This window comes from Ostrea edulis, chromosome 5 (genome assembly GCF_947568905.1).
Source record: "Ostrea edulis chromosome 5, xbOstEdul1.1, whole genome shotgun sequence".
In the NCBI taxonomy this organism is placed as follows: Eukaryota; Metazoa; Mollusca; class Bivalvia; order Ostreida; family Ostreidae; genus Ostrea; species Ostrea edulis.
Window position 1 is genome coordinate 42,995,938 of NC_079168.1, and position 72,089 is coordinate 43,068,026.

General features: G+C 36.3%; 2 protein-coding genes and 1 long non-coding RNA gene across 5 annotated transcripts in view; 2 read left to right on the forward strand and 1 right to left on the reverse strand.

Moving 5' to 3' along the window:
* Nucleotides 1-24,837: 24,837 nt before the first annotated feature.
* Nucleotides 24,838-37,127, forward strand: LOC125650148 (2-oxo-4-hydroxy-4-carboxy-5-ureidoimidazoline decarboxylase-like). 2 transcript variants are annotated; one of them, XM_048878151.2, is made up of 4 exons: nt 24,908-24,951; nt 25,093-25,151; nt 31,499-31,689; nt 36,399-37,127. In XM_048878151.2, exons 3-4 carry the CDS (start codon nt 31,500-31,502, stop codon nt 36,755-36,757), a joined length of 549 nt encoding a protein of 182 aa, XP_048734108.2. In that variant the 5' UTR covers nt 24,908-24,951; nt 25,093-25,151; nt 31,499; the 3' UTR covers nt 36,758-37,127. The 2 variants fall into 2 exon arrangements, with proteins under 2 accessions (XP_048734109.1, XP_048734108.2); XM_048878152.2 differs by lacking the exon at nt 25,093-25,151 and having other exon boundaries at nt 24,838-24,951.
* Nucleotides 37,128-51,582: 14,455 nt separating this feature from the next.
* Nucleotides 51,583-55,458, forward strand: LOC130054534 (uncharacterized). The gene is made up of 2 exons (XR_008802810.1): nt 51,583-51,803; nt 53,900-55,458. It is a non-coding gene; the product is annotated as an uncharacterized LOC130054534 (long non-coding RNA).
* A 2,153-nt stretch (nt 55,459-57,611) lies between these two features.
* Nucleotides 57,612-72,089, reverse strand: part of LOC125650147 (A disintegrin and metalloproteinase with thrombospondin motifs 7-like) — a 21,444-nt gene continuing 6,966 nt past the window's right edge. For both annotated transcript variants that reach the window (XM_048878150.2, XM_056164522.1), the window contains 23 exons: nt 71,161-71,320; nt 69,858-70,051; nt 69,349-69,432; nt 69,059-69,183; nt 68,787-68,936; nt 68,547-68,696; nt 68,145-68,295; nt 67,832-67,927; nt 67,292-67,437; nt 66,999-67,062; nt 66,432-66,537; nt 65,309-65,436; nt 64,972-65,092; nt 64,583-64,824; nt 64,339-64,474; nt 64,104-64,230; nt 62,808-63,027; nt 62,564-62,710; nt 61,592-62,350; nt 58,936-59,106; nt 58,682-58,828; nt 58,430-58,580; nt 57,612-58,284 (listed from right to left, as the gene is read on the reverse strand). In XM_048878150.2, the coding sequence (XP_048734107.2) occupies nt 58,115-58,284; nt 58,430-58,580; nt 58,682-58,828; nt 58,936-59,106; nt 61,592-62,350; nt 62,564-62,710; nt 62,808-63,027; nt 64,104-64,230; nt 64,339-64,474; nt 64,583-64,824; nt 64,972-65,092; nt 65,309-65,436; nt 66,432-66,537; nt 66,999-67,062; nt 67,292-67,437; nt 67,832-67,927; nt 68,145-68,295; nt 68,547-68,696; nt 68,787-68,936; nt 69,059-69,183; nt 69,349-69,432; nt 69,858-70,051; nt 71,161-71,320 (3,945 nt within the window). In that variant the 3' untranslated portion in view covers nt 57,612-58,114. The remainder of the gene's footprint in view (nt 58,285-58,429; nt 58,581-58,681; nt 58,829-58,935; nt 59,107-61,591; nt 62,351-62,563; nt 62,711-62,807; nt 63,028-64,103; nt 64,231-64,338; nt 64,475-64,582; nt 64,825-64,971; nt 65,093-65,308; nt 65,437-66,431; nt 66,538-66,998; nt 67,063-67,291; nt 67,438-67,831; nt 67,928-68,144; nt 68,296-68,546; nt 68,697-68,786; nt 68,937-69,058; nt 69,184-69,348; nt 69,433-69,857; nt 70,052-71,160; nt 71,321-72,089) is intronic.

Genomic DNA, 72,089 nt, shown 5'->3' on the forward strand with positions numbered 1-72,089 from the left:
TCCATCATGGACGTGGTATTCAACAGTCCCAAAACATTGGATGATATCTACGTGCTGGGGAAATTCATTATGATGAAAATAAATTTCGTAGGGATAACAAGATCTAAAAACAAGAAGAAATAAAAGAACACTTTCTCGAGCATTTTACAAAATTTCACGAAAATTATGTCATTACAAATGCCACAGGGACTGAATCCGTGACTGGCGCAGAATAAAATCGACCTATAAGCTCCGTTCTTTATGATGACCTCCGTTTTGTATTACAGTTATGAATTTTTATTCAGTTGCTGCGCCTCAGTTTCCCAATTTATCAATAGCCGTAAGTCGATATATCTTGGACAAGGATTTCATACTAAGATACAACAGCTTCAATTTGACATCCCATTAAGATTCCGAGTATCAAGGGTCGACATTCGCCGTACCGTAAGCTGATTTTCGCTTCCATTGACACGATCCTCCTAGGAAATATAACGGTAAAATAAATTCGAGATTGGAGTTGGAGAAAGTTGGATTTAACGACTCGCTCCTGTCCACATAAATGGGCATTGTATGGAAACCAACAATGGCTGTTGTTTATGTGGTTTCATGAAATGTTTGAAATTAGAACTTTACATGCATTAGACAACATTTCTTATTTTTTAACATCTTACATTTACATGTGGTTCATCTCCGACACGCTATTCAGCGGGAAAACGCATTCTTCTAAACTATAGTGATTAATACTAAAAATTCCTAACTTTAAAAATTCTATTTAGTACAATGCGCAGTGTGAAATGATCCAAGCTTGGTCCACGAATAGTGTAATCTTCACTATACCTTGTTAACATTTAATCAAATACTATTATGCCCCCAGATTGTACATTGCACTTAGTAAGGATGCCTGCACTTTTATTTGACAGTTTATATAGATACATGTACATGTAACTGAGAAAAAATGATCCCAACAAGTCTTAGCATGGCAATGAATGAAACATGCTTTTTGTCATTTTGACCTGATGATTCTTGAGAAAGTTTTTAAAGGACCCGATCCAATCCTCATTATTTCTCTTAACCATTTCGCCTCGTCACAGAAAATGGCTGTTCCTTTAAAGAAATTTGATTCCCCTCGCACTGGATGTTTTAATTCGTGTTCCTGTGGTTCAGGAGACGTCGAAAATGCATATAAGCAAGAGTATTGCATTAGATGGACAACATTAAGATGCATCTGCAATATATAAACTCGTTTTTTGAACTTTTCAGGAGGACGGAAGGCTTCCCAGTGATCATCTTATTAAATCTCCAAGCAATCGGAGCAAATTTATAGAAGCGCGAAGATCTTCATCCGGAGGACGCTCCATGATGCCCTAATAGGATTCAAACGCAACGAAGGACTGGACAGTATGTTTTTCCAGTCTTAATCTAAGCCCCCATCAATAGTTTTTTTTTTAGTGTAGACAATATTAGATCAAGAATGTTTTGCTCATATAGAATTTTATAGATATAATTATACATAGGTATTCGGAAACAATCTAGAACTAAGTCATATTAATCAGTTTCCATATATTATTGTACAATTATCGGTATATAATCTTTACTCAGAAAAATCCTGTCAGAGGTTTGAATTGCAAAATGTAGAAAGACTAAGCAATGCTAGTTTATAAAAACCACGTCATTGTTTTGTTGCTTAGGCATAAACAAAATGACATTTTACATAATGAAAAATGAAATAACATTGACGATAAACGTAAATTGAAATGGGATTGTAATATAAGTTTATTTTGTCAATTGGGAAAACACTCTCAGAATAACATTCTGGTCTGGCCTTGACATGATCGAAATTCTTTTCATCGGCTCCTTTACGATCATCTAGGGGATAAAGCAATATAAGTCACATTTTTTAATGAATCTTGTTTTCATTTCTATCTTATATGAAACACGCAAAATATGACCTTACATCTACCATCGACGTGTTTAGGTCGTAGAGTATATCTACTACGGTACCATTGTAGTAGTATATCGATATTGGCTTTGAGAATGTTGTTTTCGATGCTTTCTTGGGCATTATTTGTGTCTGTTTATCTTTTAACAAGATTACATTAAAACTATACAGCATAGTTTTAATTCATTAATTTTTTAATTTAGAAAATATAGGTTTGCTGACTGGCAAGAGCTGATTAAATTTGGGGAGCGATTTGTGCATGATAACAGTTATATTACAATGTAACTGTTGTATAGGGCCTAGTTATGTAGCTCAGAGATACCTGACGTTTGGAACGCCATTTTCAAAGTGCAAAACAAAACTAATGAGATCCTGCAAATTATGTGTGTTGTATCTCTTTTTCAATGGCCATTGTCATTTCCCGGTTTTACTTAAACTCTTCCGGTCCACAATTTCACTGGTTTAAATGTCTAACGAGGTAAGGAACAAACTGTACGTAAGCAATCAGGGGTTCTCACTTTGACGCAAATGAACGGCAGATCAGGGGTTGAAGCTTGATTGGTTTTTTCATTTATATCCCTATGTGATTTCTAGAAACTAGCGCGATCTTACATTTTGACCTAATACACCGTGGCTTTTTCTTTACTCGCAAGCAAACAGAAGGTCGAGAACTATGGATCTGTGTCGGCCACTGTCATTGGTCAGACCCGCCATCGAGTAATCTCAGACATCTTCTAATGCATTGCTGAAAAATACCAAGGCATTTTAGATGCATTGTATCACTGAAAGGACTTAGAAAATACAACAATTTCTTGGTAGGATGTTACTAATTATTTAATCAAAATGTATTTAAGTTTAATGATCTTTTAACATACTTGAAAAAATGAAGATAACGAACAGTGAACAAGAAGATTGGAGTAGGGCAAATATTGACCCCTGGAAACACGAGAAGTGTAATCAAACGCCATGGGGAGTAAGCATTCCCTATTGACCGGTCTCACCCGCCGTGAGCCCTATCTTGATCAGGTAAACGGAGTAATCCATAAGTATGTAAAGAACGGTCAAACAATAGGGTATTTTCAAGTTCTTCCGTTCCGTGCGTATTTTGTGTTTTAGAATCTACCGAAGTCATGTGATTTGGCAATTTTATTTTAGGCATGCTTATTTCCATCGTCGGATACCCACGGTTGATCTCGTCTTTTACACATCACTCGTGGGCAAACTCTCCGAAAAATCATCGTATGTAATCAATATGCGCGGGTCATTTGATTGGTTACTGCACAGAGTCGCGATGGCAAATCAACGAATCAAAGTTTATGTTATGTATGTATGTTCGGCAATGACAAAATCTTTTCCGTAGTTAACACACCGATTGCAAATAAATCCACTCACCGGTGCATTTCGCAGTTTGAGAAAGGTACTGCCATATAATATTTGACTGGTATTTGATGTAAGTGACCTGTACGACTTGTCTTTCAAGTTAATCGTTTTAAAACAAAATTTACAAGTTTTAACGGACGTCAAGATATTTAGCATAAATAGCAAACTAATAAACATATTTTCAAAATTGAAGAGTTCCAACTTTCTGATTGGTTGTCTATAATCAACAAATTAGCATAATTTACGACGATATTTCGGCGAGTTTGCCCACGGGTGGTGAGTGAAAAACGAGATCACTCGTGGGTATCCGATGATGACTTATTTCTGGTTTATCAATCAGACGATTTTATTCATTAATTTACTTATAGGTTTTAATACCGAAATTAAGAACCAGCGTTATTGGTATGTGGCAGAAGGATGCAATGCGGATTGCCGAAAAGGGGGAAAACAGGCACATACATGTAGCCCAAGTGTGGATGATGTCGCGTTTTGTTCGCTTTTGCCTTGCGTCGACAGACAATTGGGTCCGCATCATGTTCGTACAAAACTTTACTCTGTTCCATTGAGAGTTTTACATACGTTATTTGAAGAAGTCACATTTAGTCTATACTTGGATTTTTCAACACCTGAATATAGACCGAACTCTATGATTGTGGATGTTGCCAATCACAGGCTCTTTAAACCAGCGCGGGTCGTGGGTGATATTCCTTCTGAATCGTGCCACCGGTTCCTTAAGCTCAAATTTACGAACAAAGAAATAGATGCCGTCAACATAAGCAACATTCTTCGTCATAAAGGGGTTCAGTCGTGTATTCCAATTTGTTTCAGGGGATGCTTACTCCTCCTAGGCACCTGATCACACCTCTGGTGTGTCCAGGGGTCCGTGTTTGCCCAACTATCTATTTTGTATTGCTTATAGAAGTTATGAGATCGATCACTGTTCGTTATCTACACCTTTCATGTTGAATCATTTTTCAGAGGGAGGGGGCGGGGGCGGGGCGGAGAAGATATATTCACTCTTCACAATATATTGTTAAAAATTCTTGACAAGCAAGACAAACAAAACAAAACAAAAAAAACCAGCATGTTCTTTTGACCGATCTTCAAAATCCTAATACGTTTTGGAGGGTTAAGCTATGACGTACGACTCATTATACCTAAACGAAATATTTTTCACAACCTTATTTCGTGGGGGAGAGGGGGTTAGTAGTGTACCATATTCTTTTGTCTTAAAGAAAATTTTCCCAAACGTAGATTCCTTAAATCGTGGGGAGGGTACAATGTCTGCCATTAAAAAAAGTAGGGAGGGGGGGGGGCACCAAATATGTTTAACAGAAAATGGTGGTTTTTAACACACACACCCCTTCCCTCGATTTTACGTGCCTCGAAAGTACATGTATATCCTATCCATTAACCGAAGTCGCCGTTCATTTGTAAAGATAATTTTATGGCGTCATAACTTTCAATAGGTGGTATGTCTTCAAAAAGACATTACAGCTCATTTTGCGCAAAAATCATGAAATGACAATTTCCAAAGAGCTTTCTCAAATTTTGTTGCATAGTTGAATGTATGAACTTTGCGACAATATCTTATCTAGAATTGAAATTTCTCTTTTTTACGTAAAGAATAAACATTGAATCTCCTTCATTCGGTCTTCAGACACATGCGCATAGACGGTAAACAGTGCAGCATTTCGTCCCAATTTCATGCCAATAGCAAGCTTACATGCGCCTTTGTAGGTTACTTTCACGGTAAAAGAAAAAGAAACACTCCTCTCTTGCAAATTTTTCCTCATTTCGGTACTTGCATAGAATCAAAGTACATTTCAATAGAGCTCGAGGATACACTTTTATTTACGTTCACGACGATATACCGGAAATGACTATGCCTAAAACATTGACGCAATAGTGACTAAAATACAGAATAGACACGGATATGGAAGAACTCGAAAATCCCCTGGTATAAAACACTTCAGACAGCATTTGACCTAATATTATTTTACAACGTATCGTTTAAATGTTTAAGCTTTACAATGCATTACGATTTTTAAAAATATATATAACCAACTAATGAGACGAGACGGAACAAATTCATACACTCAACCTCCTGTTTGGTTGCGAGCAGAGAAATGGCCACAGTGTGTTTTGGTAAAATACAAGATTGCAGTGGCGTAGCTTCTATTGAGGCAACCGAGGCAGCTGCCTCGGTAAAAAAAAAAAAAAAAAAAAAACCCCACCTTTTACGTTGTTAAAATGTCGATAGCTTCTGGGGGGCGCAGCCCCCCAGACCCCCTGCCTCGGTAATATTCGAACCCAAGCTACACCTATGGATTGCGGTAGTTTGTTGAAATCAAATAGGGATATCAATATAAAGGGAAATCAAGCTTCTTCCCCTGACCTACCAATGGCCGGAAATATCTAAATCAGAGCTCACTTAGTTCGAAAATCTCGTTCAAAGTGAGGACCCTTTGAATGCTTACGTAATTTGTATCTCACCATGTTACATGTATGTATTTAATCCAGCTAAACTGTAAATTAAAATTAAGAGTTCACATAAAAGCGGGAAATGACATAGGGACTTGAAAAATATATACAATAGACATGGACTCCACAAATTTGCAGGACATCTTTCTCATTAGTTTTGTTTTGCACATTTCAAAGAGAATATGGGTCTAAACGACAGGTGCCTATGTACGTAGCTTAGTATAATGGCAATTAACCAATCCTTGGCTGGGTAACCACTTCATTTTCAGCATAGAGTTTGAAGAACAAGGTTGCCATCTCCGAATACTATTGTTGGAGTATGTAAATATTTTTTATGATGATATAAAATATAATCGTTTTTTGAAATTTGAATCTATTCTTTTTAATACGGAGATATCACGATTTCATAAATACCCATCACCCACTGCGAAATGACATTTCAACATAGCTGTTTATGCATAGTTCAGTTGAGTATATTCAACGTGAATAGAATTTGCAACCTACAATAGAAGAGCGTATTCTAAATTTGATATATAACTTCTGTCCACTCTACACACAAATCCAATTATTCAAACAAACTTACGAAATGGGAACGGGGCACTACGTCACCGCCTTTGGACATTGAGAAACATCCTACCACGGAATGATTCCAAAATCTTACATGGTTTGATGGAGAAATCAAATTCATCCTTGTAAGAATGACTGAAATATATCTTAATGTAATCTTGAACTGCATTCTGAAGATTGATTCAGCTCTGTACAGGATAAAACTGGGAATCTACAAACTACGTGACAACTTTTTCAGAACTGTAATAGCAATGTAGTTTCATGAATCTGTCGTTGACTTCAAGTGATCTCCAAAAATGACTTTGTGAGAGAATGCGATTTGAAATTCGTCTTAAAAATAGGCAAGAAAAGACTGCCACGGATTGGTATTGAATATCCCTATCACAGTGGATATCACGTGTTTCTGGGGGAAGGACGACAAGGAGAAACCTCTGGCATTTCTATCATGGCAGTAGCTCACAAAAGCCATCTCATTTTATCCAGGCTGATTCTGTTTTGCGTAACTCGTTGTTACCGCAGTCTAACGTAACATGGAAAATAATAATGAAAATCAAATGAACCATTGCAGCTTTAAGGCATTTTGATATTGCAATCATATTGTATGTTATAAACTGTAAAATAGATCAGGTTTTTCTTCTAATGTATCAACTTACACTGTACAGAGGAGTAAAATGTAGTCTTAAAACACTTTAAAAACTAAGGCAGTAACTCTAAATTCCACTTAGGAATTTCTGTAGGAATTATATTCATTTTGCTTTTTGTAGACTCCTCATTCAGAAATTTTGTTTGAAAATAAAGTGGTAAATATCACTACAAGTAGTAATGGAAAGTATCCCATTTTGACAGTTTTGTCTATCTTTTGAAGGATTTTTAAGATAGCACATTTACATAATTTATACTTACATTTCCAATGTTTTTGCCATTAACATATCTACAAATGGCAATTATAGCCATTTCCTCATGAACGCGTTGTAGTTTTAAACAATGCGCGTATTGATATGGATAAATATAGTATGTCTATATTAAAGGCAGGGAATTCCCACAGAAATGAAAGTGAGCATGTACAGTGTGAATATAAATAATAAACTTCATTTTTGAAAATAAAAGATGTATGGACGGAAACGCTTCACTCCAGCGTACTTTCCATGAAGCACTAATGCACTTCATGATTGATTGCATCTTGTTTAACGTCTGACTCGAGAATTTTTCACTCATATGAAGACGTCACCAAGCCCGGAAAAGGGCTTCAAATTTATAGGCTTTTGCTCGTCGCTAACGGCCATTGAGCAGTGAGGGTTCTTTAGCGTGCTACACCTACTGTGACACGGGGCATCCATTTTTAAGGTCATATCCGAGGACCCGTGACATTCACACCTGATGCCGAGCATTTGGCGATGGAATTGTCACTACCTGTTTTAACGACTTAGGACTGTCGCGGCCGGGATTCGAACCCCGACCCTCCGGGGGGGGGGGGGGGGGGGGGGGGGGGGGGCTCTAACCTTTAGACCACCTCGTCGGTTTGAAGTATGCCGACGCGAAGCATGTATTTTCAGAAATGATATTTATTTCATAGCTAACACCTATATTGTATTACACGTATACAGTATAAAAGACATAGCAAATTTTTGTTTCAAAACAGTTTTTGACAGAAAATTATAATCCTCTTCAAGGAAATCACCAACATTTTTATTTGCTATTTTATCATCAACATGATTGTTGTGTAGAGACAAGATCAGAGTTGATGACGTAACACTTTTTGCCCCAACAATACTGCACCTTCTAAAAAGCAAGGCTTTGGAAGCTTTATTTCAGTATGAATAGACTGTACATTTTGTAGTAATAGACACTCGTTAAACACTCTACAAAATTACATCTGGATTTTTACATCTTGAGTTTTACATATGGGGATTGGATTGTACTTTACTGTTGTTGTGAATTTTGGTTCAGTTCAGAACTACTGTGAGTTAGCAATTTTTTCATTGATATATCTCCTGTAAATAATATTAAATATTTTTTGTGAAAGCTTTGAATTGGTTGTGATTTAGTTTTGCTGGCATTCTGTTATTTTAACCCATAACAGAATTAAGGGGGTGGGGGTGGGAGGGGGTTCGCCCGGGATAAAGAATTTTACATTATTCAAGGTTTGTATCTAGTATTTAGTTTACCTCACTTATTTGAATTTTCTTGCTTCACTGAATGTTCAGGGTTTTGATTCTTTTAAAAAAAAGGATGAGTTGATTAGATCAGCTGTACACTTCGGGGTAGAGATCAAAATTGGTAGAAAATATAGATCTGTCTAAATTGTACATAGCATTTATCAGACCTACTCTTGAATATTCTTCAATTGTTGGGGATGGCTGTTCTGTTCACGATACTGACAAGCTTGAAAAGGTACAATTATGTGTATCTAGAATTCTTAATTGGTCTTCCTATTTTTGCATCTAGAGAATCCCTTTATTCAGAAACAGGTTGGCAAACTATAAAGTAGACGTTATATCGCAAAAATCACTACCATGTTTAAAATTTGCAGTGGTAGCGCTCCCGACTATATAAATGAAATTATTCCAGATAAACTTGAAAATATATCCCGTTATAGTACACGAAATTCAGTTACAGTAAAATATGTTCAAACCATTACACGAAATAAAGATCAGTTTTATATTCCAAGATGCAGATTAGAGCTATTAAAAAAACCACGTGTACCTGATTCTGTAAAACGGGAATTTATTAAATGTAGAAGCTAGAGAAGCCATCTCAAATCAATTCATTCCGCAAAAATATAATAACAGACATCAGAAGACCACCGTCATATTACTCTTTTGGGAAACGATTCATCAACATTATTCATACAAAGCCAAGACACAACTGTATACTTCAGTTATTACAAATTCTGTTTTGTACATGTGGATGTGTATATCATCTCTTTTTCGCTTGTAAAAATTATTCTAGAGCTAGAAATAATCTTTTTGATCGCCTTTTCATGCGTGACTTTGTCAATATTGACATAAAATTGTTATTATGCGGTGATGTTAATTTGCCTCTGCAAATTGATATAAATACATGTACTTTTTTCCGCTGTTCATTAATTTATAGAAGAAACTTGTAGGCTCGTTTGATCATTGTATATTCTACCGGTACCTGTTATTTATCATCTTGCATGACATATTGTAATATTTTAGGAAAGGGATTTGTAAGTTGTTAGAACTTGTTCCCAATCCCTTTGATTTGATCAATAAAATATATTCAAAACAAAACATTTTAAGGAATGAATTTTTTCCCCTGGGATGGAGGTATTCGACGGGAAAAAAAGACGAAAAATTGCATCATCGCGCGTAGTGCATGATGCAAAAGTTTTCCATCTTTTTTTTTCGTGGTATACCTCCATCCAACGAAAAAATAATAGATTTATTCCTTATCATTTAATAATCTAATTCTTATTGTATTCTAGTAACTGATTGGTTGAATTCAGATTGAGGAATGCAGGTTATTTTTGTATAACCTGGTTTGGTATGAGGACCCCCCCCCCCCCAATATAATTTGCGAAATGCTGACTTTAAACGACTTTGCACCATCAACTTGTTTGTCAGTAGCTTGCCTCGATTTAAAAAATCTTATCATACGTAGAGCAAGCTCTTGCGTATCGAATCAGTTCCGAGATATAAACACTATATGCATGTGATAATGGAATATTGCTACATAGTTATGGGAAGTTGACGATGAAGAAGCTGAATCATCCCGTTTTTCATAAAGTTAATTTGTTAATTTGCTGTTACTGTCTGCTTTCAATACAATATATAAGTATGAAGCAGAAGTCGACGACTCTCTGGTGTCTTTTATTTCGAGTTCACGGGGATATGTCGAATCGACATATGAATGAAAATTATTATTGTTGATAGATAAAACGTTGTCGATATATCTAAATGTCGAATTGAAGGCCACAGCAAGAGATGTGTTCTCACGTAGAAATTTTTGAATGAATTCTGCTTCATAGGAATATAAAAACGGGTCAGCTAACAAAGGAGCACAATTTGTGCCCATGAGAATTCTAACAGACTGTTGGAAGACCTGATCACCAAAGACAACGAAGATATCGTCAATGAGAAACCCATTTTCAACAATATCAACATCTCCAGTAATGACATGTCCAGCTGGACTCAATCTAATTGAAATTAGATGTTGAATCCGCTTGCATACTCGCTACACAAACTTGTAGCGAGTATGCGAGCGGATCCAACATCTAATTTTAATTAGATTGAGCTGGACTATAGTTGAAAGAAGATGACGAACAAGAACACGTAGGTGGATTAAGAATAAGATGGTCTATATCTGGCATTGCAAATGTCTAAAATCATGTAAAAGATATAAAGATACCTTGATAACTGTCCGTAGACACTCGGATAACTTCGGGATTGTTTGATTATACGTTCCTGTTATGGATAAATCTAACATAAAAGTATACACTGGCTGTGCTCGCCCCAACGGTACATGTAGCACCGAAAAAATATTATTAGTTTTTCTCATTTACTCTCCTCCCTTAATATCTGAATGTTACTGGACGTTTAGCGCCCGGGGAATTTCATAAATACAAGATCGGAAAGTAATGACACATGTTTGTTTTCATTGGCAATAAAGAGTCTGTAAACATTGCAACACGTGAATACACCTTAATCATATTGATATGCATATTTTCAATACATTGGTTTTAATTAGTCAACTACAGAGTGAAAATATGTCAGGTCAATTGGAGTATTCCAGCGAGGTTATATTGACGTTACTGAGCAATTTAAAGTAGACGTCACGACTTTACCGAGCATCAACTCCATAGCTTCGTTGTATAAGCCGTCCAACCTTTCCTCATCTCCTGTCAGAATAATAGAATCATTCAATAGTAAGAGTGTAGGATTGGAAAATTCCACCGAGGAGGACAAGATTCGCAGTCTACCCCCATACTAGGCTTTGCTGAGCCCTAGACAGCAAATCTTGTTATAGAGGGGAATTTCCCTGTCTCACATGAGTAATCAATGAAGAATTATCTTTCGTGCATTTTACCCACTGTTTAGTGTATTAATTTAGTAGCTTTGAGATAATTCAAAATTATCAAAATTCTCATTTGAACTTAAATGCAAAAAATGGATTCGACGGGAAAAAAGAGCATACCCGAAAACATATGTAAGTGTAAACTAAAAGATTCAAGACTGCCCTCAGAAAACATGTGTAAGTGTAAACTAAAAGATTCAAGACTGCCCTCAGAAAACATGTGTAAGTGTAAACTAAAAGATTCAAGACTGCCCTCAGAAAACATGTGTAAGTGTAAACTAAAAGATTCAAGACTGCCCTCAGAAAACATGTGTAAGTGTAAACTAAAAGATTCAAGACTGCCCTCAGAAAACATGTGTAAGTGTAAACTAAAAGATTCAAGACTGTCCTCAGAAAACATGTGTAAGTGTAAACTAAAAGATTCAAGACTGCCCTCAGAAAACATGTGTAAGTGTAAACTAAAAGATTCAAGACTGCCCTCAGAAAACTACATGAACAAAACAATACAAAATATTTTGCTTACCATGTAATATAAGTCATAGAAAATACAATTGTATTATTATTTTGTAGTCAGGTTTTTTTTATATCAGTATTTTGAGCGCTGTCTCAGCGTCAGTAGAACTGAGTACTTTACTCTGGGGGAACGAATAGTTAAAAACAACGTTTATGTCATCGATAATTATAAGCCTCAACCCGAACACGCACCGACTCCAGCAATTTTTTTTCTTTCCTAACGCTAACAGAATTTGATGATGCATCGCCTTGAGTCAAAATCCACAGCAGCGACAGAATTTGGTTTACAAGTACTTCCAAGGAATACAAACATTTCCTTATTTTTAAAGCGATTTCCATCAATCTTTTCCAGAACGAGAACAAACACGGACTAAAAATTATGCATTTTCTATTTCTTATTTGTCATGACTTTTATCAAGAAAAACTTAATTTGTATCATCTAATTTTACCAACAGCTATTTTATAGATTATTATAATAATTCTGCAACCGATCAATAATTCCATTAATTTCTTTAACATCTCATGAGGTGTGTCGATCTATATATTTGTGATCATTCTAAACAAGTACAAAGATGAAAAACAAAGTGTCCCAAGAATTCAGAACAAAATGATATGTGTAATCAATACTTAGACAAAAGAATAAAAGAGATCAGTATACATGTACATTTGGTGATTGTCGTTGGTATGTATATAATTAAATGTGGATTCGAACACTACACGCTATGGACATGTACATAAGTCTTCGTGACATACTCACACATGTTGTATGTACATCACTACACGTGAGTACGGAGAGTACCGTTCATGTCGTAGGTAGAGTATGCAGACGGAATATTCAAAATTAGCAAATAATCGATCCAAATTAATAATTTTTAATCAAATAATACACAGATTGTTAATTGTGATTGTTAATAACCTATCAAACATTTTAACTCGCCTGAGCAGTTTAATTGGCACATCACAATTATGTATCTGAAAACGTAAACTTAGGGACTGATATAAAGCTTCTTAATGTTTGAAGAGTCCACGAAACGAGTATCGAGGCAATATAGGGAGTTCCCTGGACTCTCATTTCCCATAGGAGTATCACTTTAGGATGACCAAACGTGGGGTAACTTTTCAGACCTCCATAATTATTGAATATAATGCAATCGAACGAAGCAAATCTGTTCAAGAGATAAAGATATAAATAAACTCATTAACTGTGAAAAGGAGCCATGTCGGATTATGAGGGCCGATATGCTCACCTGAAAGTTACTAAGTTTACTTCTCAACAGGTCAAGATAAAGGTTAATCCACGAAATGAGTATGAGGCAAGATCAGACTCTCCTCAGTTTGGGGCTGTAGGAGTACCACCTGGGGCATCCCATGGATGGGGTCACTTTTTAGATCTCTATAATTACTAGATATGGGATGATGGAATGACACAAGACTGTTTGAAAGATAGAAATAATGCACACCATCATACAGAGCCTTTAAAAGCGATGAAGAAGTGTATTGAGAAATTGTGCTCACCTGAAAGTTCCTAACTTTACTTCCCAGAGGATCATAATGGAGGGTAATATCTCCATATTTTATGAACTCATGAAACAAATATGGACGCAAGGTAGGGGATCCCTTGGACTATCATTTCCTGCCCTCGGATTGGAGCTGTGGGATATCACCTGGAGTCTTCCTGGGTAACTCTTCTTATTCTTATAATTATTGGATATGGAATGATAGAATGAATGAAAACTGATCAAAAGATAGAAAACAATACCCATTATCATATACCGGTAGGATCCCTAAAAGGAGTAAGGGAGATTATTGGAGCAATTGGGCTCTCCTAAAAGGTTCTAATTATCCATGTTATAGGGTACAAATACATAGAGATTAATAAAAACTCCATCTTTAAAAAGTTTACGAAACGAGTATCGGGACAAGTTAGGGGACCCTTTGGACTATCATTTTCAGCCCTCAATTGGGGCTGTAGGAGCACCATCCGTGGGCTTTGGTCACTTGTCAGATGTTTATAATTATTACAAATGGAGTGATCGAGGGAAGCAAAATTGATAAAATGATAGAAAACAATTCTAGATTAGGGAATTCCAGGTGAGGCAACTGCCCCTAAAGGCGGACGTGACTCTTCAAAGATCCATACTTCTAAGTTTGCACTTTGATATGCATAATTGTGATGTGTTCATTAAACAGTTCAGGCGAGCTAAACGTTCAATAAGTTACATAATGTAGTTTAAAACAATCCCAATTAACAATTTGTGTATTAAATGATTTAAAAATGATCAATTTTGATTAATTATTTACAAATTTTGTACTGTCAGTACTTTGATAAATTTCCTTATTGGCATTGGGGCTTATTGGCTGATTGTTAGTTGCTGCTAGCTCCATGTTTCAATTTGTTTGATTTATTCTTTAATCTATTTTTCATAGAAAGAACATTTGGCAAATGTTTTGTGCTATATTTCTTTCTTCACGATATCTCCATTCTCGGTACTGATTTAATTCTTTCTTTTTTTAAATGTGAAATATACGATAGACTTGCGCATCTTTCAAATAATCGTAAATGCGAAGTCCTTTAGAGAAATATTTGTTATGAGTTCCATCATTTTATTAAATATTTATATTATGACGGCAATCACACAAGCATTGTACATGAGCAGTACCTTCTAACAAGGTGCAGTTGCACTGTTTACGCACCGAATCACTGTATTGTCAACTATTAAACATTGATGATCTAACATGCTCTTTCATTTTATTGTGCACAAGACATTCAATTTTAATGTTTTTCATTTTATTAAAATGATTAAATCCATCACGTCTGTTTTATTTGTTATTAGTATTGTTTGTATTATGGAGAAACAGACCACGTATTGATTTCCAGCTGTTTTATAGTTGTTTGTGGAAATATTTGCATGAATAATTTTCTTTACAATTTATTCACAGCAGTATCTTTCACGCAAAACAACAACCTTTTCTATAATGTCACTTTCATTGTACATGTATATACATGTACTTACAATGTAGTGACGTATAGTTATTAGAGATGGGTAGTGGGGATTTAAGGGACATAAGAGAGAGAGAGAGAGAGAGAGAGAGAGAGAGAGAGAGAGAGAGAGAGAGAGAGAGATATCAGACATACAAAAGCAGAAGTATAGAGTTATTAACCTTGACAACATTATTAAAAATTATAAATAATTGAATTAAACTTTTTCACCATCCATAGTTTACCGGATTTTTAAAAAGAAGTAGGTACAGTTTCTACTGTCATCTGGCCCAGAAAATAGATGATTTCAGGAGGGGTCTCCAAATCTGGCATTCAAATAAGGAATATGTAAGCAAATCAAAACTACGTTTAATTTGATCCGAAATTGCTTTGTGTTGTATGACAGGAGCGTGAAGTTGGCATAAAATTGCCAAAAATGCCAAAATCAATGAAAAATTTCATAAATACAGGGTGTTTTCCTTTCAGAAAACGTACAGCCCATGCGTCGAGCAAATTCATATTCAAATACATTTTCCGTCTTCTCTTAATACACAATATGTATTAATTGCATTTCGCTCGACGGATGAGCACACCTTTTCCTAAGCAATAATTATCAAACTCTTTTTTTAAAATGGCGGGAAAAACTCTTATTCATGACGTAACAATGCAATAAAATTAGAAATAAGTTAAGATAGTATACTTGGCATGTATTTTTAAAACTTATTCAAAACACATATCAAGCTTGATTCAAGACACATTTAAATCAGAGAATTTTTTTGGGCCTTTTTATGTACCTTGTTCTTTATCCAGTGAATGAAATTCTTTTGGAAGATATATTTCTATTATGCACAAAGTTTGATTTAATAAAGATTTTTGCAAAAGCCTATGACATGGCAATGCTAAACATGGCAATGCTGTATTTGTATTCAATAAATACATGTATGTTCCTCATCCATTCTGCTGTAGAGATTCGTGTTTATATATAAATGACTCGTAAAGCAGTTGGCAGTAACACGATACTAAACCACGATCCGGGTGGACCACGTGTTGATTGCGGAAAACATTGAAAACTTCGGTTTCTTAAATCTAAGATATTTTTGTCATTTTAAGCAAACAAAATATAAACAAGAATAAATGCTAACTATAAATTTTCCTAAATACTTTTCACGGACCCAAAAGAAACTAACTTCGGACTTTTCCCTCAATAAAAAAATCACTTCTTTTTAATTAGAGTGTGTTTCTGTTGTCATTATTGGGGGAGATGACGATCGCTATGACGTACTTACGTGCGTCATATTAATTTTCGTACAATTCTTGCGTCTGTCATATCTCTACTACGTTGACAACAAAACTACAGTTCATTGTTTGAATATCTACTAAGCTATTTCCTTTTCTAAGGAAGTGTAGATAAAAAATGTGCATGTAAATATGTAGCTACATATAATTCTCTAGCGGATTCAAGGATTATTGAAAAAATGAACGGTGGAGAATACAGGTAAACCTGCTTAAAAAGATGCATCGAGCCATGTCGTATTGTACAAAATTCATAGCTTATAAACATTAATTTTACTTAAATCCTTTGAATCTTGAATATCGAAATTAAGAAGAAATCTTACTGGGGAGATTTGGTATAGAGCATGAATGAACAAATCGTCATTGGGTAATGGAGCGAGATTTAAAAATGTTCATTGAACGAGTTAGTTAATCAATTTTATCGTTGTAATGAGTTGACATATCAGTTAGGACTTGTTGGCGAAAAATTTAGGTGAATTTGTGAAGGCGCGTTGTCCTGCACCTAAGGAGATTAAGCTTGTTAGTGGAAGTCTTCTGCGCTCATTGGGAGTGTTAACACGTATGGAATTAAAGATGAAGTACTTTTGTAGCAAGATTAATATCATGTAGAGAGAGCTGCACAACTCGTATGTAATATGCAGTACTCTGTTAATCTTCAGTTTTACAGTGTGGAATACATCTTATAAAAAATTGTTGAACAGGATCTAAGTCTTGTCTTCTCTGGAGGATAGAGGCAAAGGATTTTATACAAGAATATAAAAACTTATTTCTTTGTCTTTTATCAAGTTTGCGATGGATTGCACATTCACCACTGCTTGTAAAATAGTATTACTGTCACACCTTGTTAATGAGGAAACCCTTGTAAAAGTCAGAATCGCCATTCAGCACTTTCAGTACCTTGATTAGTTTGGCTGTCTCATGATCATAGATATATTATCTGATGGCAAAAGAAATTCAATGGGATATTTTTTTCACACCAGGGACTAAAGCTTCTGAAATTTTCAGGCTTTATAAAAACGTAACTCGTTAAGCAGTGTAATTGCTCGGTACATTGGGAATATTCGCCATCAATCAACTCGATATTCCGCTGCTATTTGTACAGAGGGAAGTCGGAGGTTATGATTTGTGCGTGAAATGACAATATTGTATGATGTAACCGAGACATTCCCCGTTATGTATAGCTGTCAATCCATTCCATACAATCTCCACGGCCTCATTTGATAATTATTTTCCAATTTTGTAATTTTTGACGTATGGTCTAAATAAAACTTTCTTCAGATTAGCTGTGTGTTCCATTAAATTATAATCAGGATCTTAAACAATTACGATACGTTTATAATCGTGACTTGTCCTCGAAGGTGCAGTAGGGAGAAATAACTGGGCGCTGATAAGTTTGACATGGTAATCATGTGTGACCTCCTTATAAAGAGGTTCAATTAACAACCATCCACTGGACCCTCCATCCCCACCACCTGTATTCCTAAACCAAATGAATTCGGGGGGTGGTAGCGATTTAAAATATGTGAAGGATTTCCAATAAGTTTCACATTCTATATTCATATTATACTATTATAATATGTAATCGTATTTAAAGTTGGTGATTTATAAATTCAAATGCCTTTTTTCATGTTTCACCATGTCCTGTTATTAGAGACATCTAACCCACGTGCATCCACAAATGTATGTAGGTGATTTATGATTTGACATGAGAAATGTTTCTGTTTTTATAAATAATAAATATACAGTCTTTGAATACCTAAAATATCGACTGAATTACATGTACTAATGTCGCTGCGCATCAGAAGAAGCACATTAAAAATTCACTGTGCAGTTTTCGCTCCTATTGACTGGAAAGAATTCCTGGTCACATAGCAATCAATGAGGTTTGTCATATGCATTAATTTTATTTAAAGGAAATGTCGATAGTTCAAAACCTCAGTCTAGTCCAGAAAAACAAACGCAAATCCGTGAATACACAATAAGAATGTAGTGACTATTGGAATGTGAAATATTGATGAAAATGAGAGAGAAATCATATACCAGATAGTGTAAATTATATATAAGGCTATATTAATATTTCGAGGAAAATACAGAGGTGGAATAGAAGTATATGGCCCAGTATTGTTTTAACCCATCCGAGCCAAATACTCAAGTGGGCTTTTTTTTTTTATCTATCAAGTTTTGTTCGGTTTCTGTCTACATGTTTGTCTGTTTAAATATCTTTCTGTTTGGTGTTGTCTTTTTTTATTTTTAAAAATCTTCCCAAGAACAAAGTTCAATTTTGATAACCCCAGGCTATAAATTTATTGCTATATTTACACATAATTTACAATTTATAAAACCGCCAAAGGTACAAAATACGGAATCTTTGCTAACCAAGGATTACAATTCACCCTTAATTAATGAGAGTTTTGTAGTTGCTAGGCAGTGCTCTCTACCCGATTAGCGAATCGCACTCATTTTAGTAAATGGCAGCTTTATCAACCAATAAGCTCAAGAATACATGCACTATAAATAGAGTGTTTAATAAAATGGTTACGCCTGATATTTTCACAAAAATATGTAAAACATTTCAAATTAAATTGACATGTTTCGTAATAACTAAAGGATAGTCATGAAACATAACAGTAATGGAAATGATTTATTTGTCGGCACAATAATGGGTAGGGGGAAATCACTAACTAATCAAAGTTTTCCTATTGCAAGTACTAAGACCAGATTATATCACACTTGGTGACAGATATATAGTACCTATGTAGGACACTCTAAAATTTGTCTGTAGATTTTGTTCATTTGGTCTCCAAACGCAGAATTTGTGACAGAAAAATCGATTTGATGACACTATTAACAGCAAAATAAAACGTTACAGGCCGTTGACACCGCACCAGGAGGTCTTATTAATAATAATAATAATACAATAACATAATATCTACTGAGGTTTATATTGAGTTCCGACGTATTGAATACTATATTATCTTTAAACAAGAGGTCTACAGGCCTTATTGGTCACCTGAGAATTAGTTTAAAGTATCACTAGTCCCAAAGGCTATGAAATGGTCAACAAAAATTGGAATGTCAGTTGTCGAAGTACATGGGAGATACAGAGCTCACAATTCTTTGTTATGTAAACATGGCTCATACCATGCTTTTGTTTACATAGGTTAAATATAAGTTTCGTTTAAAGCAGATTTTTTTCTTTCAATTTACAAGTTAATTTTGAACACAATGATATAGTTTCTAGTTGTTTGGCACATCTAATTTTATTTTAAACATGTTATTTCTACATGTATGTAAACAAAAACATGGCACGGGCCTTGTTTACAAAACAAAGAATTGTGAGCTATATATCTCTCTTGTAACTCTACGACTCATATTCAAAGTTTGGTAGACCATTAGAAATACTATAGTTAAGCATTGTAAACAATAAAAATGGAAAAATAAAATTCTAGAAATTGTCAGCTCAAATCGTGTCCATGCCCCTTTAAAAAGAGAATGTAAGAGATAGCTTGCAGTACGATACTTCAAGCCAGAAACACTGATCGAGATATAACTTTCAATACTGGACTTCAAGCCAGAAACAACTTACAATACGAGACTTCAAGCCAGAAACAACTTAATATACGAGACTTCAAGCCAGAAACAAATTACAATACGAAACTTCAAGCCAGAAACAACTTACAGTACGAGACTATAAGTGAAACAACTTACAATACAAGACATCAAGCCAGAAACAACTTACAATACGAGACTTCAAGCCAGAAACAACTTAATATACGAGACTTCAAGCCAGAAACAACTCACAATACGAAACTTCAAGCCAGAAACAACTTACAGTACGAGACTTCAAGCCAGAAGCAACTTACAATACGAAAATTCAAGCCAGAAAAAACTTACAGTACGATACTTCAAGCCAGACGCAACTTACAATACGAGATTTCAAGCCAGAAACAACTTACAATACGAGATTTTAAGCCAGAACCAACTTACAATACGAAACTGCAAGCCAGAAACAACTTACAGTACGAGACTTCAAGCCAGAAACAACTTACAATACGAGACTTCACGTCAGAAACAACTTACAATACGAGATTTCAAGCCAGAAACAACTTACAATACGAGACTTTAAGCCAGAAACAACTTACAATATGAGACTTCAAGCCAGAAGCAACTTAAAATACGAGACTTCAAGCCAGAAACAACTTACAATACGAAACTTCAAGCCAGAAACAAATAACAGTACGATACTTCAAGCCAGAAGCAACTTACAATACGAGAATTCAAGCCAGAAACAACTTACAATACGAAACTTCAAGCCAGAAAAAACTAACAATACGAGACTTCAAGCCAGAAACAACTTACAATACGAAAATTCAAGCCAGAAACAACTTACAATACGAGACTTCAAACCAGAAGCAACTTAAAATGCGAAAATTCAAGCCAGAAACAACTTACAATACGAGATTTCAAGCCAGAACAACTTACAATACGAAACTTCAAGCCAGAAACAACTTACAGTACGAGACTTCAAGCCAGAAACAACTTACATTACGAGACTTCAAGCCAGAAACAATCTACAATACGAAACTTCAAGACAGAAACAACTTAAAATACGAGACTTCAAGCCAGAAACAACTCACAATACGAAACTTCAAGCCAGAAACAACTTACAGTACGAGACTTCAAGCCAGAAGCAACTTACAATACGAAAATTCAAGCCAGAAACAACTTACAATACGAAAATTCAAGCCAGAAACAACTTACAATACGATATTTCAAGCCAGAACAACTTACAATACGAAACTTCAAGCCAGAAACAACTTACAGTACGAGACTTCAAGCCAGAAACAACTTACATTACGAGACTTCAAGCCAGAAACAATCTACAATACGAAACTTCAAGACAGAAACAACTTAAAATACGAGACTTCAAGCCAGAAACAACTCACAATACGAAACTTCAAGCCAGAAACAACTTACAGTACGAGACTTCAAGCCAGAAGCAACTTACAATACGAAAATTCAAGCCAGAAACAACTTACAATACGAAAATTCAAGCCAGAAACAACTTACAATACGATATTTCAAGCCAGAACAACTTACAATACGAAACTTCAAGCCAGAAACAACTTACAGTACGAGACTTCAAGCCAGAAACAACTTACATTACGAGACTTCAAGCCAGAAACAATCTACAATACGAGACTTCAAACCAGAAACACTGATCGAGTAGTCATATGTGTGACGGAAGGAAGGTAAACCAAGTACCTCCTTCCTTTATAACTGTGGTAGAAAAGATCTTGAGTACAACGAAATCAGGATAGCCATTAATTTAAAGAAATTTTACTGGCCCTGTTTAGAATTCATGTTTGCAGAATGTTTTTATTAAAATCCAAAATTACATTCTTGAATTATTAAGTTCTCCATTGTATAGTTTTATGTAGCATAACCAGGAAGAATGAAATAGGGACCGTTGCAACATGGGCGCATTAACAGCACAATTCAGAACTGTGACCTCACAAAGAATCACTAATTAATATGTTTTAATGATTTCTCCATGACAGACCAATCTATATAAAGTGATTAGGTTTCATGGGAACGGTTGCATTGTTCATCGGTCGAGGAAGAAACGCTTCTTCTTTTCTAATTATACGTAACGCCTATTGTGAATGTCCCGCCAGGCTAGTTTTCAATTAAATAAAAGGAGGTGTGTCATGATAATGGGAGTTATCTTAATGATATCACCAGGCTAATTATTGATTAATTTTGTCAATACAATGGCATCTCTTTTCGATACATTTTTGCCCCTCTATCGAAAGAATTGGGATAAACGAAATGATAGAAAAATACTTTTTTGTGTCGATTACCTTGTCAAGAAAAGAAAAATCGATATTGAATATCGGACATTCGAAGTTACTTTACGAGCATTGTAAAATAAACCCGTGATTGATGTTCCAAATGTACTAAATTACTTTCACTGGAAACCACCTTGATAATTTGTGAAAACAAACACAAAAGAAGTCAAACACTGTATATAAATCATTGCATTTTGTCGATATGTCTATGTATTCACTTGTTAATTAGGTTCGAAGGCAAAGTGGTTTGCCGAAGGCAACATACTAGTATTCGTCGGATCTAAACAGGTGCGACAACATATGGTCCCGAGAACTCGGTCTATATCCTACGTTATGTTAGCCTTTCGTACATTTTTTCAAATATTTTAGTCGGAATTGATCTTTTATAGTTCTTTATTACACAAAACCCACATCTGACTCATTAAAAATATCAATATTCCATTACCTACAATGTACACGTACGTTTTCGTGCTACAACTCAAATTTGATATCCGATGAATTAACGGGTATATGACAACTCATCAAAAAAGTGCATAGATACGACAACTCGTAGATAAGACAACTCGTCGATAAGACAAGTCACAGAATGAACATCTCATAGATACGACAAGTCATAGAATGAACATCTCATAGATATTTCAATCTGTCGACACTCATCGAAACCAAATAATAATTAATTTTGTTAATGTTTTTAGCTCACCTGAACCGAAGGTTCAAGTGAGCTATTCTGATCACATTTTGTCCGGCGTCCGTCTGTCTGTCTGTAAACTTTTCACATTTTCGACTTCTTCTCCAGAACCACTGGGCCAATTTCAACCTAACTTGGCCAAAAGCATCCTTGGGTGAAGGGCTTTCAAGTTTGTTCAAAAGAAGGGCCATGTCCCTTTCAAAGGGGAGATAATCACAAAAATGCAAAAATAGGGTGGGGTCATTTAAAAATCTTCTTCTCAAGAACCACTGGGCCAGAAGAGCTGAAATTTACCTGAAAGCTTCCTGACATATTGCAGATTCAAGTTTGTTCAAATCATGGCCCCCGGTGGTAGGATGGGGCCACAAGGGGGGATCAAAGTTTTACATACAAATATATAGGGGAAAATTTTAAAAATCTTCTTCTCAAGAACCACTAAGCCAGAAAAGCTGAGATTTACATGAAAGCTTCCTGACATAATGCAGATTCAAGTTTGTTCAAATCATGGGCCCCGGGGGTTGGATGGGGCCACAATAGGGGATCAAAGTTTTACATACAAATATATAGGAAAAATCTTTAAAAATCTTCTTCTCAAGAACCACTAAGCCAGAAAAGCTGATTTTTACATGAAAACTTTCTGACATAGTGCAGATTCAAGTTTGTTCAAATCATGGCCCCCGGGGATAAGATGGGGCCCCAAGGGGGGATCAAAGTTTTGTACACAAATATATAGGGAAAAACTTTAAAAATCTTCTTCTCAAGAACCACTAAGCCAGAAAAGCTGATATTTACAAGAAAACTTTCTGACATAGTGCAGATTCAAGTTTGTTCAAATCATGGTCGCCGGGGGGTAGGATGGGGCCACAAGTGGGTGGGGGTGGGGGGGGTCAAAGTTTTACATACAAATATAGAAAAAAGCTTTAAAAGAACCATTGGGTCAAAGAAGTTGACATTTACATGAAAGCTTTCTGACATAGTGTAGATTCAAGTTTGCAAAGGGTAGTTTGGGCCATAATAGGGACCAATGTTTTACATGCAAATATATATGGAAAGTATGGGCCAAGGTGACTCAGGTGAGCGATGTGGCCCATGGGCCTCTTGTTTATTAACTCATTTAACATGATATTCAATATTTTAACCGCTTTCGTTTTCAACCCTTGAAAGAAAGTGAAGATACTATAAACATGTAGAATATTTTCATTGTTTCATGTAATTTCCTTCTTGTGAGGAAGATCGATCTGATCATGCTCCATGCACGAGGAAACTTATAATCATTTCAAATCTGGAGTGTTCTCCTTTGAGAGAAGAAATAAATTAATTTTGTAAATGATAGGTTGCGATACGCTGACAGCACACGAGAAACGTCCATGTTATCCTTCCAAAAATTGTTGTGCTGGGGTCATTGGCTAAAACACGTTCATACAGGCTCTAGCACTCAATGGAGTAACGGAGCTTGTCGTGTTTAAAACAACTTTGTTACGACCGATGGAGGTGCTCTCAAAGCATTCCATATTGTGTTGAACATCTTCAATCCACATAGAACACTTTTGAGCTGCGCGAATGCATCACGACGGTAAAAATATAAATGCTGCATGCTGTAAACTTTGGAATTTTCAGTCTAAATTCTAAGTCATTAATATACTGATGTAAGCCGAGATTAACGATTTTTCGCCAGTTCGCCTGGCTAATATTCCACTGTCAATACAAATTTGTTGCCATCCATGAGTTCTCTTTCTTTGACTTGAATTGTTCCCTTCGGTGAGTTGTTGCTCAATGAGTTGTCCGGTAACGTAAATAAACTTTTTATTCTGACGTTTTTGGAATAGGGCTACAATTCCATAGGATTTCCGTAATGTTGCAAAATAATTTTATGAATAACCGTAATAAGCTCCGTGTTTTAGTCCCAAATGTTTACACCAAAAGGAGTACCAACTTTATGCTCGGGTATGTCTAATAAAGGTGTTTTTCATTAGATATCATGTACAGTATTCAAAATTCTTCATATGTTTCGGATCCATAAATTTCATGAAGTTATTGTGTTCGCCGGTTTTAATATTATCTTTAAAACATCGCAATCCGGGACCATCGGCAGTCGGCAGTACTAGATTCAATCGTAAACTACTCGGCTATTAATGAACCGGTTACGGAAAAAGCGCGTGATCCGGTTGTACTAGATTTACCGCCTGCCCTTTAAATGGTTCTAGATTTAGTGTGTAAAACGGACTTCCAGTTTACGGAAGTAAGTAAAATTCTTATCTGTTATCAGTCTTCTGTCAATATGTGCTCACCTTGAAATTAGATACATCAAGAACCATACTCCGTTCGTCACTATTCTCTACGTATATTTATATTGCATGACCATCGCTTTGTCATACTTCAGCTTGGACACTATACCTTCCCTCTTTCCAAATTCTTGTACGGACAAGCATATAAAGAAAGGTAACTGATTTTAGTAACTGGATGACTTAGTGGTTAGAGCACCTGAATCGGTGACTAGAAATACAGGGGTCCCGGGTTCGATTCCCGGTTCATCCATCAATTTTCTCCTTTCCTATATTGCATATGGTGCCGTTTACCACCTCTGAACTTCTGGTGGGGGTGAAAATCCTATTGGGGGCTAAAAGAAATCTGGGTTGTGTGTCTTCGAGGGCAACGACAATGTAAGGAAGGAGGGAAACGTTGTAGTAATGGCTGTATATGGACTTTGGATATTGGCCTGGATAGCTAGCTCAGTGGTTAGAGCACCTGAGACTGATTAGTAATGCAGGTGCCCCAAGTTTGATTCCAGGTCCAGCCTTAAATTTTCTCCTTTCCTTTATTACATGACATTGACTACTAGGTGAACTGGTTAGCATGGCTTTCTTTTATTTAAACAATAAAATCCTGTCCTTGTTGTTTCATTGGGTGATGAAGGTAGCTAGCATTGCAGAAAATTCATAACCCGCATTAATCAGGTTATGTCAATTTTTTCTGCAATGATTGCTACCTTGCCATAATTTGAATAAGCTTGAATGTGCAAGACCTTACATTTCACATCATGGTACTTGTTGACCTTGCATGATAGCTATGTTGTGACCCTTCGGTGTTAGGTTGGGGCCACAATATGGAGTCAATTTTTCATAGGAATAAAGATTGCAAAAAATCTTTTAGAAGTTACAATAGCTGAACAATAGCAGGGCCAAGGTGGCTCAGTCCCATGGGGATCCGGGTCAGAGTAAATCCTCAGTACCCCTTGCGTTGTAAGAGGCAACAAAATTGATGGGGGCGCTTCTTAGGATGAGACCGCTAAACCTGAGGTCTAGCGTCACAGTAGGTGTGGCACAATAAAGATCCCTCCCTTCTCAAAGGCCACAAGCGCTGAGCATAGGCCTAAATTTTGCAGCCCTTCACCATCAATGGTGACGTCTCCATATGAGTGAAATATTCTCGAGCGGGACGTTAAACTATATACAACCAACCAGCTAAGGTGACTCAGGTGAGCGATGTGGCCAATGATGTTATCATTCTGTGTAATAATTTTGATTTGTTGAAAAATTAATTCCATGTTTGATTACAACAAAAGGATTCAGATTTATGAATACACAGTTTTACGAATCTACTGTGTAAATGGCTAGTACCTTGGTTTCATAATCTAGAGTCAAATATTTAATTTAGCTAACTGTTGTGTTTTTTAGTTTCCTGTTAGAATGTGATACATTTTTATTTTGATGAAATTAGGCTGTGAAGAGACAAGATACTCACTACAGCATGTGTCAACAAGTTACTTTTAAAACACTTTCATGTCTTTTCAACCTATGAGAAACTAACTGTCTTTGTAATTGTTGGCACAATAAAGAACACTCACTGGTAAGGCCTTGAGCGCTATGCAAAGCCCTTTAAGGTCGAAATTTGTCGCACTTCACCTACAGCTGGTAATGCCCCCAAATGAGTGAACAATTTCCAAATGGGACGTAAAACAGCATACAAACGAGTAGTAATCCAAACGTTACACATACCAGTAGCAAAAGAAACAAACTTTGAGAGTTTGTGCAAGCATCCTGACAACGAGAAGTGTGTAATGTAAAGCTATTGAGCAGTGTCTGATCAATCTCCTAATTTTTAAATCCTATAAAGAATACAAAATTGAGAGTAGGGCAGACACTGACCCCTAGAAACATCAGATATGGGATCACGCACATAGGAGGATTCAGTCCCCTGTTCAATGGCAAGTCTAGGGTACTATTGATATTCTAACCTTACATGTGTGAATATCAACTTATAAACAAAATGACACAAGTGAACATTGTGGCCCATGGGCTTCATTATCTTCAGTACACACGCACACACCACACAAACATATTATATATCATTATCTTCAGTACACACACACACCACACAAACATATTATATATCATTATCTTCAGTACACACACACACCACACAAACATATTATATATCATTATCTTCAGTACACACACACACACACCACACAAACATATTATATATCATTATCTTCAGTACACACACACACCACACAAACATATTATATATCATTATCTTCAGTACACACACACACACCACACAAACATATTATATATCATTATCTTCAGTACACACACACACACCACAAACATATTATATATCATTATCTTCAGTACACACACACACACACCACACAAACATATTATATATCATTATCTTCAGTACACACACACACACACACCACACAAACATATTATATATCATTATCTTCAGTACACACACACACACCACAAACATATTATATATCATTATCTTCAGTACACACACACACACACACCACACAAACATATTATATATCATTATCTTCAGTACACACACACACACCACACAAACATATTATATATCATTATCTTCAGTACACACACACACACCACACAAACATATTATATATCATTATCTTCAGTACACACACACACACTACACAAACATATTATATATCATTATCTTCAGTACACACACACACCACACAAACATATTATATATCATTATCTTCAGTACACACACACACACCACACAAACATATTATATATCATTATCTATATACATGTATATAAAAGCACTAAGTTCCAACAACACCCGATACCTAGAAGTGTCGGATCCACAATGTTGATACAAGGTCAAATACAAAAAATTATACAAAGCGATAAAATGACCAACAACAAGAACAACAAGATTGTCAAATTTTCAGGACGACCTGCCCCTTCTTCAGGACAACGAAAAGAATTACATAATGTGGACAATATTGACAGAAAATAATTACTAAACAACAAAAACTACATACATGTATAAATACACCTAGCATTACAACTACACTAAATTGGGAATTGAAACCAGGACCCCTGTCAGGTGCTCTAACCACTGAGCTACCCAGGCTGATATCCACAGTCCATATAGCCCTAACAATTACATATGTAATATGACTGCTCTATAAATTACAAAACATGAAATGTCAAATTAAAGTCCATATTTTTGTAGTTTTGTTTTTACTTTCAAAAGCTATTCAGAACTGTATAAACCACCTATATATTGTTTTCCCTGTTTTTGACAATTTATTAATGAATGAATGTACAGCAGCACTGTAATAGTTCAGAATTTTCTTTTGAAAAATATAAATATTACCAATTATGAATACATGCATATTCCTTTTTAGCTCACCTGAGCTGAAAGCTAAAGTGAGCTTTTCTGATCACCTGTTGTTCATCAGCTGTCTGTGTGTAAACTTTTTGCATTTTAGGAGAGATATCACAAAAATGCAAAAATAGGGTGGGGTCATTTAAAAATCTTCTTCTCAAGAACCACCGGGCCAGAAGAGCTGAAATTTACATGAAAGCTTCCTGACATTGTGCAGATTCAGGCTTGTTAAAATCATCACCCCCCAAGGATAAGTTGGGGCCACAATAAGGGATCAAAGTTTTACATGTGAATATATTGGTAAAATCTTTGAAAATCTTCACGAACCACTGTGCCATGAAAGTACAAATTTACATTAAAGCTTTCTAACATAATGCAAATTCAAGTTTGTTAAAATCATGACCCCCCCCCCCCCTCCCTTTGGTTGTAAGATGGGGCCACAATAGGGGATCAAAGTTTTACATACAAATATATAGGGAAAATCTCTAAATTCTTCTCAAGAACCACTGGGCTAGGAAAGTAGAAATTTACATGAAAGCTCCCTGACATAGTGCAAATTCAAGACTGTTAAAGCCATGGCCCTAGGGGGTAGGATGGGGCCACAACAGGGATTAAAGTTTTACATACAAATATATAGGGAAAATCTTTTTAAAGATCATCTTCTCAAGAACCTCATGGCCAGAAAAGTTTACATTTACATGAAAGCTTCCCGACATAGTGCAGATTAAAGTTTTTTAAAATCATGGCCCCCAGGGATAGGGTGGACCCACAATGGGGATCAAAGTTTTACATACAAATATATAGGGAAAGTCTTTTTAAAGATCATCTTCTCAAGAATCCCATGGCCAGAAAAGTTTACATTTACATGAAAGCTTCCTGACATAGTGCAGATTAAAGTTTTTTAAAATCATTGCCTCCAGGGATAGGGTGGACCCACAATAGTGATCAAAGTTTTACATACAAATATATAGAAAAAATCTTCTTCTCAAGAACCATTGGGTCAAAGAACTCTACATTTACATGAAAGCTTCCTGACATAATGCAGATTGAAGTTTCTAAAAATCATGACCCCCCGGGGGTAGGTTGGGGCCACAATAGGGATAAGAGTTTTAGATGCGAATATTTAGGGGAAATCTTGAAATATGCATTTGTAGAGAAAAGTAAATTGCAACTTAAAAATCATTTCATTAAAACTCTTAAAATTTTAAAAGGGAGATAACCCCTACCTATGTAAGAGTAATGCAGTAAAAAATGATTACATTCAAGGAAATACACAATTTTTCATGAAAAGTTACATGGCAATTTATAAAGATAATTATTTCGTTTCCAACAATAATGATGTAAATATATGCAATATTATACTACAAAATTAGCAAAGACTTTGCCACAACTTCTGTGACATGGGGCCTTGGTTTTTGCGAACTCATCCGAAGGACCCCCCATTTATTCGCCTCTTACGACAAGTAAAGGGTACTAAAGACCTATTCTAACCCGGGTCACCACGGGCCAATGAACACAATGAATATATACTTTCTTTATGCGAACTGGGACAGTGGAATATACGATTTACCAATTTCTCAAGTATGCGAAATCCCGGAGAATGAAAATCTGACATTTGAGGGAATATGTGCTGTACATATATCTCGAGCTTCTGACGTCACAGTCTGTGTCCACTTCTACACCAAAAGTACCAAGGAGGGGGGGGGGGGTAGCGTTGTCATTCAGATGTAGCGATAAATGGGGGAATTAATAAAATGATGATGGAATAATAATTAAAAACCAAATCCTTTTAAAGTAACAGATATCTTCATATACATGTAGAATATTTGTTTTTATATTGGTTGCTTTATCTACTAATAACAAATCTGACTGGGCTGTATACAATGGCATCACTAACAGTGATGGAGGTAGCCCCGCATTTTTTGCCCTTAAACAGGTTGGGAACACTTCCTCTATAGCGAGATATTCTCGCTAAAACGCGATTATCCCTCTTTAGCGAGAAAGTAAACATTACCATAAACGGGGGTTTTGGCGTCTATATTGAAAATAATGGCAAATTCCGTGCCGTGCTGAATATGTGCGACACACACTCAACATGACGCGAATTGTTGCTATAAAATTGACAACAGTCAAGAAATTGCATATCAAAGTTGCTGCGTAAGAGGGAAGCAGTCTGAAATCCAATGCACATCGTTCATGTTTTTGTTTTGATTATACATGTACATGTATATTTGCAGAAGTATGGGACATTTTAGCACTCTTTCTTCACGAAGAGATGTACTCCACGGGTGTTTTTCTCGGTTGTACGGGATATATTTACTCTCGCTAGAGAAGGATAATCGCGTTTTCGCGGGAATATCTCGCTGTAGAAGTGTTCCCAACCTGTTTAAGGTTTGTTTTCCAGGTGGCAGGAAATATAGGTTGTTTCCGGCCTTTTTAAGAAGCCCATCACACAACAGATAGAGTCATTCCGTTTGTCCCTTGAGACTCCAAGTTGGGAGTAATCATCTAAGCCATGGTGTTTCAGAGTTCAGATGGACATGCAAAGATCATTTTGATAAGAGCCAAATTGCATGTCTCAATTTAAAGAGAAATTAATGAGTATGATGTAAAGGAAGAAGACTGTGGAAATAATTTATCACTCCTTTAGTTATGAGGCATTTCTTTGTACAACCCAAAATAGTTAAGTAATTCATGTCATGTGAAAGAAATCTAAATACATGTACATTATTTGAACAATTCAAGAGATGTATTGAAAAAAATCAATTATTGCACCAAGGCTGCCATGATTTTGTTCTATGTACACTCTATATACCTGTTTATCATGATTCGTAACATCTGACGGGTGTATCATGTGCCTTGGAGGTGCACTTTATTAATTGAATAAGGTAAAGTTGAAACTTTTAAATTTCAAAATAATATTGTAATAATATTGTACATATCTCCAGTTTCCATTCATATCAGATTTCTCTGGTGTGTTATTCATCCTTAAGGATAAAGTAAGGATGAACAAGTTACTCCTTATCTTCAGCATTCACCCCAGCAAGTTTAGGCAATGCTATAACAGATTAGATCATTCACTGTATTTGTAAGACATATTTGTTGAAGTACAAGTTTTATTTTTTATTTTCAAGGATGTCCACTACTAATCTTCCAATCGATAAAGTGAACAAGATGACTTATGAAGAATTCATCGAGTGCTTTGGCAATGTTGTTGAACACTGCAGCTTGTGTGCGGCGGCAGTCTGGAGAGAACGCCCTTTTCGTGACGCGCAATGCCTGGCCACCTGCTTTGGCGATTTTATAGATCGGCTTCCAATAAGTGGTTTGTTGATAGCTTCTTACTCTTTATAGCAAATAGAAACTGAGTGTTGAGTACATGCATCCGAGCCTAAACGATTTATGATGTGGGGCCCACAGCGGGTGTGACCGATCGACAGGTCCTAGTCACCTGATCCCACCTCTGGTGTGTCCAGGGGTCCGTGTTTGCCCAACTATCTATTTTGTATTGCTTATAGGAGTTATGAGATTGATCACTGTTTGTAATCTTCACCTTTCATGATTAAAAGAAATATAAAGAAAAGGCGACACATTATTTTCATGTGTATAGAAAATATATTTGTAGAAGTTACTTGGGCTTCCTATCCACTTACATAGCACGTGGACTCAGATACATGTAGTATACATTGTACCATGTCGATTGTTAGGCCGTTCGTGGCACACTGATTTTTATTACGGATAACTCCGTTTACCTGATCAAGATATAGGGCTCACGGCGGGTGTGACCGGTCGACAGGGAATGCTTACTCCTCCTAGGCACCTGATCCCACTTCTGGTATATCCAGAGGTCCGTGTTTACCTAACTCTCTATTTGGTATTGCTTATAGGAGTTATGAGATTGATCACTGTTCGTTATCTTCGCCTTTCATGTACATATATAAGTCTGACTTATGACAATCATAAGATATGTCAGTGCTGTTTTACAGAACGTTCGCAACTTCTTCTTAAGATAATGTTTTGGCATCTTTTATCTATGTGTAAAAGTATTTCAAGGCAATCTCAAGTTGCGTTATTAGCCAAAATATTATCGTTACACCTGTACATTTACTGAAATAAAAATGATCATTGGTTGTTTATTATTGATACATGTACATGTTTGTAAAACTTAGATTTACCAATAGGGATATTATTTACTTGTAAATTGAATTGTTATACCAGAGATATCATCGTTAGAACATTTTAAAGAGGATGGCTTGGGCGACCAACAGAAACAAGAGATTGGACATGCTGATAGAAAGTTTTAAGATCTCTCTCTCTCTCTCTCTCTCTCTCTCTCTCTCTTCTCTCTTCTCTCTCTCTCTCTCTCTCTCTCTCTCTCTCTCCTACTCGTATCTTTTATGCCCCATCACTAACACTTCATGAAAATCGTATAAGATGTGTACTCACCATCATGTGCTTGGGCTTCGGTCACAAAGCCACACATCCAGCATTTGAAACAAATTTAAAAGACAGGGACTAATAGAATCCTTCATTAGTACGAGTGTGGGATAGGGAAATTCCACCGAGGGGACAAGATTCGCAGTCTAGGACGAGGCTTTGCCGAGTCCTAGACAGCGAATCTTGTTCCAGAGGTGGAATTTCCCTATCCCACACGAGTAAATAATGAAGGATTATTTTTCTCACATTTTACCTACAGTTTAGTGTATAAATTTAGGAACTTTGAGAAAATTCTAAATTATCAAAATCCTTATTTGAACTTCAATGCAAAAACTAATTAGATAGGCAGAAAGAGCATACCCGAAAATGGTTTACACTGTAAGTGTAAACTAAAAAACCCAAGGTTGTCCGCCAGAAAGCTATATAAATTAAAATTCAAAGATAACAATGCAAAATATTTTTACTTCCCCGTGTAACGTAAATCTTCACCGTGTAACGTAAATCATAGAAAATATATGACGTCACAATCAAATGACGTCGCAGCAGTGTGAGACTAATAGAATCCTTCATTAGTACGAGTGTGGGATAGGGAAATTCCACCGAGGGGACAAGATTCGCAGTCTAGGACGAGGCTTTGCCGAGTCCTAGACAGCGAATCTTGTTCCAGAGGTGGAATTTCCCTATCCCACACGAGTAAATAATGAAGGATTATTTTTCTCACATTTTACCTACAGTTTAGTGTATAAATTTAAACTTTGAGAAAATTCTAAATTATCAAAATCCTCATTTGAACTTCGATGCAAAAACTAATTAGATAGGCAGAAAGAGCATACCCGAAAATGGTTTACACTGTAAGTGTAAACTAAAAAACCCAAGGTTGTCCGCCAGAAAGCTATACTACATTAAAATTCAAAGATAACAATGCAAAATATTTTTGCTTCACCGTGTAACGTAAATCTTCACCGTGTAACGTAAATCATAGAAAATATATGACGTCACAATCAAATGACGTCGCAGCAGTGTGAGACAGAAAAATCTCATATGACTGTCTCACATGGGTAAAGTCGATCTCACACTGGTGATAATGTGAGAATAATAGAATCCTTCATTAGTACGAGTGTGGCATAGGGAAATTCCACCGAGGGGACAAGATTCGCAGTCTTGGACGAGGCTTTGCCGAGTCCTAGACAGCGAATCTTGTTCCAGAGGTGGAATTTCCTTATCCCACACGAGTAAATAATGAAGGATTATTTTTCTCACATTTTAACTACAGTTTAGTGCATAAAATTAGCAGCTTTCAGAAAATTTTAGATTATCAAAATCCTCATTTGAACTTCGATACAAAAACTAATTAGATAGGCAGAAAGAGCATACCCGAAAATGGTTTACACTGTAAGTGTAAACTAAAAAACCCAAGGTTGTCCACCAGAAAGCTATACTACATTAAAATTTAAAGATAACAATGCAAAATATTTTTACTTCACTGTGTAATGTAAATCTTCACCGTGTAACGTAAATCATAGAAAATATATGACGTCACAATCAAATGACGTCGCAGCAGTGTGAGACAGAAAAATCTCACATGGCTGTCTCACATCGGTAAAGTCGATCTCACACTGGTGATAATGTGAGAAAGAAAAATCTCACATGGGTAAAGTCAATCTCACACTGGTGATTATGTGAGAAAGTTTTATATCACCCTTTCAGCATATCTGATCTGTTTATGTTGGTCGAAACATTCCCTGTTTTCAAAATCATGTTCAGAAATGATTTTTAAGCTGCAATTTACATTTCTCTACAAAAGCACTTATTCTAAATAACAAAATTTGTTGATTCTACACGAGACCAAAAAGGATTACGACACATATGACCGTTATCTTAATTAAAGGTCACATTGACCTTGATAGAGGTGCGACACATCAACTGACCTAGTTTGATGATTCTAGGCTAAATGGTTGTCCAAATATGAGTTGTACAGGTTTTTGCCCTATTTGGCCGTATCAACGTAATCAAAGGTCACAAAGACCCAACTTTAAAGTGCAAACCATCCAAGATATATCAGCTGACAGGGTAGTGTTATACTAAAAGACAAATAGATATAAACGCCATACCATAATACGTCTCGTTGTAGACGGGCGCATAAAAAATGCAGTTTTAGTAGAAAGTACTCTGTAAAAAATTAAAACCTCTGCTAGATTCGAACGCACGAACTGCAGAGAGCAGTGGACATATTAATCTACTGAACTTGACCCAGCTAGGCAATTTGATTTTTAAACAAGAGGCCCATGGGCCACATTGCTAACTTGAGTCACCTTGCTCCATATTTTGAGATTTTCCCTATACGCATGTAAAACCTATTGTGGCCCCAACCTACCCCCAGGGGCCATGGTTTTTACAAACTTGAATTTGCACTATGTCAGGAAACTTTCATGTAAGTATAAACTTCTTTGGCCCAATGGTTCTTGAGAAGAAGATTTTAAAAGATTTTCTATATATACATGTATTTATTTTTTAGTATGTAAAACTCTGATGCCCAACTGTGGCTCCATCCTACCCCTGGGGGCCATGATTTAACAAACTTGAATTTGCACTATATCAGGAAGCTTTCATGTAAATGTAAACTTTTCTGGCCCAATGATTCTTCAGAAGATTTTTAATGGTTTTCCCTATATACATGTTACCTATATATTTGTATATAAAACTTGATCCCCTATTGTGGCCCCATCCTATCCCCAGGGTTCATGCACTATGTCAAAAAGCTTTCATGTAAATTTCAGCTCTTCTGGCCCAGTGGTTCTTGAGAAGATTTTTAAAAGACCCCACCCTATTTTTGCATTTTTGTGATTATCTCCCCTTTGAAGGGGACATGGCCCTTCATTTGAACAAACTTGAAAGCCCTTCACCCGCGGATACTTTGCTCCAAGTTTGGTTGAAATTGGACCAGTGGTTGTGGAGAAGAAGATAAAAATGCGAAAAGTTACGTAGACGACAGACAACGGACAAATTTTGATGAGAAAAGCTCACTTGAGCTTTCAGCTCAGGTGAGATAAAGAACTTAATTTAATTTTGGCATTATTAGCGAGAAGGCTGAGATCGCTAAAATTGAATATCGCTAACAATTTATTCCATTTCCTGGAGGTAAAATTTATCTTTCCTGGAATTATAAAATCGCCAAAATTAGCTCTCGCTAAATATACATGTATATACCAATTTTTATGGAAAAATCGCTAAATTTTTGTCTCGCTAAAAATTCCAGCTATACGATATAAATATGTATTCAAGAGTAGGAGTGCTACACTAACTATATCAATATACAAACGTTCTAAATTCAGGTGGTCTTTTTTACATGAACCCTGGGGTAAGGAGGTGGGGCTAAAATCAGGGATCAAATTTTGCATAATACAAATATATGGGAAAGATCTTTATATCATTTCTCCAGAAGAACAAGGTCATTTTACACATTGATATTAAGGCACCCCCATGTTGTGTGGATTCATGATAAATGACTTCTAATTAAGAACAGCGGGGCAAAGGGAGATTCAGGTGAGTGTAGTGGCCCATGAGTCCCTTGTTTAATTTTTTTTGCATGTTTTAAAGGTAAGGAAGGAATTTTGCGCTTGCACCCGGACCTCGCCGGCAGACTAGCACAGGCTGGTAAACTGACTTCAGAGTCCACTAGGGAGCAGGCTAATGCAGGACTTGGCAGAATGTCAGGGGAGGAGCAACAGCGAATGAACCGTCTGAATGAAAGGTACAAAGACAAATTTGGTTTCCCGTTTGTCATTTGTGCCAGGGAAAACAAGAAAGATGCTATTCTTCACGGACTGGAAGAAAGACTTGAAAATTCACCACAGACCGAGAGCATTACAGGAGCTAACGAAGTGAAGAAGATATGTCGCTTACGCATATTGGACATTGTGAATCCCAACAGCCAGTTAACACATAGTCCATTGTAAATCTGAAGTCAAGGCTGAACAATGGCAACAGAAACCAATTCTATGTGTTGTTGTATAAGTTTACATTCCGGTGTATCGTCTTAGAATTTCATGCAAGTTAAATATGATCAGATTTAGTATTTCATAATTGTAGGCAAGTTAAGACATAATTGTAGACAAGTTAAGACTATTTTAAAAAGCTTAGTATTAGCAACGTATCCTAAAGATGAGTTGTGAAGACAATTGTTTTAACAGCCTGAAGGAAGATGTTACATTACCGGTGATGAGAAAATAAAATTTATCAATTGGCCTAGTAACATATCAGTAGTATCAGTATTGAAATTTTGGGTATGCCATACATGTATCACGCATAAAACGTGTTTAAATTCTGTGTGGTGGTTGTTGGTTTTTTGGGTTTTTTTTATTTTGTTTTTTTTTAGTAATGTGAATTTCATCGACCCTGCCGATTTAGGCCGTAAGAGTATGGTTAAAAACATCTAGAAATAGTACAATCTTTAACCACCACCCCACCCCGCCTCTTTATTCCTACGCAGCTGGCATGAAAACTTTGTACACAGTTATACTTGATCAATGGATCCTTTGCCAAAAGCGTGAAGTACAAACGCGACGTTTCTCAATGATAAATGATTTTTCGTGACATTTCACGTACAATTCACTTGCATTCTATCTCGTTTCTACAAAATGTGGGAATATAATACCAAATCTGGTTTTTTGATAGCTCCTGGTTGTTCCAAGTAAAAATGTAAATTAAGCTCGTAGAAATAACAGTAAGCTGTATAAATGAACATTATTGTAGCAATCTGGTATCGAACCGGGAACCATTGCATTACTAGTTAGGTGATCGAGCTACCCTGTCCGTTACACATTTTATAGTCTATAGTAATATTATTACAATATAAAATTTAAAACTAGTTCGGAAATTATATCATTCGAGGAGATGAAAAAATAATTTCAGAGAAAATGTCAAAAGCGTTGCGCATGTCCTTAATTGCCCATGGGTTAGCATTCGGAGCTCCTCTCGTAGCTCGTACACTCTGATTGCGTGCGTGAGTCGTAGCGGAATCATCCGAGGATAACCGATAGATGGATTTAGGGGTTCATGCCTAAAGGCAGGATTATATGGATCAACTAATGAAATGCATTAAGTATTCAAATATCTATACTCCTGTACATCCAGAAAACAAATTATGCGGATAGTTATATTGCGCATATACCAAAATTGTGTAGTGCATAGCGCATGTATTTATTCATTGCAAATGTATTACATGTTTAAAAAATCTTCTCTATATCGGAGCATCGAAGAAACAAAACAGGTATATACATGCAGTTACATTAAATTAAGGATATAGGCCTCAAGTGAAATGCGAGGTTCACGCCACAGCGTGGAACTATATAGATGATATAGTGAAAATGCAAAATTGTTTTTATTAAAAAAATCTTTATCCCTGTACATCTAGGAAACACACTAGGTAAGCAGTTACTAGTATATGTAGCATAGATGCCTCTACCAAGATTGTGGAATTATTGAGTGTGGGCCTGGAGCCAACCTACGGGTGAAGTTATATGTAGAATATAGTAAAAACACCTCGGGAATTCGTATACTAAGAACCAGGTCAAAAATTTAAAATGCCGTTTTGGAATAAGTACATAATATTCACTCTCAGCGATTGAATGTGATGTTCACGACAGAAATAAATTGAACAATCATTTTGGCGATAATCGTGCTTTGCTCTAGCCAAATTTTGAGTGTTACAAGTGGATATTCGATACACACGACCGTTTAATTACATGTATCTGAAGTTTCTGAGGAATCAACGAGTTTTTAACTTTACTCGCCTATATCTACTGAAGGAGAGGAGATTTATTTTTATTTTTATGTATATATCTCCACCAATGTATACTATATGATACATTAGGGTGGATCGGTCCTCCATGTGAATTACATGTATCACAATTAATGGTTGAAAGTGGAAAAACTGTATTTATTTCAACTCAATATAGTTTGATTTAATTAATAACCAAAGAAAATATGTATGTTGCCACATTTTTAAAGATGTCAGACATACAAAAACAGAAGCATATATGTTAACATAAGAAAATTTCACATTTTCATTATACAGAATAATTAAAATGGATAAAAAGTTGTTGAAATGACAAATTTTAAATGTCAACAGTTTAAAAAAACCTGCTAATTCTTAAATATGTATAAATTAATTATGGATATATGGGGAAATCATGTATAACAGACATGCAGTAGAAGAAATACCAGCATAGGAGTTATTGCCCTTGACAACATTTTTAAAATCATAAATAATTGATTATCTATTAAAAAAAATATAAACTTTTTCAGTATCAATAGTTTACAAGATTTTTATAATTCCTCTAAAAGATATATTTCTATCATGCACAAAATTTTAAATTTAATAAATATTTTTGCAAAAACCTGACATCACATGAGGATCGATCAACCTTAAAATATTAGCTTTTAAGTTGCGGTTTATATCTCATAGTATATATTTTTGTAACAAAGGTAGAAAGAAATTTGGCGCAAAGAACCGCAGGTTATTTAAAGTGAAAGATACTGCATATAAGAACGCGGAATTGAGATACTAAGAGCGTGGAATTTCGACACTAAAAACAAAGTGATATGCAACTTCAGACAAGAATTAATCCAAATTACAAACGATATTCATGGATACATATGTAATATAATCATATTAAGGTGGCTCACTACACCCAGAAATAGTTTCTCAAATCAATACGAAATGATTTAATTATAAAAGAATTGATGATATACAATAAGTATATGTGCCAGAAAGGCAAAAAAAAAAAAAAAAAAAAAAAAATACAAATTTGGATAAAAACATGGATTTTCAAAAAAATTATTTCAACACATATGAACAAAAGACTGCGGGATTTGAACTCGAGATCTACTGTTCACCAGCCCAATGCTTTAACCACTGAGCTACGATGATAGACAAACAAATCGATCGATACAAATTTCACAAAACATTTAAATCGCCATCTTGTGACGTGGTGTCATACAGAGCACAGGCAATTGCATCGCTTGGGGGTCGAATTTACTATATAAAGAGTAAAGGTATAGAACTCTAAATATAGGGTACCCATGTTAGCCGATGTAAAAACAATAAATTAATTGATATAAAATTCTACTTTGTATTTTAATTTATTCATACATAATCAATCTACATTACTACCAAAGTTCATCCCGAAATTCCGTATACTTCCCAAGATATGCAGAAATGAACTCGGGGAAAATGCCTATTATTTTTTGGTTGACTTTTAGCTGGGCCCTGACACTATACGACTACACAGAGTGTTTGAGCATTGCAACAAGCTATCAAATAGAATGTGCAGCATAAAATATCATTTCTAAAATGAATTTCTTACCCCAATTCATAAAATGAAGTCCGTAATAGCTCCAAGTGACTGAAAGTTTTTAAACCGTGTGTACTTTCACAATCCCAACCATTAACGGTAGTTATGACTAATTACCCAAAAGAGATGGAAGGACCCATAACGATTTAGAGACTCAAATACTAATATTTATCAATATTGATTCATTATAGTACATGAATTATGCTAATAACAAGTCTTTATGAATATACAAATGTCTTATCCTGTCTATTTTTATCTGAATCACATTATCACAGGTGTTTGACGATTGATAATAATGATGTCAATGTGGGTAGTTAGTGGCACCGATGAAAAATGACTGTGATAACTGAAAGTACACACGGTTTAAAAACTTTCAGTCACTTGGAGCTATTACGGACTTCATTTTATGAATTGGGGTAAGAAATTCATTTTAGAAATGATATTTTATGCTGCACATTCTATTTGATAGCTTGTTGCAATGCTCAAACACTCTGTGTAGTCGTATAGTGTCAGGGCCCAGCTAAAAGTCAACCAAAAAATAATAGGTATTTTCCCGAGTTCATTTCTGCATATCTTGGGAAGTATACGGAATTTCGGGATGAACTTTGGTAGTAATGTAGATTGATTATGTATGAATAAATTAAAATACAAAGTAGAATTTTATATCAATTAATTTATTGTTTTTACATCGGCTAACATGGGTACCCTATATTTAGAGTTCTATACCTTTACTCTTTATATAGTAAATTCGACCCCCAAGCGATGCAATTGCCTGTGATACAGAGTATAAGCTTTTTAAAATAGTGTAGTGAGCTACCTTAAAGCAGTTTGACTATGTTAGTATTAATATATACAATATTACAAAGATATACCAAGGCGGCATACTGAATTAAGCTGCAGATGATAGAATAGATAAGAATCGTTTTGGTTTACCCTAAGTTAAACTTTTGATTTTAATATAGATAAAGAGTTTATGAATCTTGCAAAAATACCCGTGCTTGGAAATCGGTACCTAGAGGTTGGTCCACAAAGATTTTGACCTTGCTCAAGGACCTTCGAATATTGGAAAATTCGACAATACTTCAGTTTAATTTGAACCTTTCTAAAAAAAAATTAAAACTTAAAACCACCAGAAAAATAAATAAACAATGTAAAGAACATATATAAAGGGGGTGGTTCTGCTAAACTATCTCAAAATCGTTCATTGTAGGGAAGGGGCAATTGAAGATTTTTTATAATTCGTTGGATTGATTCTTCGGTTTACGGCTTCAATTAATCATTTCCAATTCCATTCATTATCTCATAAAACACATTGATGTACTGCAGGTATTTACTCACAACATGTATGTATGTTTTCATGTTTGTTTTCCCTTTATTTCTTAACGCTGTGCTTCTTCTTTTTTCTTCTTTATGTACTGCATTTAAGTTTTGTGTTTAAAGTGGCATATAGGCCCGATGGGCCGGGTGTTTTATTTATTTTTACACTGTCTGTTAACATAATGTTTGTGAATATACACATGTCACTATAAATAAATAAACTATTACTACTCCAACGTCGTTGGCACTCATCATCAACAAGTTCCATTTTTAGTTTTTTACAAGTAACCAATAGCTTAGACATTACGCCAATTTCATTTACTATTATCTGAAATTTAGATTTTCAATAGTTTGATCTAGGGGAGAATACCACGATGTACGAATTAACTGTTTCACCTTTTGATCGGCCAAGTTAGTTCTTCCATTAATTAATTTCACACTTTACCGACTGATACCACGGTGAGCAGACACCCTGATTGTTATTCTTTTTTGAGTTAATAACAAAGCCTGGAACATGTAATCCGCTGGAAAAGTGTTTAGCTAGTTTTGTAGTGTAACTTTAGTGCTTATTGTTAATTATATTTGTGTTTTCTCCATAATGTAATCCTTTCACGTCCTGACGAAGGGACAGGTTGTCCCGAAAATTTGACAATTCCAATTGTTCATGTCGTTGGTCATTCTAGTACTTTATATAATTATTTTCCCTGACCATTGTATCTATTTAATATAGATCCGACAGTTTTGGATACTGAATGTTGTTGGTTCTTCAGTGCTTTATATATATATATATATATATATATATATATATATATATATACACACACACACAAATGTTCACAACCTATTTTCGGGAATAACACATAATATTCTACAACTGGAGGTGCATAAGAATAGGAATAGACAAGTATATTTATTTTTATCTGCAAATATTGGTGGGGGGGGGGGGGGGGCAATCTTTCCCTTTATATCCGCATGTACAGTAACATCTAGCCGATCTAAAGGAAATAAAGATGCAGACTGAGAAGAAAAACAACATACATATATTGTTCTGTTATAGTATCCATTGATGGTAATTTTTAAAAGGGGTTATTTTGAACTTTTGAGGTACATGTATGTAAGACAATTTGTTGGCATGCTTTAGAGGCAGATATTTAACAAATGATATCAAAATTAAATCGTAGGTTATATTCGGAGTGAGGGTGTGTGTCCTGTGGCAAAAACTAAAGGTTTGTGTTTTCTGTTGCACAAAACAAAATACTTTTTTCTGATTGACTCTAGATGTGGAAATATACAAACAAACGGAATATTCAGGGGCGGATCCAGGCTTTGAAGTAAGGGGGCGCAACTTCATAATGCAGGGGCACAGGCACTCGACGTTTTAAATATCTATAATTTAAAAAAAAAATGTCTTCTTGTAAACATAATATTCACGTCGAGTGCCTGTGCACAGGGGGTATGAGGGCTGCTTTGAGGCTCCCAGTGGATCCAGGGCGAATCCCTAGTGGAGGCCGAGGGGCGAATTCCCCGGAAGTACCTTGATTTTATAGATTCGATGTCTTCTGTGTGGTGATTTTCACTATTTACTGTCATTTTGATGAGATGATATTAATACCGGTAATATGACACATATTTATAAAAGTAATAAATCAGAAAATTTTATAGTTTTGTTTTCATATACAGGTAACCATGATTTACTTTAGATTTGAAGGGGATTTAGATCATTTTTGAAGTATTAAAAAAGGGGGGTATATATATAAATGTAAGTTTCATTATTTTTAAAATGACCTATAAACAAAATTCATAGAAAGGACAAACCAATTTCAAATCTATATAATGTACTTCCGAAATTCCTCAGTGCACATTTTAAGGTACATTGAGGATCCCGAGTCCGTATGTGGCATCTATTTTTTTCTGTCACCATTTTCAACTTGGGGAGGTATTCGGAGACATTTGTGTTGGAATCCCAACACAGTTATAGCTCGTTATGTATCAATTTTCACTTAATACAGAAAATACAGAAAAACTGGCTAAAATGACAAAATACTCCTTTTAATATATAAATCATTTGCAGAAAGGGAAATTCTTGTATAATAGAACCAGACTAGGAGTTATTGCCCTTGAATGTAGATATTTCCCTTATATCTAATTTTTTTTATATTTATAGGAATACACATTCAAGAGTATTGTTACTCGGAAGCGCAAGCAGGGAAATCATACTGTGATTCAAAAATTGCACGCATGGGGATAAAAATAAAATCCTGTGTTAACATCTTGACAGCTTCTGATGTAAAAACAGCTCTTGACCATGGAAAAGGTATTTATCGAAATTCATAAAAAGCACACTTTTTCCGTCTTAAAATATATAGAGGATATCTATATAAATTGCGTATTTTGATATTTGGTTTATCCAACGAGTTGATATGGTGTATTTATTCACGAGGCTTGCCGAGCGAATAAATACACCATATCAACTCGTTGGATAAACCAAATATCAAAATACGCAATTATAGATGCTCTATTTATCTCATACGTCTTCTTTTCACTTAATTTTGAGATGATCCCCAGTATTGTAGAAACATCTGATTGAATTTGTTTTGAATCCGTGGCTCAGACGGCATGCTTATCAGTCTTCCTTACGTGGGAAAAAATAATGCGCTTGTAATCTATTCATATACAGTACAAATGGGCATTTTTATAAAAGAAACCATGGATGAAAATTGTTTTAGAAGGGATTAGAGTTTATGATTAATGATGGTTTTGCCATTCCAACAAAGTAACAACTATTGACCGAGTATTTATTTTTAGGTCACCTGAGTGAACTCTAGTGACCTATTGCAATTGGTTTTCGTCCGTCGTCGTGCGTTAACAATTGAACATTTTTAACTTCTTCTTAATAACTACCAGTCCATTTCTTTTCAAATTTGGTATGAAGCATCATTGGGACAAGGGGACATAAATTCTAAATTTCAGAACTCCAGCACCCCTGGGGCCCTAGAGGTGGGGTAAAATCTACCCAAAATTGACCAATTTTCAAAAATCTAAAAAAAAAAAAAAAAAAAAAAAAAAACAAAACTAAATGCATAGTGATGTAGAGCAGGAAAGCCTCTACCTAAATTGTAAATTTCATGATCCCCGGGGTAGGGGTTCTGACCCTAGGGCGGGGACAATCTTGTTATATAGTGTTTGTGTGGAAAACACTTAAATTACATCTTCTTTAATGCTATTGATACTAAATTGAAAGTAAATAGATATTTAGGAAGAACAGGTAGTCCTTTACCAAAATTGTAAGTTTGATTATTCCAGGGGTAGGGGTTTTGGTATCAGAGTGGGGCCAAAATGGTCAGTTATTTCAATAGAACAGAACGATAACACGTATTGGCAGTCTTTGTCATGGCTTTACTTAATAAAAACGTATTTTCAATTCAACGACAATGTTCATATTAATACAAAACATCAGTATGTATAAATCCATGATCTACAACGACTTTTGGATAGTTATGTTTTAGCATCAATAGTCCATCCATGTTTCGGTCAATCAATCAATAATTCACTCAATATTTTCAATAAATCAATATTTCAATCCACCAATGTGTCAATCAATCAATCAATATTTCAATTCACCAATGAGTCAATCAATCAATATTTTCAATCAATCAATCAATATTTTATTCCACCAATGTGTCAATCAATCAATATATCAATCAATCATTTCAATCAATCAATCATTTCAATTTGTCAATCAATCAATATCAATCATGCAATGTCAATAAGCCTAATTATTAGCCACGGACCTGGAATGAAACAAAATCTGTGGCAGGCTTAGCAAAATTCGGCAATTGACCATCATTGACCACTGACACCTCATAAGTTGTAGAGCCATGACGCTTCGTGAAGGCAGATATTCGAGGCACGTTGGCGTGGACAAAATGAATCCTGAAATACACAAAAAGGGAGACAGCAAAAACGCAAAAAGGATGATATGCATGTATGTTATGAAAAAGGGGGAGGGTAGGGAGGGTTTGTATTTTCGTCGACATGGAACTCAAAAAGAACTAGCAATTCGCGCTTGCGCAGTAGATATACGCGGGTTAGAAAAGGGAAAGTGTCACGATAGGTGTTTGGGGGGATAGTGTCAAAACCGCGCAATTCTATCGAATGCGAGAGTTATGTTTCTTTGCCTGGACAAATACATGTTCTGTTCATTTCAATAACTGGACTTAACTCATAGTGAGTTAAGTCGGATTATTTCAATAGAACAGAACGATAACACGTATTGGCAGTCTTTGTCATGGCTTTACTTAATAAAAACGTATTTTCAATTCAACGACAATGTTCATATTAATACAAAACATCAGTATGTATAAATCCATGATCTACAACGACTTTTGGATAGTTATGTTGTAGCATCAATAGTCCATCCATGTTTCGGTCAATCAATCAATAATTCACTCAATATTTTCAATCAATCAATATTTCAATCCACCAATGTGTCAATCAATCAATCAATATTTCAATTCACCAATGTGTCAATCAATCAATATTTTCAATCAATCAATCAATATTTCATTCCACCAATGTGTCAATCAATCAATATATCAATCAATCATTTCAATCAATCAATCATTTCAATTTGTCAATCAATCAATATCAATCATGCAATGTCAATAAGCCTAATTATTAGCCACGGACCTGGAATGAAACAAAATCTGTGGCAGGCTTAGCAAAATTCGGCCAAATGTCTTCATGTATGTATGAGAAATATTTACGTACATGAAGACATCCGCCACGAGCGGGCAAAATTTTGCTCGAGCCATGACAGGGAGACTGCTTATCAAATAGCCGTGTGGTTAAGGAAATATTCGAGCGTTTCTTTGGATGATGCTAAGCAATCCATCCCGGATGGTGTTTAAAAACGTAACCTGAGCAATATCCGACAAATGCGTACCGTCTCTATAAAACGTGGAAGAACATTGTTGAAGTCCTGGGTATTTTATGTATGCGCCATTGCGTGCTATTACAAATGGCGCTAAAGATTTGTTGATACGCTTACGTGCTTTATCGGCTGCAATATTTGAGAACATATGTCTATAGTAACGCCTGGGGAGAATTTGGGACCATATGAATCGAGTTTGTGGAAGAAAAGTTTGTAAATTTGCAAAAGTTAATTTCATGAACTTTTGCAATCTAGCCAAGGGCATTGTACCAATACTGTTACCCCCGCCATGAATTAATATAACGTCAGGTTTGCCCCTTTTTTGAACAATACTTTTAACTATTGGCTCCACCTCCTCCCACACCATACCGCTCTTACCGGACCAAAAAATTGAGATATTGTGCTGTAGTAGATCCATATGCTGGTTTCCGAAATGCTTTTCTGCGTGGCGGGCAGCATGATTAATAATGGAAGAGCCAATGATCCAGACAGTAGTACGGGAACCTACAAACTTGGGTATTCAATTAGAACACGAAATGTTGCAGGTATACTAAAAAATTTAAACTTTAGGCTCTGATATAGGAATTAAATGCGTCAGATTTCCATCTGCCTCTAGCCTTAATTTCATCTTCGGGGATTCCTTGTAAAAACAAATGGGTAGTTCCACCTATTCTGAATGAATGAGACTTAAAAATAGAGGTATCTAAACCGATAAATTCAATAGACCTGTGCAATAATGATGTAAATTGATATCTAGTGAGCGGTTTGGCGTTAAGGTGGCAGAAAAATGGGCCACGTGATTGGGGTCTAATGGGCAAAAAGTTGTGCAAGTGCTTGAACAATGAATCTGTTTGGGAGTTCAGTGGAATGTGCAAAGTAGAACCCTTATTGTATTGATCCGTTTTTGAACCAGTTATAAACAACGAAATATGTTCATCGCCTATTGATACGTCATTGTACAACAGTGTAGGAGTGGCATGACTAGTGAAGGTAATTTCGCCAACCCGCAACAATGCAAAAAATGCCAACTGAAAAGCGGTGGAAAACATAGTGGCTTTGTATGAGCTTGAACAAACTACAGGCAGGATAGGTATTAACTGGTTCAGTATACGAAGAGTGATAGGGGAACGGGTATCCTTTGCTGGGTTCAGCCTATGGAATCCCTCTAGCATTTTCCTTACTATGAATGCCCTAGTATTGTCAATACCGCCCTCTAACTGAATTTTGTAACTAATGCCACTTAGGTAACACCTAGCGGTTGAAAACGATACTTTGTTGGCACTCAAGAAAGCAATATAGTTAATAAACTGGTCAACTGGTGGGGGCCAACATAACTGCAATTTATATTTGATACGAAAGTTCAGAAAAGAGTTTAGGGCTTTTTGATAAGTTGATGCTGTGTTTTTTGCTATGGCGGCGTCAAGCAAACAATCTACTTGAGGTCTAAAAGAGTCAATAATGCCGGAGGTATGAGGGCTGGATTCTTGTCTGCATGTGGAGCGAGGGTCCTGAATTTTTCCCACTGAAATCGAGAAATAGAGTCTGCAATGGAATTTTTATAGCCCGATATATGAGTGGATTTAATCTGGATGTTGTACTTCAGGCATAACAATATTAGTGGCCTTAAGAGAGACATGACGCGCTGAGACTTACTAGACTGAGAATTTAGTATGTGTACCAAAGCTATGTTGTCGGTGTTTATAAGCAATTTCTTTGCTTTAAAATGATCAGCCCAGACCCAAATAGCTAATAAGATGGGAACTAGCTCTAAAAAAGTAATATCCCGTCGTACCTCGTTACCCCATGAAGATGGCCAGGAAAATACTGCCCAATGATTCTGAAAAATTGCACCTCCGCCGTAGGATCCGCAACTATCGGTAAAGAGGTTAAGGGCCTGGTTAGTAGACCAATGTAATTCTGGAAAGGGGGAATACCCATTGTAATGCTCGAGAAAATTGAGCCAAACATTTGCGTCGTCTCTGATTGCTTGTGTAACTTTGATTAGAAAGTAAAGTTTCCGTATGCCAATGGTGGAGTTATAGAATCTGCGGTTAAATGCCCTGCTGCCTGGAATGGCTTTAGCAAAGAAATTGAGGGAGCCGCATAATGATTGCATTTCTTTAAGGGTAACCTTTTTTAAAGCGACTAACGCATGAAGTTTGGACTGAAGTTCTTGAATCTTATTGTCTGGTATAAAAATGGTCTGTGCTACCGTATCGATTCCCAGACCTAAAAAACACAATCGTGTGGTCGGGCCTTGTGTTTTTTTTATGGTTTATTGGAACGCCTAATTCCTCACAAGTTGCCTGAAAATTATTGGCAATATCTAAACATTGTGAAGTATTTTGTTTACCAACGAACAAGAAATCGTCAAGGTAATGGGTGAGATTTTGATTGAGTGCCTTTCGGCCTACTAGCCAATGGAGGAATGATGAAATTTTTTCGAATGTTGAACAAGCGATGGCACACCCAAACGGCATACACATATCAAAGTAATATTGGTCTCGAATACACATGCCTAATAAAGCAAAATCTGATGGATGAATTGGCAAAAGTCTGAATGCACTAGACAAGTCCATCTTGCAAAGTAACGCCCCTTTACCCGAGGTTTGTATTAAGGAAATTGCCTGGTCGAATGAAGCATAGTGAACTGAACACAAAATGGGGTCAATATGCTCATTAACGCTAATACCTACAGGTGCCGATAGATTTGAAATTAACCTCCAACCCCCGTCTTTCTTAGGCAAAACGTCTATAGGGTTACAACGGAAATTGGGGAAAGGGGGGTTGGAAAAAGGTCCAGCTATACGTCCTAATGCGATTTCTTTTTCAATAATAGTCAATAACTGATTTGCATGTTCGCTTGCTGATTTCATGTTTTTCGGATGTAGGTAAACTCTAGGACCCGAGTAGTTCAAATAAAATCCGAAAGAGAAACCGTTAAGCAAAAATTGGGCATCTTCGGTATTTGGATATAGTGCTAAATATTTCGCAAGTACTGGGCGCTTAATTGGAGTTGAACCTAGGTTGATTAAATCTCGTCCGCTGTGGTTGAAAAGAATGTTTTGGTTTGTAATTTCGAAAATCGTTACTTTGTGGGGGATAGTTTTGAGCCGTGTTTGGACGAGGGGGAGTTGGGGTAGTAGACTTGGATTGAGGAGAGTTGAATGACCAACAGTGTATGCGGGGATGAGACTTGTTGCAGTGCATACAAACATGTTGGAATGTGCAGTGTGGTTTAAGGCATGAACCTTTAAAATTATAATCGAAACACTTGAATGCAGTTTTTGAGTGATTTGATGAGTAGGAGACCTGTGATTGCATATACATGAGCCATAACTCAGCATCAATGGAACCAAAGGAGATAGTGGGATTTTTTGAGATTTTTAGCCTGAACTGCCTATCGTACTCGAGCCAGTTACAATTTATTTGGAGGCCATGTGCCATGCGAATGGTATGGATATATTTCAAGATGGCCTGGATGTCGGAAGGGTGCCTAGCGAGATATATACTTGCGAATATTAAAAACGCATCGATCCAGTTATCGATCGTGGCAATTTTAATATGTTTGACCTTGGGTTCTGCAACTAATTGACCCTCTATGATTGAAAATTTGTGCGCATCATGGCCGTTTTCTGATTCTGAATCGAGAAGTTTTGACAAATCAACATATTGTTTTGCCCAAATTTTATCTTTGATGGCTTGAGGGACGTGAACCCCAAGCTCATCAGTGATGCTTATAAGAGGATTTTCACCTGTTATGTAGGGTGTATCAGGTGCTGCTGGTGGCTGTGTGGATACAGTTGCTTCCGTGATGAGGCTGGGAGGCTGCCTTAGTGGTTGAGCGAGAGGCGTGTCCTCTATCTGGTTCTCCACTTGGGGTTGGGTTGTCGAACGGGGTTGAGTCTGGGCAATAATTGCAGGGGTCGAAGTCCGTGTGGGCAATGAACGAAGTGTAGGGTGTTGTGCCGGTCTGGCATAAGGTGATTTGGAAGGGCGTTTCGTACGTCGCAACATTTTCGCAAATTATATATGTGTTTACTTTACCCAAATATGTTGGAAGTCAGTCGAGGACGGGCGATGGTGTTGAATTGGATTTCGTGATCGAGACAATTTGTATTTTCGTCGACATGGAACTCAAAAAGAACTAGCAATTCGCGCTTGCGCAGTAGATATACGCGGGTTAGAAAAGGGAAAGTGTCACGATAGGTGTTTGGGGGGATAGTGTCAAAACCGCGCAATTCTATCGAATGCGAGAGTTATGTTTCTTTGCCTGGACAAATACATGTTCTGTTCATTTCAATAACTGGACTTAACTCATAGTGAGTTAAGTCGGATTATTTAATGTGTGAACAATAGACATTTTTAACTTCTTCTTGATAACTATCATTCCAATTCTTTTCAAATTTGGTATGAAACATATTTGGAAGAAGGGGAACGTAAATTTAAGGATTCCTGCACCCCTGGGGCCTATGGTGCAGGGCAAAAACTGCCCCAAAATGACAAATTTTCAAAACTCTTCTTCTCAATGACCACACACATGTAAGAAAAACTAAATGCATAGTGATGTAGAGCAGGAAGTCCTCTACCAAAATTGTAAATTGCATGTTCCCCGGGGTAGGGGTTCTGACCCCAGGGCGGGGCCAAACTTGTTATATAGTGTTCATGTGTAAAACACTTAAATAACATTTTCTTTAGTGCTTTTGATACTAAATTGAAACTAAATGGATAGAGCAGTTAGTCTTTTACCAAAATTGTAAATTTGATTTTCCCCAGAGTAAGGGTTTTGACCCCAGGGTGGGGCCAAACTTAGTATATATAGTATTGATGTGTAAGTTTGCTGATACCGTAGAAAATCTAAATGCATATTTAGAAATAGCAGAAAAGGATGTACAAAAAATGGTGAATTTTACAACCCAGGGTTATGACTTTAGGAAGAGTTCAAATTAGTCATATATTTTGATGTTTTAATGTTAATGCACCTATTATTTAAAGCCTTTCATCAGTGTATGCACTTTTGAGGGCAGTGAAGTTTTAAGAACACATCTTGTTTTATACTGTTGATGAACATTAGAATTTAGCTCAGATATTAAGAACAGGAAATTTTTTCTAGATTTCATAGCCCATGGAAGTAGTGATACTTTTTCACTAGCATTCAGGTGACCGATAAGGCCTGTGGGCCTCTTGTTTGACATAGGCCCGACCTTCTGATGAAGGTTTGATGTCGTCGTCTTTTTTAAATAAACATGTGTTATAACGATCAATATGAAAGTAATATTTCAATGCAACATTCAACAGTTTACAATGAAAAGTAGAAGTGTTTGTGCATTTGGATTTTATTCACGTGGTTTCTTTGGATCTGAGGACGAGAGGAAATCCTGAGGCACTTCAGGCCTAGTAAGTAACGCTGTTGAGATTTATTAGGCCTACACTCAATTTGGCTCCAGATAAAAGAGACTGCTTCTGAATACTTGGTACCGCAGCATGTCGAGGTACTTTCGGTTATGCTTGTCCAGTAAGCAGTTGATTCCTTGTCGATGATAATAAAGGGAACATATTTTTGTTTTCTGATCGTAATTTTGAGTAGTTACTGATATAGGCTAGTTGGACATACATGTATTTTTGTTTTCTGATCGTAATTTCTTTTTAGTAATTACTGATCGAGTTGGCATTTTTATGGCCGGTAACTTCCATTATATGTCAGTAGGGTCAACATCATTTTAATTTTGCTATAAAAGAAATTCTAAATAAATACAGAATAACAAGTTATACGCTTTATTTCGGCTTGGTGTAAAAAGCGGAGGATGGAGGCTCCAAAATGGAGTGTCAAAGAGTGCAAGGGGTGGAGCCTCTTATGTCAATTTCAGCACATTTGCCTATTTTATCTGTCATTCAGTTTAAGACCCTAAAACCTACTCTCCATCTGCAATAAAGTGCCTGTCAGAATTAATTGCTGGATCTGCTGTCCCCAAAAAATCATTGCAAATAATTATGTGATGCATAACATTGACTAACTTCATCTGCAAATAGATTTACATTGTAAAGCCTGTAATCGCACAATACATAGGGTATTTGAAAACCAAAAAAAAAAAAAAAAAAAAACAGAAAGAGATTCAGGAAAAAATAAATAATGTCCTTTAGATATATCAAGAGCAGAGGGGTCAGAACATGGTTCACCTCAAAAATAAGTTTAGATGATCTCTCCTTTAGCAGTTAATTGTTTGCTTTTCAGCTATTTGATACCTAATTAAATCTGTCAAGACTTCATGGGTTACTGTGGGATAGCAGCAGTGGGACATAAATCTTATCAAGTTTAGATGTTAACATCTGTTGTCTAACAAGCACACATTGTACGTTCCCTTTTGTTTTTGATATCTAAAGGTTATTATTTTTTTGCTGAATCTCATGTTGATGTTTCTTGATCTTTTCTTTCTCTTTTCATTTTTTTGGAGAAAAATGATAACAAATGCTCTGATGTATTGATAAGGTTATTTACTGAATCTATAGAGTTGTTATTTTTAATTTTTCTAATGGTCTACACAAAAATTGAGTATGGGGATAAAATAGAGATTCATTCAGTGAACTTCAAAGGAATTACTTTTTAATTGTTTGGATAATGTGACATTCTAACGAATTCTCACGGAATATCGGGAAATTGGGATGACAGATCTGATAAGCAAGTGCTAAAATTTCAACATGATGCTCCACCTCTTGCATCATCTGACTCAACAGGCTCCACCCCTTGCACTCTTTGACACTCCATTTTGGAGCCTCCATCCTCCACATTTTACACCAAGCCCTTTATTTCATGCGTCGATATGCATAAACACGGAAAATATGTCATCCAAGCGGGGACAGTGTCAAAAGTAGTTCGGACCGGACGTGCTTTATCAAACGGGCGTGTGATAAAGCTAATGTTTTATCTCACTTTCAATATACACCACACGTATGAGATAAATATAACTTTTCTAAGGTGATGCTTCCATAACCAGAGATTCAGCATGGCAGATACGCATTTTTACACATCTCAAGTGGACATGGCAACAACATTAACTTTTATAATATCCTTTTTATAAACATGTTTAAAGGTGAATAACACCAAAACTACAGAGAAAATATATTTATCATGTTTTGTTAATTCACGGAAAACGTGTTAAATTTTCTGCCATGTAAAGAGTTTGGTCTATTTGTCCGTAGAAACTTGAACCATGAACGTAACTTTTGATTAGTTGCTGTTAGACAGGGCTCTCATATTTCATATGTATTCCTAGTGTCAAAATCTTCTTTAGGTACCAATGTTTTTGACCTTGAGGTTTGACCTACTTTTGAAAAACTTTAACCTTGGTCAATTCCAACAACAGAATAACTTTGCTGCCATATGGGAGCATCAGTTGTTCACAACCACATCTTGTTTGATTATTGTAAATTTCATCAAGCTCATGAAATATTTGTTTTTACACGGATTGTAAAAATATCCTTATTTGTATTCATAGGTGTAGCTGATTGTCAAGTTGCTGGATGCACATAGACACCTCAAAACAATCGCCGACTGCCCATAAAATAAAAAATGTAACTGACTTTAGCCATGTAAGTTTTGAAGAGAATGACACCACTTTAAAAAAAAGCATAAAGCATACAACATAGGACAAGGGAAATTCATATCCTGTGATGACCTTGACAAACTTTCTTCAGGAAAATTTGCTACATCTGGATGTATTATTGCTTCAAACTTTGAATTGCCTCCAATCGTGACAGGAAAGATTACACAATGTAAATCTAGTGCTGCGATTCAACAAGACGAGAAGAAATACAGTGATAACCACTCCCCTTATATGTACAAATGTCTGATACGTCATTGCACTGTCTTAGGTTGTATTAAAATGTTTGCCACCAATGCAGGTTTTCAAAACCATTTCCTTATTGGAAAACATGTACTTAAATTATAAATAAAAATAACTTACGACAAAACTAGACACCAGTGGGTTCAACTGTGCAATGAGGTGGTGTTCAAATGCAACAATACATGTATAACAACAACATCAACGATTCTAGGATAGGGTGGGCTGTACGAAACCCAGAAAAGTGACGAGATTCCACGAGAAGATAAGAGCATATCTCGGTAGAGAGCAAAATATCTGCTCGTACGTAACCTTGTTGATGTTGCTGAGGATTTGAAGAAGACAAGTGGTTACAACTGCTTTACAACTGATCCATGGCTAAGTGCTGCCCAGATTACGTCCTATTTCTCACGACTATCTATAATGTCAAAACAGAAAAGGAAAATTCAAAGCGTGAATTTGATGATGATTTGATTGTTGCCCTTGCAGCTATTGAGGAAGAAAACGTTGTAAACAATATTTACTCAGTCTGAATTGTAGTTCTGAACTAGTTGAAAAAAAATTCTGTTCTGAATATCTAAGTTAAATCTTAATAGTCAACAAAAGTACACATATAAAATTATTTCTTAAAACCCTAGGGATGGAAAATTCAGAATTTTTGTACATCTTTTACTGCTTTTCCTAATTATGCAATTAGTTTTTATACTATATCAGCTAACTTTAAAAAGTCTTTCAAATGATAAATACAATCATTATAATAATTTTGGCTTCATCCTGGAACCAAACCCTTACCCCCTAGGAATCATGAAATTTACAATTTTGGTAAAAGACTACTTACTCCTTCTGAATATCTATTTAGTTTCAGTTTAGTATCAATAGCATTAAAGAAGATATTTTTTTCAACAAATGTATTGCAATTTATAGGGCTAATATACCGGTAGGGGAAATGCCATTTTTAGGCAAAAATATAGGGATTATAGGGGTGGTCAAATATATAAAGTTTTCTAGGAAATATAGGGCTGCTTAAAGGCCTGTATATATGGCAGTACTAACTGCTTCAATGGCATTATTATGATATGACAGAAATGTAAATACTGAGATTACATTTCGAGATATGTATTACGATATATCACATTTCATAATCAATAATTTGTGCCTCTATGTTCTGAAATGAAACTAATTATTGAAATGAATTAGAGAAGAAAAAAAAGATATTTTAATTTTCTTTTTAATAAAGTATGAATATTTAACGAATGTGAAACCCAGTAATATGCATCGTAAGTAAATATACACATGCACTTGCAGCTGAAGCTCAGGTTGATAAAGTTTATTTCATTAGAATATATCAGAATTGATTTAAACAAATATTAAATGAGGAAAATGTCACTGTAACACACAGGTACATGTATATAAGATTTTTGTACAGTGTTCAATATTTTTTGTCTGCTTCATGTACATCTCTTCACGGTTACACATCTAGTTATGTAGATATTGATGTAAATCTAGGAGGAGAGTGTGTTAAGTTTATAAGCCCCCTTTGATCCAACAAAATTGGTCCATTTTACAATACCCGACGTGAAAAATGGATCTTCACTACTGGCCACCTACAAAATCAACAAGGAGTATAATTATTTTGAGCAAAGGGGCCTCGTTCAAAATTGTGAAATTTATAGACTTGGCTCCAGGACAGGGCTATTAATTATATAGTGAAAACGCAGGGACGTTAAACGATATTTAATCAACCAACATACCCTGCTGGCAGTGACATGCTGTGATGTTGCTCTCTATAACACGATGAGGAAACGGGGGTATTGATTGATTGTATCTTATTTAACGTCCCTCTCGAGAATTTTTCACTCATATGGAGATGTCGACATCAAGACCGGTGAAGGACTTCAACTTTAGGCCTATGCTCGGTGATTACAGCCATTGAGAAGTGAGGGTTCTTTAGCGTGCCACACCTACTGTGACACGGGACATCCGTTTCTAAGATCATCTCCCAGGACCCGTGACATTCACACCTGATGCGGAGCGTTTGGGGATGGAACTGTCACCACCTATTTTAATGAATTAGGTCTGTCGTGGCCGGGATTCGAACCCCGATCTTCCGCATTTGGGGCGAACGCGCTACTCTACACCACCGCGGCGGTAGGAAATGGGGGTAGATGTGTCTAGTCATCATAATCTCTGAAGGCATCGTACTTATAAAGACCGTAAAACACCGTCTTTCAGATTTTTCTGACCTGAAATGTCTATGTGATTTCCAGGGTGATACTTGGCTGGAGATTGAATTCATCACATTTGATATTTTTGTCTCTCGATACTGGTCTGACAGTTGTGTCATATTGTAACGTATTTACATTAACTTCTGGGATCGTACCTGGTCAATTCCAGGGTTTGGGATATTCAACAATAGATAATTTAAACTAATTGGTATGATTTTAGTGGACTGACAAAATATACAAATATGTCCTAACCTTATCTAGGTTAATTATCATCAAACAGAGAATCACTATCAATCAGAGGCAAGCAACGATAAACTGGTAGTGCTAACTAAACAAAATGTAGATCTAGAGCCCAGTCGCCCTCGGATTACCCCATATACTGTAGGACGCCTTATTCAGGACGGACAGTATATGTGGTAGCCCTTCAACCACTACACTCATTGTAGGATGCCTTATTCAGGACGGACAATGAGTACAGCGGCCTGGACGATGTTCTGTTCAGCCAATGCGGACGACACCAAAAACGAATTATGGTAGCCTCTTTACTGGAGGTCAACCTCTTCGTGGCAGGCCAGACTTCTGATGGCCTTCCAAATTCACTCTCTAACTGTAAGAACAGGCGAGGAATTGTTTACCATGAATACTTTATTAGTATCCATACTCTCGTCCTCTCAACTTGGCTGGGTCTTCTATCTGAATGACACTGACGACTGCGGAGTCTCGGTATTTATACACAAATGAGATCACGTGATATAAACAGTGACTAATTGAGAACTCCGCATGGTCGTACCTCAAATATCCGGAATCATCACAATATTCGCTCTGTCAAAAGCAGGGTCACCTACTACAAACATTAAAAATGTAGCGCTTCCATGTTTAATCACTAAAACTCTCCCGTGACGATGTACATGTATATTGGACTATGCGTGTCATAAATTGTTTTAATCTTTGTGCAAATCAATGCATATTAGTATTTGCTGTGTAGGTCCGGATGTAATAATATATTAATACGGTACTTGGTGGTTCATGTCAATCGTAGCTCCTGTAAAGTGACAAATACTTGAATCAATGGTGGGTACTGAATATAAAAGCGGAAATGTTTCGGCATTTGAAGCCATCCCGTCCAACCAGTAACACATTCATTATATTTTAAAAGTATTTATTGAGTATCATTTAAAGTTGTAAAACGAAAAGGATTGTACACAAACATTAATTGTATAACAAATAAATATGATCTTCAAACACTTAGTACGCATTGTATACATGTATTTATATACATAGTAAGGTTATTGAGTATATCTATTGTAGTATAAAGAGTAAGATTGGACTCCTTAACAGTCGTGTCTATCAGCTACACAACATTACACGCATGCGTCATCTTAATCATTGACAATACTATAAATTAGATAAATCAAACATGAAATAATTATATCTCCAATAAAATGTGGAATTATGGGAATGATTCAGACATAACAAACATAACAGTAATGGATTTCAGCAGACTGGAATACTGAAACGGTCAATTTCCCCTCACGGTACAGAACACATTGCTCAAATCCGGTTCCAATGAACCGTAACCGCGAGATAGTTCATGAGATTCTTAGCGGATCACTGAGTTTATATTTGTTGCTAACTTTACGCATTTCTATCGTGCTTGCCTTCTCCTTGGTCTCCATCTTGTTCTATATTTATTTAATTCACATGTTCTACAACAGTTAACTCTGACGTATACACGAGGGCATTGGTTTCTCTCTCGCAGTTTCCGGCAAACTCTGTTGTTCAATCTATTTCGTCTACATGTTGATGTTTTCAGTTCTGAAAGGACGAAAAAATAAGCATTTATTAATAGATAGAGAGGGAGTTATGAATAGAGGGTATTCGTCCTTTTAAGTGGTGATAAACTAACCCGAATGACCTTGATATAGAGAGTATTTGTCCTTCTAAGTGATGATAAACTAACCTGAATGACCTCGATGACATGGGTCAGGATTGCAGCTTTGCACTTCCGCTGGTTTTTGGGACAAGTCACAATCAGTTGCCAATGTTTCGGACGTAATATTTATGCATTGCACTGCTCTAATTTGCTGTCCTTTGCCGCATGTTTTGGAGCACTATTAATAATAATATTACTGGAATGTGCATTTCTTCTACAGACTTTTTCTACCAAATTGAAACATTTCTGTAATTTGAAGAGTATTACACAAAGCTTTACCGTATTCCAGGGTCCATGTTTCCATGCTAGACATTTTGGGAGAATACATGGTTGTACATTAGTTGGCTTCTGGTCCAGATCACAGTCTGAATTCTCAGGACAGATCACCTCACGCATTTGGATGGCTCTTCCACAGGTGGCAGAACACTAAAAGAAGTGTTTTGGTGCTTTAGCGCAGCTAGATTATGATTTTTGATAGTCATTAGCAATTTATTTCATGGTAATAAAACGGAGTATTATCAAATATACTATACCTGACTCCAAGTAGACGCTTGCCATGTCGAGCACTGCTTTGTATTACAGGGTCGGATTGTGTCCATTTTCGTCACAATGTTGCAGTTATGTTCCTCTGTTTCTTTGCCTGATTTCGAATCGACACAACTTACTGAACGTGTTTGAATTCCACCACCACATTTGCGGGAGCACTGTATAAAAAATATTAAAACATTATATATAAGCATGAACGTTGTTGAACACGTGATCATTTTTCCCAGGTATCCGTCTGTCCGTAAACTTTTAACATTTTCCTCGACTTCTTTCGAGAGTAGCAGGGCTAATTCCAGACAACCTTCCCCTCAAAGCATGCTTGGATAAAGAGTTTTTTTAATGTAAGTGTTACACCCTTTTTGAAGTGGAGATAATTAAGAACTTGAAAAATATCGTGGTATATTTTAAAAATACTCTCATGAACTACTGGGAATTTAAGTTTGTTCAAATGAAGGACTACGTTCCCTCCAAAGGTGAGATGATCAAGAAAAGGGGAAAATAGGGTAGGTCATCTAAAATTCCTCGCCGCAAGATGATTCTGGGCCATAAAAGATGCAATTTACATGAAAGCTTCCTGACATAGTTTAGATTCAAGTTTGTTCAAATCATGGCCCCAGGAATATTGTTGGACCACAATAGGGGATCAAAATTTTGCATGGGGATATAGAGGGAAATCTTTTTAATAACAACAGGGCCATGAACACTTATGTTAATATGCAAGCATCTCCCAGCTAGTGCAGATGAAAGTTTGTGAAAATTGTGATCCCCGAAGATAGGGTGGGGCTACAACAGGGGATCAAAGTATTACATGGGAATACATAGGAAAGAACAAGAAGGCTGTGATAACTCATATTAATATGCAAACATCCCCAGGGAGCGTAGATTCAAGTTTGTTCAAATTGTTCCCCGGGGATGGGGTGAGTACACATTAGGGGGTCAAAATTTAAAAAATAGGAATATGATATATGAAAAATCTATAAAAATCGTCTCAACATCAGCAGGGTAATGAATACTCATATCAATTTACAAACATCTCCAGTTAGTGTGGATTCGAGATTGTTCAATTCAGGGGACCCAGGGTAGAGGTGGAGTCAGGATAGGAGATCAAATTTTTATATTAGAATATACAGGGATTTACTTGAAACGAATTCTTTTCAAGAGTACCAGGCTAGGGCTAAATTAAACTTTCTAAAGTTGTGTGGATTCAATTTTGTGTTTACGTCCCCGTGTCTAATGTCAAAGGGGGGGGGGGTGTTGCATATCTTTTTTGTCTTGTCTGTCTGTCAGAAACTTTTAACCTTACTCATAATGTTATAATGGTGAGTGATAGGGCTCTCATTTTTTATATGTGCATTCCTTGTGAAAAGACCTTTCTTTCGTTATCAAAGATTTTGACTTTGTGATCCTGACCTTGGAGTTAGACCTACCTTTAAGAAAACCTAACCTAAACAATATCTCCTGAACTACATAAAGTAGGGCTTTCATATTTTCTAAATTGATTCGTTATGGCAAGACTGTGACGTTGATCTTGGAGTTTGATCGAAATTTTAAAACTATAATCGAAAGTTTAACCTTGCTTATAACTTTTGAATGGTGAGTGATACATCTACATGTATGTATTCCTAGTGACTATATCTTCTTTTGGTACCAAGGTGTATGACCTTGTAACGTTGACCTTGGACTTTGACCTACTTTGGAGAAATGTTGGCATAGGCAATATCTCCTGAACTGTTTAAGGTAAAGCTTCACATTTTGTATGCATATCTTCCTTATAGGAAGACCTTAAATAGCATACCATGACTTTTCATCTAGTATAATGGTTATGTCGGGGCTGGGTTGGGGCCACAATATACAGAGTCATTTTTTTTCATGGAAATAAAGATTGCAAAAATATTTCAAAAATCATAATAGCTGATCAAAGGTGAGTCAGGCGACCGATGTGGCCCATGGGCCTCTTGTTCATCATCTTCGCTAGTCAAGGGTGACGATCCACGGTGTTTCTCTATTCACGAAAGAGAAACACCGTGGATCGTCACCCTTGGCTAGCGAAGATGCTTGTTCATAAAAACGCTACAATATTCAGCTAACACACATTGATGTTTGCAGAAATCAAGTGCTAAAGTTTGTTAGATTAATATTCTTTTTATTGATATATGAAGCGATAAAAAGAGCTGGATGATTTTGAATGGATTATTTGTGTATTTATTGTCATAACAAAATCAGTAATAATATGCTGCTCCTCCTTTGGTCTTTAATATTGCATTGCATCTACACGGCATACTATGTAAAAGGTTCACGCAATACATTCTCAGAGAAAATATCTAGGGTTATTATCCACGTGTTCTTTCAGAGTTATCGTTTGTTTGCCCATGTAATTTCTGCAGGTTTAAAGGAAGGAAGCAAAAGAACAGTATTGTTTAGACATTATGCATATGTATACATGCATCATACCACGAAGACTCAAAGCGCTAAGAAAGACTACGTGGAGCAACATAACTGATGATTCCAGTAGATTTAAAAATAATCCACAAAACTATCGAGTCCTTTCTATTGGCTATAATGTGATAGTGAAGATTAAGTTTCCTTACTATGTGCAAATACTATGATTTTAAACAAGTAAACGGAGCTGTAAATGAAACTTACGGGATTCCAGCTCTTAGGAAACCACTCAAACACGGAAGGAACAGCGATGGCACTTGGTCCCATACGAATTCGTGGATGACTGGACAGGATGGTTGGCAATGATGGTAATTTTGGTAACGGATGTAAATTTTTAATATCTGGTAAAGTGGGAATATTAGAATTTTTATCTGTATATACATGGGATTGTGCCCCTCTTTGTCCATCGTGTTTTGTATGATCATGTCTGTATTTGTGTGCAACAGACTCGGGAATAATGGAGGGTGCTTGAAATATTTTATCCATACTGCCTGAGGAAACTTCAAGTTTATCATTATGTTCATGATCAACCGATGTTGATGGTTGCTGAACATTCTTCTTACCAAAATTAGCATCTGAACCACCCTCTTTGATATCCAAAAGCGACAGGGGAATATCTTCAGTTGGTCCAATGTCTAGAAAAGCATTACTGGTTTCTATGGTTTTGTCACCTACATGTATACTTGTTATGGCAGATTTTGAAGAGTTCCTTCCAGAAATAGTAGTTAACGTTTCGTTAATGATGCGATTATTTTCGATAAACTCTTTTCGTTCGTACATGCTGTCAGTTGTTTCCTCTGAAATGTCAATCAAATCGATTACTGTTTCCTTGGATGGAATGGACGTGCATTCCAGTGGACCACAAATTTCTGTGCTCTCTGGTTTCTGTGTTTTATCACACGTTTTGGATTCTGGACACGTGACATTCCTTGAACGAACTCCAAATCCACAGCTAACAGAACACTAGAATCAAAGATACTAATTGGTTAGAGTTTTTAAAAATATTTTTGATTCGATGAAAGATACTTTTTTATGCATACACACACAGATATAATATATATATATATATATATATATATATATATATATATACGTCCCTTCTTAAACACCGGTCAATAGACAATTAGACAATCTCGAAAATTGATTCTCATTTTCAGTCAGTCCTGGTATACAAACCTCTGACCAGTTTCCAATCGTCCACTTTTCGCAATTTACATCGAAACACTGACGTTTGTGAGCTGGAATTGGTGTTTTGTGGCAACCAGTGCTTGGCAAAGAACATTTAACATCACGGATTTGTGCTGAACAAGGGTTGTTATCGCACTGAAAAGACATGCAAACTAAAGTGAAACTACACCTTTAGAAAACCCACAAGCTACAATTACTAATGTAATGCATTTCAAATTAAATTTTGACATACAACTGTCCAGTTTCCTACTGTCCATTCAGCTGTGCCCGGACATGGGTCTTTGTGGTGACATGGCTCAACTTCTATGGGCTTCTCTTCCCCATCGCAGGATTTATCTTCCAGGGCTATTTGTTCCTCACTCCCAAGGCTCCGAACGCATATCACAGTTCTTTTATGAACGCCATTCTTACCACACGTTACGGAACAATGTTGCCAAGGTCCTGCCCACCACCTGAAAGCAAGTAAATTCAGAGTATACGCGTTGCTATAAGGTCTGGATCTGCAAGTCGTGATCCCAACCCTGGGCTGGGGCGTAAGTGGGTACTAGTATTAATGTACAAAGGATTTCTCTGGGCTTTATACTCTTCACTTATGATAATTATGTTCAGTTAATTGATTGATGGTATGTTCAGTTGAGAGTTGATTGCATTATATATGCTTTGAAAAAATATTTTAAAAGCAGTGTGTATCATGTAGAATCCTTGAATTTACGTCAAGTGAGTTGAAGTATTTTTATCTCATTCCCTTTCTCAATGCCCGTGTAGCGTATGCCAGCACAGCAAGAATTCCATCGAGTTTTAAACTTGTCTAAATGATCGAGCAGTATAACAGTGCATGACTAACGCACTAAACCACTAGACATGTGAAGAAGTCAAAAGAAACTTGCTTTCGATGACGATGGAATTCTCGCTACGCTGTCACACGCTACACAGTCATTGGGGAAGAAATGAAAGACAGTTATTTGAAGTAAACTTAAGAGGACCATTCATAATGCACACTGCATTTGAATACTCTTAAGAAGAACAGATTGCAATTAGCACTTAATTTAACGTATAACCGTCTTAAGTGAAGAAATATTAAATATAAATGAAATTCACTAGATATGGACATCCTCTTCTGCCTCAGACTGAGGTTGAAATCACGACCTGCGAAACAAATTTCCCAGTTCCCTAGACCGCTCGACCATTTAGACAGCTTAAAAACTTTGTCGTCGATATTATGTCTATCTATAGGAAACATGGACACTAGCAGAATATTCGCTTCGTGACCGGGAAGTCGTGGGTTCGAGCCCCACTCGAATTAAGCATTAAAAGTAGCAGCAGGCGTTGACACGATAAAACACACTGCTACAGTCAAGCGCCATACACGAGTCTAAATTTGTGTCTCATCGCCTACAACTGACGTCTCACTATGGGTGAAATATTAAAAACGGACACAAAAAAAAAAAGCTTAGGCGCTTTTCATTTCAAATTTTCAGATGTTTTACGTTAAATGTCTTTTTAATGATTTAATGAAAACTGTAGTTACCTGGCTGGACAAAGATGAGTGTTACATGTCCTTTGTAAGTCATCCGGTTTGTGTGTCTTGTTACAGTATACGTCATCAACGATTCCGTCTTCTTTCTCAGAACAAACAACAATAGCCCTCTGTGTACCTGTTATTAATGACTGTTGGTTAATGAAACTTAAGAAATGTAAGATATGTTTAAAGACAATACCTGATCTTAAATCTTATTATTAAAGTAGGAAATTGATGTTATTACCCGATCCACACGAGGAAGTGCAATGTGTCCAGTCCATGTAAGACCAATGGAATTGACGAAGTCTGCTGTCCGTCGCATTTTCTTTAGGAACAGTGTATTCAAACACAACACCAGGGTTCCGTGTCTGCATCAAAAGCTGTAAAAATAAAGAACTGTCAACTTGTGGAACATTTTACACAAAGTTTGCTTTCTCCTAAACTGACTTGTGAAATATCCGCAACAGATTTTGACTGCTAAATACTACCATGATATGAAGTGGTTCTGTGATTGGTCCCACGGCTTCAAACGTATCTCTGTTGCCCTGACGATTGTATCGCACCACGGTGCCTGCGATGTTGTAGTCCCCTGACCACTGAATGAACCAATGACCATTCAAGTAATACTCGCCCTTATCGTTCTGAAGCGCCAAGTAGTTGTCTACCCCAGCCACTTCCTCCACTCGGATGTTGCGTGCTTCTTTGGGTATCACAGTTGCCTCTACATAACCTTTATTAACATAAGAACGTTTTATTAACCCAATAACATCTCTTTTCTGACAGTTAAAGGACAAATATGTTCTTCTGAAGCCTAATAGGTTTTCAGTGCTGATGGGGTTTTTTTTCTTTAAAGAGGTGTCAGATAAATGTAACGCACCCATTCCTTGGGTTTCGTTATATTGGTCTTTTATTGTTTCGCAGGTTGAACCATCGCCATGACATACACCACATCTATCTTCTTTTGCTGAAGAGTCTATCCCCCAGTCGCAACCGATATGCTAAGATAAGATAGCAGTAATATATCAACATACAGCTTTAAATAAACAAAAAATAACTTGCGGATACTGATAAAAAAACCTTTAATATCATGCGAAAGTATAAAAACCTTCATGCACAAATGCAATTGATGCTAAGATGCAGCGGCTTTTATTTGCCGGCAAACGACCATTAAAATTCTTGTTGGTGGATTAGTATCATCGACGTCTGAATCATACCCGACATCTGCCGCTGATGCACATGTTTCTAGTGCCAGCCAGACAACGAGTCCCATCAGCTACAATGTCCTTCATCATGACAGAGAAAAACTTGTTTTCAGGTTTGCAATGCAACTGACAAGGAGTCCCTGAAATAGAATGACACCCTATACAGGGGAGGCAATAAAGAAATCCCCACGCTTCCATATCTAGTGTTCTGAAACGCCCCCTCTCTTTCAAACCGTTCATTCTTCTGTAGCGAGTTATCATTTTACGTTGTAAAATACTGTCTGAAATATTACACAATATGTAAGCACTCAGCAAGTGCAGTTGCATGTTGAAGGGATAAAAAAGATATATATTTTGGCATTTATAGCATAATTTATGAGATCAATTTTAGATGAAGGGATAAAAATAGAAATTCGGATGGCCTGAGGTTAATTCATGACCAATTAAAGTCTAAACGCGCCGCAGAATTACTAAATTCGGACGGAGTAACAGAGGACAGGTGAAATCCTCATGAAAAAAGTGTTCCCTTTCTGCTAGATTAAGTTTGTTTACAAACGAACACTCTTTAAATTTCCGTTACATATTGAAATAACATTTTAACTGTTTAATGTTAAATGTTTTCATTGCTCAAAAGTCGCATTTGCCTTCCTATGATGTGATTGTTGTCAATAGCAACTATGAAATTAACAAACTGTTCCAATAGCTGCAAATTTATTTTCTTAGGATAGACATATAAGATTATACTTTAATGGAATTCTAATGTTCTAAATAAAATCGAAAAAGAAAATATGCATACACATGCAATGTGTGAGATCATTCATTACACTTATACCTTTAAGATCGTTTAGAGCACTTCAAATATTTGACTTTCTATGTATGTACATGTACATAGCATTAATTTGATTTATCATACTACTAGTACTCGTAGTTCAGTTAAAATCATGACTAGAAGGCAAATACATGTATCAAATTTCAAATGTTTGTTTGATAAATTTTGATATTTAAAGGGTATGTATTAATGGTCATAGGAAATGCTTTATACGAACTAATTATGAAGGTTAAACGGACCCCATCCATCACACTTTAAAATTAATGTTCACGGAATGAAAACAAAGATGTGAATGTTAGGACCTACTTGGGGTAGGGACATACTGCCACTCATAGAGGCCGTTTTGGTACGGTATATAGTTGAACTCCTGACACTGTACTTCCTGAAAGCTCGGCTTATTTTCTGGGCATGCCTTCAAAATTCAAGAAAAACACACGTACATTATGTTTATGAGTTCGATAAATGAAATTGAACATGATATCAACTGGATAAAATGATACAAGATATATGCAGTGTATTCCGTTCCCCCCTCTATGTAGTAACCGAACTTTGGTTTAATCAAAGTAGGATTTAACTATACGCGAATCTAATCATTCAAACAGCGGAAGATATTTGCAAAATCACGACACACATAATGAATGTTTCTAAATATATTGGCAGGAAAATGATGTCTTTGCAGCGACCCCTGTTTATCACAGTTGTTTTAAGATTGTGTTAATTAAGTCCTGATTAGCCGTAAGAGAACTGTCTTGATGAGAGAATAGAAATAGTGCCAGGAAAACAAAAAGATAAAATTTTATGGATAGGCTAAAATGCAAGATGCATCAGAAGCTGAGTGGTAACACACAGAAAGCATTAAGATGTCCTTGATACCTTTGTATTGCATATCCTGTATCTTTTTCTCTCTCCTATGCAATATTTCCCTCCATTAGAAGGTCTGAAAATAAAGCAACATGTCTCAGTGTGTTTCCTAATCACGGTTTTTGAAGCAGACAGACCTCATTTGATCCTTCAATGCTTGGATTTTTATCCTTTAGAAAATTCACATTAACAGGTGTTCATGACTAGTATAAAAATATCCCTTTTAACCCAAACAACACACTGGTGATGTAATAACAGACAGAGTTTTATACGTAAAAATGACTTAATCCTTCTTTAATACAAACCTCGGGTTTTCACAGTGACGTTCTCGTGCGGAGACTCCGGCACCGCAAGTTCTTGAACAGGAAGACCAATTGCTCCATTCCCCCCAGTTACCATTTATAGATTCTGGTCTATTTCCGATCTCCACACATTGTTCATTGAAACACCACTGTAAAGAGATCATAAAGGAGTAGAGGCGTTAATTGTCATATATGTCCCTGAAACATGAACTTGTTTCAATTTCACTGAAATTCGTTATTGAAAAAAGTTAGAAAAGAAAGATTTCTTTTTGCTCATACTAATTCTTAGTATGGAATATGACGTTACAGTTGGAAATATTCTATTGAATATCCTTTGAAATTTGTCAAAATTTCAACATTTCAATTTTTCATATAGAAATAATGGGTTGCATATGGCGACCGTTTTGAAAATAGTTTTAATTTTCATGTATTTGTAGATCTTAATTTGCACATGGTCAACGCATACTTCATGGGTATAAATCATGAACATGCATCTGGTATATAGAGTAATATATACGTGTCTAGGGCCATGTATCTTCGCACCTTGTTTGGACCACATATTGTTCCCTCAGCGGCGGCCTCCAGTCGCGTAGAACACTTGTTGTCCATCCGGCACCAGAGTGTAGTACAAATGTCCTCCTAATCAAAATATTGGGTATGCTTTGAGTAATTATAATTTGTCATTGCAGACTCGACTGATTGATTGGTTAGGATTTTACGCCGTTTTTGGCAATAATTACATCCATTTTACGAAGTTACAATAATGGCAACTACATGTTGTATAGGAATGCCATTTTAAGTTCGTCTGTATTGCACAATGATTGAAAACACAGGCAAGGACATAACATTGTTTTACCTGCTCACCACAGGAAGACGAGTTCTGTCCGTACGTGAGTCTACACTGATGATCAACATCATACATGGTGCCTGGTGGCAGAACAGGATACTCGTAGTCCGTGTCCCTGTACTTAGCCGGCTCGTCCTCCAAACAATACCCCCAACCTCGACTGAAAAACCCATTTACAGGTACAGTGTCGTAAAAATGGTAATTGTTACATTGTTCCCACGCAACTGCACGAGGTGTATTATTGCGTAAAATTACTGTGTAAATATGACAATTTGGAGCACATTCGAGCAGGTTTAATGTGAAAATTAGTGAATAGAATTTGCACTGTGGTAGCTCAATTTCTGCAAAGTCTAATGATGTAACTTGTGCATTAAATAATACATAAAATTATCGATATTTAGTGATACGTACTCAATGAACTCTGTTATAGCCCGCTTGCTACAGTTGGACCACTTCATCAGGGGGCTGACAGCCATTAACTGATTCTGCATCAAGTACAGATAGTGGTCCGTGTTGGACGTTTGACATCCGTTCCTACGATTGTCATGACCCATTCCAAAACTGTAAATTATATTTTTGTCTTCATTATTTCAGTCCTGTGATTTATAAACTATCATGTATAAAGTTGCTTGCCAAGCTATTACAACATACTTGTGTCCTAGTTCGTGAGCGACTGTATAGGCTAGAGAGAGTCCGGTGTCTTCGCTGATGCTGCAGCTTCGATGTGGCTGACACATTCCAGAGCTCTGAGCCAAACCGAGTGTGTTGCACGGTTTATTCATTCGAGCACATATATTTTTCCTAAAATCACAATTCTACATGCAATATGTTCAGTAATCTTCATATTAGAACCTGAGCTCTAGCACCAGTAATAGCTGTTCACATAAGACATATATATATTGCATAAATTGCTGATTTCGAACCTCGTCAGAAGTACAGCCACATCGTGGTGATTGGGGTGGTCTTCATCCCTCATATTAATCTTTGCCTGCCATTTACAAAAGCTGCGAAGAGATTTGTCCGCATGATGTGTGATGGTCAGGTCTTTCTAAATGTAAAACGAATATGAAAACTTAATTGGCTCAAAATATTGACAACAAAACTTCATTCCTACTTAGTATTGTTTTTCTTTTCCTCATGTTTGGCATTCATTACTGGGTGGATTAATTTGAATGAAAAAAACACCCAAACACAGCCGTTTGTGTTGCTATACCTGCTCATTTTCCAATAGAATGATGCGAACAACCACTATATTCACTGCATTTCCTAGGGAAGCATCGTGATAAAGGTTTGACACCTGGATCAATTATAAAAGGAAGGTTGATATTTAGTACGAACGGTGAAAATATCTCACACTCACTCTATTACTGCCATGTTCTATTATTGTCCCAACTCAATAACGTTTACAGGTTTATATTCGCTTTTAGTTACATTCATGGCGTCTTCAATTTTCCCTCAGTTTTCATGTCTTCACTTCAGTAAAAATACATCGCAGCGAAAATTGAGCCACAGCGAAAATAAAACTGTACACTAAGATATTACGGCGAGACAATACATACAATAGCTATTCCAATTTAGTACAAAGAATAGACTTAACTAACTTAGCGTACTCTAACGGGTCATATTATATTCTCATTAAAACATGTTTGATATTCACAATAGATTGTCTGTTGCATTTTCCTCCAATTGTGAATATAGAAAAGTAAGACCGTTCCGTCATACCATATTCATTATGGTGAGCACGTAAGTTGTGACGTCTTCATTTTTGTAGTATTCCGTCATATCCTGGTCTACAACCACTAGTGTTTCCACGTGGTGTTCCACGGATATAGAACGTTTCTGTCGTCTGGCTTGTCTGTGTCTTCGTTGGTGACCAGCTTCCCACCGTTTTCTTTCCTCTAAGGATTTCCTTGTTTCTTTAAAATATTGTTTTAACATTAATATGTCTTACGGCGTGACCATATTTGAGGGCGAAGCAAAAAGTATTGTCATTAGAAAGGACCAAAAAAAAAACCCCCGAAGTTAGCATGAGGACAGAGCTTTATCAAAGCATCCTAATTTTGGACATTTGATCCGCCTATATATTGAACGCGGGAAATATAACGCAATTGATGTAAACAGTGCATTGTGACGTCATATTCAGCGTCGATATTTAGCAAATTAGACATGGCACAATCGCGTTAATCGAGGAGTGATTATATATTAAGAAAATAAGAATTGCCTGCTTTTATGGATTTTATGTAACATCTCAGAACGACGTGAACTAGGGTAGATGAGATTCAAAATGGAGAAATACATGTCCACGCGCTAATATTCGAATCGACGCCATTGGGACCAAAATTTTCCGGTTCCATAGGTATGGTTTAATTTTTCATTAGTTTTCTATATTTTCCTTTTAAACATGTATATATACGTGTTACCTATAGGGAGAGATCCGCTCTCACTGCCCTTTGAGCCGTGAGAGGGCTTCGCCCTCTATAATTTACATCTTCAACCAAAATTAACGTACTCTTTTCCCCGAAAACCGGAACGGAGTTTTGATCCATTTTAATCAGTTTGATAATGAAAATCTTCAATATTCATTGACAAAATACGGTGTAACCCCGATATTAGACTATGTGTTTCTCCGAGTCAATCCGTGAAAGATCCTATTTGACCATTGAATAATGATGAAGCATTATTAAATGAATATCTAGAATATGTAGGTAACCCGGCTAGATCCTCGCCTTTATGGAATAGTGAAAATGCCTTCTGTTGATCAGATCTATTACTTTAGGAATTTTACTATCTTATAACTAGAAAACGGTTCATAACTGCATGCTTTAATATCATTATTAATGCGCTATTATAACATTGCATAACGGTTGATATCAAACAACAAAATAATTCACTTCTATTCATGACCAAGTAATTTACAATGATTAATTAGTTCAACTGAGTCATATCGTGTTAGAGTGCAATCCCCAATTTCAAAAACAAAATTATGAAACTGTTGAAAACAAGATTAGAGAGAGAAAGAGATTACCATTGTTTCCGCACGTGTCTCTTTGGTATGAGTCATCTTGGTCAGTTTTGGTCAATGGGTTATGTTGATATATGATATGAGGGTGACCATTGGTCTCATTTTTATATTGCCGTATTGGTTCGATGAAATATGTAGTATCACCAGTATGGATTGATCCGTGCTAGAAAAGGCACAAAAACATCATTAATATATAAACAAAAAAAACAAAAAACAAAAACCTTGCAATTAAAGAAAAGATGGACACTTCTGGTGTATCAATAACACGTGGTGAATTCGGTCCTTTCTTCTTATAATGTCAAAGATAGCCTGAAACTGCATACATCAACAATTTCTGAGTCTGATCTTCATAGGAAGAAGTAGTGAAGAATGCATATTTTCGTAAATGAAATCGTTCAAATACTTTAATAATTTAGGCACCGAGTTTCTGAGTTATGACAACACTTGCTTTCTCTTATAACATTTTTGTTTGTTCGAGTCTAGAAACTTAGACGCGTGTATCAACAATTAGCAGGCAGGGATTGTCACAACAATTGATGCTGTGCAGGGCATTTCTGAAAACTAATAAAACATCTGCGCAAATTATTTGCCTTCCTCCGTTTCTATTCCTTATAACTTTAAAGTTTTCCACAAAATTTGATATAATGATTACGCTCAATGAGAAAGTGAAGATAACGAACAAATCAATATCTAAATCCAATAAGGAATACACAATTTAGACTGGGGCATACACGGACCCCTGGAAATATCCAAGGTGGGACCAGGTACCTAGAAGGAGTATGCATCCACTGTTAACCGGTCACATCCGCGAGAGTCCTACATCTTGATCAGGTAATACGAGTCAAAATCATTATGTAAAGAACGGCCAAACAATTTGTATGAAGCACGTCAGACAGCATTGGACCTAATGATAGGTTATTGCAGATCAGATT

Bases quoted from the DNA above. Each gene is read 5' to 3' on its own strand.
- LOC125650148 (XM_048878152.2), top strand. From the start codon at position 31,500: ATGTCCACTACTAATCTTCCAATCGATAAAGTGAACAAGATGACTTAT. The intron at 31,690-36,398 runs GTTTGTTGATAG...CATGTTTTAAAG, and splicing joins AGATCGGCTTCCAATAAGTG to GTAAGGAAGGAATTTTGCGC.